This window comes from Acanthochromis polyacanthus, chromosome 19 (genome assembly GCF_021347895.1).
Source record: "Acanthochromis polyacanthus isolate Apoly-LR-REF ecotype Palm Island chromosome 19, KAUST_Apoly_ChrSc, whole genome shotgun sequence".
Taxonomy (NCBI): domain Eukaryota; kingdom Metazoa; phylum Chordata; class Actinopteri; family Pomacentridae; genus Acanthochromis; species Acanthochromis polyacanthus.
Window position 1 is genome coordinate 28,059,257 of NC_067131.1, and position 71,359 is coordinate 28,130,615.

The 71,359-nt window shown below is 38.9% G+C and overlaps 2 protein-coding genes across 2 annotated transcripts; both read left to right on the plus strand.

Annotated features, from left to right (window-relative positions):
* Positions 1–1,513: 1,513 nt before the first annotated feature.
* On the plus strand, positions 1,514–4,883 carry LOC110961219 (muscarinic acetylcholine receptor M3-like). The gene is made up of 5 exons (XM_022208751.2): positions 1,514–2,128; positions 2,589–2,755; positions 3,215–3,510; positions 3,796–4,532; positions 4,652–4,883. Exons 1-5 carry the CDS (start codon positions 1,909–1,911, stop codon positions 4,774–4,776), a joined length of 1,545 nt encoding a protein of 514 aa, XP_022064443.2. The 5' UTR covers positions 1,514–1,908; the 3' UTR covers positions 4,777–4,883.
* A 4,456-nt stretch (positions 4,884–9,339) lies between these two features.
* fmn2b (formin 2b) lies at positions 9,340–33,863 on the plus strand. Its single transcript, XM_051939804.1, has 19 exons — positions 9,340–11,281; positions 14,061–14,311; positions 16,796–16,974; positions 18,307–18,457; positions 20,842–20,903; positions 22,391–23,388; positions 23,902–24,046; positions 24,510–24,597; positions 25,110–25,171; positions 26,656–26,747; positions 27,107–27,236; positions 27,837–27,983; positions 28,891–28,950; positions 29,039–29,159; positions 30,148–30,240; positions 30,785–30,836; positions 31,498–31,647; positions 32,862–32,943; positions 33,411–33,863. Exons 1-19 carry the CDS (start codon positions 9,642–9,644, stop codon positions 33,435–33,437), a joined length of 4,530 nt encoding a protein of 1,509 aa, XP_051795764.1. The 5' UTR covers positions 9,340–9,641; the 3' UTR covers positions 33,438–33,863.
* The last annotated feature ends 37,496 nt before the right edge of the window (positions 33,864–71,359 follow it).

Below are 71,359 nucleotides of genomic sequence, written 5' to 3' on the forward strand. Positions count from 1 at the left end.
AGCTTCAGCTTCCAGCTGTACGCTGCCGGAGTGGAGGGCATCCCAGCAGGATAATACACTGGATACTGGAACCAGAGAGGACTGGTAAGTACAGCTTCAGTTACAGTAACTTATCATCAGACTTTTGTTTAAATACTTAAATATAAAAAGAACTCATGACGGATAATACAATATTCTTCATTTGTTTTTATCAACCTATTTATGGATTTTATTTATTTTTATTTCTTTAATTCCTTTAGGTTTCTCTAAATTACAAGGAAATATGTCATATAAATGTATAGAAAATATAAATTGTCTACGTGTACTTGCAGTTGTAAATTAGAGGTCTCTGTTTTTGTTATTTTTTATGAAAGATGCTGATTTTCTTTACCATATATTTTTTTTAAAAAGACTTTATTATTAGACACTGATTTGTCAGTTTAGCTGCTTGGTCACAAAAATCACATGGTCTCTGATATCATATGAACATTATAGGAAAATAATTTTGTGATTTGGGAGTGTTGTTGATTTTGATTTGAACTGATGCATGTGTATTTTTTCTGGATTGATCGGTTTATTCTTTAATGTGTGCTTTATTGATTTTATTGAGATGTAACCCTTCCAGTTAAAGCGTCACACCTATCAAACTTTTCTTCAACATTATAAATCAGTACTAAAGGCACCGACTGAAGACACGTTCTGACCAGATATGATGGTTCTGGCTTTAATTAGTACAGCCTGTATTAGTAATGTCATCTATTCTTTACAGGCTATGCTAATCTATGCCAGAATCAGCAATGCAATGGAGGAGGAAGATTTAAGTCGACTCTGAAAGCAATGCGGTCTCAGTTATGAAATCATGCATGTACTTGATAGCCTGCAGTCACAGCTCAGTTCTGGTTTCAAAATGTTTGACATTTTTGGTCACAAGATGCTGCACTGACCGTCACTGTAAAGTATTAAACGAGATCACATATACTTTGATTAAGTAAAGTATATTATTGGCATAATTAATTGGTATATTTGAAATTGTTTTAAAAATTGTTAAATAAAAGAATAGACAGATTGTCATCAGCCTGGCTTATACCGAGAACATAAGACAATAATATAAATGAAGATCCTTTTACCACTGGGTGCTAATAAAACTGTGGGAACAATAAACAGCAAGAAATTAGAGGAGAAACAGCAGAGACCCATTGGAAGACTTCAGATATAAAATGATACCGGATACAATACTTTTTAAGTGATTTCTTTTTATTACTTAGAACGGAATTACTATTTTTACATGAAATGGATGGATGGATCTCAAAAATAAATCAGTGTGCCATTTTTTTTATTAAACTTTTTTATTTTAATACAAAGCACATACATGTACCAATTACTTTTGTGTACATACTTTATATACATATTGCTGTCTTATCATCAAAACAAACAAATAATAATAATAATAAATACATAAATAAGTAATAATAATAATAAAAAACTTAAGTAGATAATATAATAATAATAATAATAAAAATAGTAGTAATAATAATCGTAATAATAGTAATAACAAAAATAAATTAAAAAATAAAAAGATGAATAATTTAAAAAAAATAGGTACATAATTAGAAATCAAATATTTTTTAAAAACTAAGAAATTATAATGACTAGAAAATAGCAGTAATTGCAGTAATGATACAAAAGCTTTCTGTCTCATATGCACTTTCCTTTATCTATAATTTCTCTTACAAACAATATCTTATTGTAAGGTGGTAACACAGTGTGTCATTTTTGTAAATAATTTCCTACACAGACGAACAGTGATGAATGTCGATGGTTATAGTCACAGAATCTAAACCACAGTCTGTATTTAACATACAACATATGATAAATATGTGAACGTGGCTGCAGTACCCTTGGCTCTAATTTAGTGCAACCTGCATCGCAATGTCTTCAAAACTGCTTTATTGGCTGATTGAAATATATAAAAAATACATAACCGTTTATTTTTGGATGAAATCTAATGTCAAATTGTCAAACAATCAAGTTAAATACTTCAATACTTCAATTTTGCATTTGAAAATAGCTTTTTGTTTCCTTCCAGGTGTCATCATGAACCTGACCTCCATCTCGGATCCTGTCCACTTACTCACCAACAGCTTTACCGGTACGAGAGACCAGACTGAAAGCACCATCATAGCAGAGCTGGCCTTTTTAGGGACCGTCTGCTGGAATAATGGATGCTGTAGCTGTCTCCACAGTTTTAATGATCTTTGGAAAAGTATGCAAAAAAAAAAAAATAGGAGAAATAGATTAAAAAAAATAAAACACATGTAGCAAAAACAAAATTAATAAAATAAAGCTAACTGGCTAAAGCTGAAGAGTTATGATATAATGATGTAAAATTACTAATGAAGGAACTGTGACATCTCTGATTTTGAACTCCAGAATTTCATGTATCTTTTCACAAAGGGCCAATTAAACACAATTGGAGGATTTGTTCATTATTTCAGTTGATAATTATTGAGAAAACACATAAAATACATATTAACAAACATTTACATGCAGGGCTTTGAATTGTTCATCTTGTTTTAGTTTTTTTAAATTGACCTTCTCCACATCTGCAGGTGCTTCTTTCCAGGATTTGGCCCTGTTACCTGAGAATGGGTGGAAGCAGCATAATGTCAGTAATTTCTTCACACGAGGAGGAAACGTGTCTGATTCGGCAGTTAACAGGACAGCAATGCCTCCTGAAGAGGAGTTTGACCCGTTAGGAGGACACACTATCTGGCAGGTGAGCTGTGACAATAGTTCCTTTAACTTTGTTCTAATTGCATTAGATTGGGGGACTTGTTATGTGAATTTTATGGCATCAGGAATGAGGAATTCTGACTGTCAGACAACCAATCAGCTCCACTCCTTACATGGTTGATCTAAAACTCCGGGGAATTTATGGCTCCTTTGAAATGTTTGCTTATACTTGGTGCTCCAAACTTGCCCGAACTAATTCATAACTTGTTTTCTCTGAGTGATTTAAGTAGTAGGAGTAGTAATAGTAGTAGTACATTTTATGCACTGATGCTGCTGATAGTGTCACACTACCACGACATTTTCTTCTAAATAGCTCTTTCATTACAAAAAAAGAAAAAAACAGCTCTGTTTTTCAGAACTATACCTTCAGATCATGAGTGGCAGCAACAACGTTATGTTCTGCCCTCTCAGATTCTTTCTCTTCTTGCCTCTCCATCCTCAGGTCATCATAATTGTCTTCCTCACCGGATCGCTCTCTCTTGTCACCGTCGTTGGCAACATCCTCGTGTTGGTGTCGTTCAGGATAAACAAGGCGCTGAAGACGGTGAACAACTACTACCTGCTCAGCCTGGCGTTTGCTGACCTGACCATCGGCACGCTGTCGATGAACCTGTACACCACGTACATCATCATGGACCAGTGGGCCCTGGGGCCAGTGGTTTGTGACCTGTGGCTTGCGATCGACTATGTGGCCAGTAATGCCTCAGTCATGAACTTACTTGTCATCAGCTTTGACAGGTAACAGTGGCATGATCTCTAGAATGTTTTTGTTAATTACCTCATTTCCTAGCCACAGCCATGCATTATTAGTTTTAGTCAGTTACAATAAAGTTTTATGCTGACTGAAAATAATCCCTCTTTTACTAGACCTGAAGGAATGTTGCTCATTGAGCTTTAGACATGTTGGTTCTGTTGACTCTGAGCAGACTTTCAGAAATGGCAACGTGTTTGACAGAAATGGAAAGCACAGTTGCAGTTTCTCTCTGTGCGTACAGCTGCCTACTTTTTTCTGTGATCTTCTAGGTATTTCTCTGTGACCAGACCTTTGACCTACCGGGCCAAGCGTACCACCAAGCGGGCCATGACCATGATTGGATTAGCCTGGTCCATCTCTTTTATTCTGTGGGCCCCAGCCATTCTGTTCTGGCAGTATATCGTAGGTGAGCGGACAGTCCAGCCAAACGAGTGCTACATTCAGTTCTTGTCGGAGCCCATCATTACGTTTTGTACTGCTATTGCTGCATTCTACTTGCCAGTGACAATTATGGCAATCCTGTTTTGGAAGATCTATCAGGAGACAGAGAAGAGAGCTAAAGAAGTGCAAGGTCTGAAAGGATCTGGGGCAGGAAACAGCTCCAATCAGGCTCAGAATCAAGGGAATGGCAGTGGGAGAGCTGGTGGAGAAAGTTCAGCCAACAGCCAGAAGAATTTGTCAACTGTGCTGCGGCAGATGAGCTCTCAAAGCTGCAGCAGCTACGAACTGAATCAGTCATCTGCAGAGAAGAACAACAAGGACAACGGCAGCTTACCAGAGGGAATGGGAAACAGAGGAAAGTGTGGCACATTTTGTTTCCAGTTTTCCTCTCTTCTGCAAGGTCAGCGTGCATCCAGGAGGTCCTTCAACAACACGATGTTAACGGAGGGCGATGCAGAGCAGAGCAGCTGTGACAGCTTCAACAATAATGAAGTTGGGGCTTCAGGGGATCAGTCGGGTTCTGAGGCAGAAGCTGATGGTGCAGACCCGTCAAGGACTCCAACAGGTTGGACATAACAGCATCATGTGGTCTTTGTTTGTATAACTAAATAAGAGTGACGCACATCATGTTTTATTGCATATGCTTACATTTTCTTTTAATGTGTAATATTTCTATCTATATAGCTAGTAAGAAGTCCAGAAAGATGAAGAAAAACAAGGATAAGCAGCCATCATCAACCTACAAAAGTCAAAGAGGTTCAAACCCCCCACCTCCTCTGCTGACCAGTCGCCTGCAGCTATCACCATGAAGGATGCAGCGATGGCCAAACGCTTTGCCTCGAAGGCCAAGACCGAGATCAACAAGCGCAAGAATGAGAAGAAGGCGAACGATAAGAAAGCAGCGCGGACACTCAGCGCCATCCTGTTCGCCTTCATCACAACGTGGCTGCCGTACAACATCATGGTGCTGGTCAACACCTTCTGTCAGGACTGCATCCCTGGAACTCTCTGGGCTCTGGGCTACTGGTTGTGCTACGTCAACAGCACAGTCAACCCCATGTGCTACGCCCTTTGCAACAAGACCTTCAGGACGACTTTCAGGGATATTCTGATGTGCCAGTGGAAGCAGAAAAAGAACAAACCTCATTTCAATCAGAGGCAGTCTGTGGCGTTCAAGAAGAAAGATCCTGTGTAGAGTGCAGTGGTCAGTTAGATGGATCTGTGTTACGGACCACATTTCCTGCTCCATGTTCAGAGCTGGAATGAATAATGCACAGCTTGTCATGGAAAAATTGTAAGATGAATTTTTCCCACTCAGCTTGCCTTAAAGGTTTTGCCACAGAAAGACTAGTTCGTTGTTCTTCCCCAGATTCTGTATTTTGACTGCTGGTGAGCCAAATTTAGAATGGATATTTCTGGTCTGTGGAGAATGACTTCTAATGATTTTCAGCCTCTGTTTAGCATGGCTTCAGTTCACACACTGACCCCCAAATATTTCACATCTGAAAAGATAAATGCTGGATTTCCATGTGGTGGATTTTACTGGTCCACAGAACTGTAGCAGTTTAAGCAGCATCAGCTTTTCTTTAGCACAACCACAGTTTCAAATCTGATAATATCTATATTTGGATAAATATTCATGATTTTTACTTGGTACATTCATACTTCTTGGTTCTTATTTTGAACTTTCAGCACCACCCTCTGACTGAGGGTTCCAAAGAGGATTAATATAGTATCTTCATTGGGAATAAAGGGTCCCAAATTACAATTTGCTGTTTGTTCTAATAGAGCTCAAGACTTAGATGAGAAAAATTCTGTTGCTTTCCTGCTCTGGTTCAATTTGAATGACTCTTTGTTGTGGTTTGTGAAGTGAAATCGTTGAAGGTTTTCAGAGCATGGACTGTATATATAGTGGACGTAGCATCTGGCTCCAGAATTGAAGCCCACCCAGAAGTGTCAAAAACTTGCAATATCACGCCGTCCGCTCGGGTTGGCTCCAAGAAGCTTTTGCTCCATAGACCCCAATTCATTTTTGGAGAAAATAAAATTTGATAGACTGATTTTCTACAGCTCAGGATTTTTTTCCTGTTAGTTTTCATGGTCAAAATGAGAGATCAGGTGGCCGATCTTAAAATAAATCAGTAATGAATTTTAAATAAATCGTTAAAGTTGGCGGAGCCAGGGGGCGTGGCTATACTTGATGGACAGCAACAGAAGCCTCTGCGGTAAAACGTGGGCGGGATAAGAGAATTCTCAGCCAATCCTGCCCTTAGTTGCTCTCCGGTCCAGTCTGTTTGATGACGCTTTTTATGTCACTGGCTCCAAAAAATCCAAAACGGCGACCAGGAAGTAGCAAAATCCAGGCTTCATTTTCTTGGCGTTGAAACCAACGGGTGACGTCACGGTTAGTTTACGCCTGGTTCAGAGTCTTCTGAAAATAAAAGCACCCCTTTAATAAACTACAAACTAAATCTGATACTACAGTGTGAGTGTGACAGATTAGTGCTTGCATTTGTCAGTGTCGATTACGTTGATACTAACAGAAATGGTACTTAAAACTTTAAATTAATGAAACTAATTATCTCTGAAAAAGCTCTGTGAGTTTGAAGGGATGAGGAAGAAAGTCACTGTAACAAATACCTTCATATGGTGGCAGCATTGTGCTTGAACTAGTAGCTGAACTAGTTGCCACTACACACAGGATGAATAATGTTAGTAGTGTTTTATATGTAGCTAGTATTAGTACAATCTACTCTATGAGTCCTGGGATAAATCCTTTATGAGGCTTCTGGTGAGCAGTTTTTCTTTAAACTGTGTCAAAGAAGCGTTGGTTTGGCATGCTTTTATTGAAATTTGAATTGTCTTATGAGGTGTGTCTAAAATTTCCCTGATAAATGAATGGGGTGTATTAGTGTGTGTGACATAAACATTCTCACCTAATCAATACACCCATAGTGATTTAGTTCTGCATGTTGTCACTTGATTCACATCGTATTCAGTGGCTGTGGGTTTTGGAAATATAAACATCAGAAGTAGTTTAGTATAGAAAAACAAACAGACAGTAGATCCTTGATGATACTTTGGTTGATACTACTGACTGACAGTTATCAGCTGTGTGAGTCTTACTGTAATTACATCTGTATAAATACTAGAGAGCAGCATAACAATGTGGAGATGAATACAAAGCACACATATGGAAAATAATGTGACAACTTCCATATGTGGGCCTGGTAATTAGACTGCATATCGGATGTACACATTACAGGTTGCCAGTGGAAGGAGAGGAACAGATTAGTACTGATGATGACCTTAACCTTTGTTGCATGTTTGATGGAGAGTGTTGTTTTGTCAGGAAATAAAGAAAGCATTTATGAATCCAGTCCTTTGGATCCACCTCTGCCACTGACAGTTATATGAGACAATTTCTGATGATCGTAAATTGCTGTGAGATAATACCCATGCTGTTTTAATTTATTACTTTGCACTTGAGTGTTTTGTAATATGTGCAGATCAGTGTTTTTACAAATCTGGCATTTGCACTTCTGTTAAAAAGCAAAACAGCAATAAAATTGAATGCGTGACGTTTATTATATAATCCATGGTTTATGTCAAAGAAGCAAAGGTTTTGGCATGATTTGTTTTGTGTCGCTGTAAAAATGGGGCAACAGTACCAACAAGTGGCTTCACAGTCAAACTGCAGGGATGTTAGTCACTGAGTGATAACTACACTTTGCTTTTCAAAGTGGATCCTGTTGTGCACATGGAGATCATGAAAGATATTACACCTTAGCTCCAGGAGAGGTCCGATGTCAACTGTCCTTTTGTGCATATATTTTGCATATTAAATGTTTGTTTATCAACAGTGACTAAATTAAATTTACATTTTTCACTCAGTAGCTCAAAATATGAAATGTAGGAAAATAATTTCCCCACACTGTTGATTTTTAATGTTTAGAGGCAAAGAGCAGCAGAGTCAATACATAATTGCAGGACTTTTTGTATCATAGTTGACATTTTTGCTGTTTTCAGGCCTAAAACCAACATGGCCGCCTATAACCAAACACCACATGACATTTTTACAGAAAGATTCTTCTAAATATTATTTATACAGTTGAGTAAAATTGAAATTGGAAGTTATTTATAAAGATATTGTAGTAAACCTGTTGACATGCCATAAATCCACACTGGACTCACACACTATTTTATATTAAATAACTCAGAAAGCCTTGGAGTCTTCCAGTCTTTTCTTCAGGAGGAAATGACATCATGTGGAGCAGGTCATGTGATCTGGAATTAACACACTTCCTTGAGAGGTGTTTTTGTAACGGGTGACTTAGCTGAAAATAATTTCTCAGACACAGATACAACTTGTTATTTTCCATAAAAAAATTGATATATTGCCAAAAAAATCTCTGTCATGATTATCTGAGCTTAAAAAGAACACAATCAAAACTATTTTTCAATAATCTCATTTTATTATTGAATTATTGAATTAAATCTTAATTATACTTTTGTAAATCTTATAAGATGAACAATCAGACTGTGAGGGTTTAATGTTTTAATGTAGAAGTTGTGTCAGATGGCAGGCAGTGATTAGGCTCATAGGAAGTTAGCAGATATAGGCAGGAGTCTGACCATTCAAGGCTTCAAAAACAAGTAGTAAAATAAGAAAAACTATTTTAAAGCTGGCACATAACCACTAGAGGGCAGCAGGGTTTGGTGGGTGAGGTACTAATCAAGTGAATTAAGACAAACAACTGTCAGTTCTGTTCACTCACTAAAATGGCTAAAGGAGAAATTGGTAGAAAACACTAGGAAGTGAGAATGGACTGCACCCTGTCATGTGATGGGAAACTGGAATATAATGCCTTTCTTTAAATAGGAGGACAAAAATTTTAATGCTCAGGAAAAAAAAGTCAATTATCGTCATTCATATGTGTTATTGTTAAACAGAAAATAAGGATTGTTTTGGATTCAAGAGCAAATTTCCAGCAACACAGAGCTACATGAGAGGTCCCTTTATTGGGGTCTCACTCACACTTTGCACTATGGGTACTGTAGGCAGGCAGGGATCTGATAATCATGGGAAATGTAGTGAGGAACTCTGTAATTAGCTGCAGTGACAAGCCAAATGACAGAAGCCAAGAGGAGGGTGAGCACCTTCATGTCCACCCCACCCCCCCAGCAGCTCCACAGGGTCGGCTGCCAGCAGCATCTTCATTCCTCTCAGGTCCTGCAGGCTTTGTGTCCTCATCCCAGTTGCTCTCCATCTCTCCCAGTCTGCCTCCCAGTCAGAGCTCCACTGAGCTACAGAGCCTGCGTCACTCCTTTCAGCAGATGGAGAGGAGGAGGAGGAGGGGGAGGGTAAAACAGAGAGAGAAAGGGGAGGAGGAAGAGGGAGCTGTGTGTCTCTCCTGCATCAGCGTCAACATCACTGCCACGCCAGCCTTAGTCACCGGAATATGAGGAAGATCATCATACAACAGAGCTAAAAACACCATCAGTAGCAGCAACAGCTACTCCTCCTGCTACACCGGATTTGTATTCAGAGATTAGTCCACGACGGCTCTACTCTCACGACGCACAGGCATCTAAAAACTCCTCCAGACAAGAGGAGCCTTTCCCAGGCATGACCTGAGAGGAGAGGCAGGCAGCCATCACTGTCTCCATTAACATGGGCAACCAGGAGGCAAAGCAAAAGAGAGCTGCAGCAGCATCGGGTAATGGAAGCTACCCTTCGCTGGACGAAGGATGGAGAGAGGGAGGAGGGGACGTGACAAAAAAAGGAGGAAAGAAACTCCACGGTAAGCATGGAGGTAAAGGAGCAGGCAGCGGTGGAGGAGGAGGAGGAGGTGGGATGCATGGCACAGGACCAGGCAAGAAGAAAAACAAATCCGATTCCAAGTCTTCTGTTTTCTCTATCCGTAAGAGAAAGAGCAACCTTAAAGGGAAAGGATGTTCATCAGTGACTGGCTCCAAAGAGGATGTTTTAGCATCTCAACATGACGAACTGGACAGCACAAAAACACCTGATCTGTCTGCGGATGAGCTGGGACAGTCGGACAATGAGGCTGCTTTCCCCGAGAAAAGAAAGAAAGTGGAGCAAGAGAAAAATATCAGAAATGAAGGAGGAGGAGGGCAGAAGCAGGAGATGCAGAGGAAAACCTCAACAGCACCAATATCTCCCACAGAGGATGGAGGACAGAAGGCAGGGAGCTCAGGCTCAGACACAGACATCTACAGCTTCCACTCAGCAGCTGAGCACGAGGATTTACTCGCAGACATCCAGCTGGCTATCAGGCTCCAGCACCAGCAGCAACATGACGGGCTTCACTCAATGACAGAAGGGTTTGGAGGAAAGGATCTGAGCCTGGGAGCAGCAGAGGGGAGGAGCAAACAGAGCAATGGTGTCATTAAATTAACTCCTCCTGAGGTGCTTGACCTGACCCCAGAACTAGAGCTGGGCTCTGATGCTCTGTCATATCTGGAGACGGGAATTCTGTCTGGATCTGTCAAGCACACAGCCCCACCTCCAACGCTGCACCTCCCCTTTCAAACAGAGGTACAACAGCGGACGGAGGAGAAGGAGGAGGTGGAGCATCTGGAGGCAAATGGGAAGGGGCAGAGGGGGAGAGAAGTCCCTCTTTGTGTTGCCACAGGCACAAAAGACCAGCATTCCTTGCTGCAGCAGCCCCCTCTCACAGACATCTCCATGGCTACCGCAGGGGGGACAGTCACCATGGCAACCAGTAGCAACAGCTTCCCAGAGTTCACATTTGACAGCACTGGGAAAACCCCAGGGGAGGAGGAGGAGGAAGCAGGAGGTGAAACCCAGCAGGAGGAGAGGAAGTCTGAGGTGGAAGCTGATCTCAGTCCTCCACTGGCAGACATCGCTGACAAAAGTCCTGAACCCACAGAGGGGCTGAGCTCAGGGACTGTGTTTGAAGAAGGTGAGGGTCCCTTAGGCTCAGGGTCCAGTGCCGAGTCCCTAGAGGACTGTCTGAGCGCTGGTTCTGAACCCAACCAGTCCACCGCTGCAGGCACCAGTTCCTCCCCTGTCGATGAGCAGTGCAGGAGGAGCAGCGTCTGCTCTACCTCGCTGCCTCCCCAGGAGAGCCCCACATTAGCCAAGCGACTCCTCAGGTCCACCCACTCTTCCACCTCGTCTAGCCCTGTGGTGAAACCCTACCCTCGCATCTTCCCATCCTACATCAAGACCACCACCAGACAGCTCAGTTCCCCAGGACACTCCCCAGCCCTGTCACCCTCCCACAGCCCCCTGTCCCCCCGCAGAGTCCACCATCACTTCCACAGGTACCTGTGGTGCTGCTGCATGCCAAATATCATTATCACTGTTTATTCTTTTCTATTATTTTGCCTTTGGCATGACTAAAGATAGATAAACTGCCAGTACTTAGTTTAAATTCCAAAGTATAGCCTTCGATTTTTACAACTTATTTCCATAGTTTAGTGCATAATTTCTATTGATAATAATCTGTCATATAATGTATTTCCCAAGTTGATTGCTGAGATCTTGTTACACAGCACTGTTGCTGTAATCTGATAGAAGAAAACAATGTAGACAATCTCACAGATTGATCACACTCAATTGGCAGAGAAAATGAAGGTCATCACTAAATTTATTATTAACCAAACTGTTTCTTCTAAACACACGTCTCAACTACAGATCCATTTTCTTGAACTTTGCTTTAATATTGACAGACTGTACCTACTTGACTTGTATGTACACAATTATAATGTGCAGTAAGGGAACATATGCAGCATTTTTAGGTGTATTCACTTTCAGATTTACCCTCAACTAAATGAAGGGAAAATCATAAAGTCCAGCTGTCATTGTGCTTACTGTTGTTGGTAGAAACACACATTCAGTGTGTTCTAAAATGAGAATTGACTCAACTACAGATACACTCACTGAGCATTTTATTAGGAACACCTACACAGCTGCAACTTGTGCAATCAGGCAATTATGTGGCAGCAGTGCACCATTTAAACCCCTGCAGAGATACTTCAGGATCTTCAGGTAATGTTGACATCAAACATCAGAATGACTTTGAGCATGGCATGATTGTTTGGTATCTAAAACTGCTGATCACCTGGATTTGTTTCACTGTTGTGCCGAAAACAAAATCCAGAGTAACAGGCAATTCTGCTAATGGAAGCACTCTGGTGTTGGAAGAATTTAGAGGGAAATGGGCCGTCTAAGGCACACCTGTGCACTAATCATGGTGTCTAATCAGCATCTTGATATGGCACACCTGTGAGGTGGGATGGATTATCTCAGCAAAGGAGAAGTGCTCACTGTCACAGATTTAGACAGATTTGTGAACAATATTTGAGAGAAATGGTGATATTGTGTATGTGGAAAATTTTTAGGTCTTTCAGTTCATCTCATAAAAAATGAGAGCAAAAACAAAAGTGTTGCTTTTATATTTTTGGGCTCTGTGCAATGTCTGCAGCCTTCTGATGTCCTTTAACATTAACTCACTTTTTATTTACTCCATTATTTTCTGTGTCATGAAGTCAGGACTCATATGAACCAAAATAAAAACCAGAGATGCCTTTCTCAGATGTAAAACATGTCATCTTTGACAGAGTTCCATTTTAAATATATATTGGTCACAAATAGACAATAATGTTCCTCTTAACAACACTCAGTGAGTTGCTGTTCCAGCCTGGGTCACATTATAGTATTTTCTGACAAAGTAAAACTAAGACAGTTGCTGAAGACAGACAGTAATGTTAGTAATTTGAACCGAATAAACCTCCTCCCCTCTTCATTCACATCGCTCCTCCTTAAATGAGCCTCAAAACGCAGCTAACGGAGTGATGAACGGTCATTCTGTACCAACCGTACTCTCAAATATTTTGTACACTTGCGTTGTTTCTGCAGTTACTTATTGACTTTTAAGCTGTTAGCTAATGCTATGCTCGGTTAGCATAACTACAGTGATGTTGTTGCTAACATAAACAGACAGAGAGAAACTTAAGTTGAAGTTCTATCATTAATTTAGGGTGTTTTTAATCTCTCTTTAAACACGTGTGTAATTTTTATATATGTACTTGTTTATTTGTTATCTTTCTTCCTGCTGGGGCCTCTTGCCAGGTCAGCATTGTAAATGAGAAATTGTTCTCAACTGATCTTACGTGGTAAAATAAAGAATAATAAGAATAATAAGAATAATAAAAAAAAGTTAGGTTAGCACAATTTTAGCAATGTAAATGAAAAGCATGACCGATGCAACGAAGACAACGAAGCTCGCCTCACTCCTCATTACGTGGTTAAGAGAGTTAAGTTAAAATGAGACATGTTGAGTCATTGTTAACGTCGTTATAAACGTACCTGTTGCCTCAGCCCACTCCTGTAATGTTGCCTGACTGTAACTTACTCCTGTACGTTACTAAGAAGACAGCGGTGACGATTGATGATTGAATAGAGTCAGAGCTCCATGTGTTGGACAAACAGCACAAGGACATCATTCTGCGCGATTCTGACACTTAACAGCATTTACTGTTTTATGCCAAATTAAGAATATATCAGCATTTCATCCACAAATCTGTGGCTGATGATGATTATTTTGAAAAGGGCTGTAATCGGCTGATTTAATCGGCTGGCTGATAAGTCAGTCAGGCCCTACTCATCACCCAAACACAAAAAAATAATGCTACATCATTAGCTGATAGACTTTTGAGATGTCTTCCAGACAGAAATTTGTTTACAGTACTCTTCATTTAGCATAAAAGTCAGGGACAAAACTTACCTCAGATAGTTCCTCCTCACCATGATGACCAAAATGCCTGACTTTGTTGTTGGTGAAATTCCTTTAGTGCTGAAGCAGTTACCACACAATAATGTCCCCTTTTAGTTGTACTGATAAGCAATAGCATCAACTGCAGTAAACGCATATGAATTGTTCGAATGGTATATCTAGCTGGAAAGTTTTAGGCATTTTAAAGTTCATCTTCATACCATATATTATGGCTATGCAGAAATAATTGGCTGCAGCATCCTTTGAAAACTGTGTGAGAGATCCACTTTCAAAGTAAAGCTAACCAGGAATACAAATGTTGGCAGGATGATGGCTGAAGGTCACCGGGTCCACAGAAAGCGCTCTCACAGCCTCGCTGGAAGTCTGAGCCGCTCAGCTGATTGGACTGAGGAGCTTGAGAGGAGGCTAAGGAGCAGAGAGGAGGATGGAGGGAGCACTGGAGGTTCAGGAGAATATCTGGTGGGCTACAGAGGAGGAGGCAGCCAGCCCATCTGTGCTACCAGAAGATCCTCCTGTGGACAGGTCTCTACCTGTGGCTTTCAGGATGTCTTCACAGGTGAGTAGAGAGCAGCTGTCAGTGAAGAAATCTTTGAATATCATTTCCATTTTAACAAACACGACTGTGCAAAAGTTTAGAAATGTCCTTATTTTTGCACAGTAGAAGCAGCTTTTTTCAATGAAGATAACATTAAATGAATCACAAATACAGCCTAGACACTGTTAATGTGATAAATGACTATTCTAGCTGGAAATGGCTGATTTTTAATGGAATATCTCCATAGGAGTACAGAGGAACATTTCCTGTGTTCTAATGCTACATTGTGTTAGCTAATGGTGTTGAAAGGCTCATTGATGATTAGAAAACCCTTGTGCAGTTATGTTAGCACATGGATAAAAGTGTGAGTTTACATGGAAAACATGAAGTTGTCTGGATGTCCCCAAACTTTTGAACAATAGTGTATTTTTTTTCCCTCAGGGGAAGCAAGCAAGCAAAAAATTCAAATTATTCTGTGTTCTTCTATTTTTGACTCGGGAACATTTAGGTTAAATGAAAAGCAATTCATTGTAAAGCATATTTGTTTCTTTTTCACTGATCTTTGCTCATGTGCCACATTATGGTCCTTGAAATTCACCGTAGTGTCTTTTCTTTATTTGGACATTTGTCTCTAAAATTACAGATGGGTCAATCTTCAGTTCAATAAGCAAAACTTCACCAGCAAATGCATTTGGAAGAGAACATAACTGGGGCAAGATTATGTTTTCTATTAAAGTGTCAGTTTTGCAAGTGGCAGATAGACTAATACTGAATGTAGATTGTTTTGGTCTGTCCCTTTGTAGTGGCACAACAAGCTGTACAACTTTTTAAGGCGTTCACTTAATTTGGGGAAATTTAGAAGACGTTGATCAACTGCTAAATTCCCCATCACATCCACCCCACCTACCTCCTGCTGGCTTCAATGTAGTTCGTAAATGTGGAGCTTCATTTATTCGATAATTTATAAGACAGTTTAGTACAGTATACCTTAAATGTGATGTCAGACAGTTTTACACATCAAAATGTCAGAAGTTGTTGGAAGACACAAGCTAAGACACAGCAAACCAGACACTCATCTCCTTTTTCCTCTCCGCTTTCTGGTTCTAAATATTTCCTCTGAGCAGCAGCAGCTTCTCCTCCAGCTCTTTATTTTTCCCTACAGCTGTGCTCTCCTCTCACAAATGCCGTTCACTTCTAAGACCTGCTTCCTGGCTGTTTTCATTCTGGCTGAGTTTAATCTGAACCCTCTTCTCTTTCACTGAGCTCCTTCTGAAGTCTCTTCATCTGTTCTGATTGCTACTCTCTGATGCTCTTTCCTTTCTCTTGGAGCTCTTTCCTTTCCTGCCCTTTAGTCAGCAACTTCTAATCTTCACATGCCAGTTTGTTCTGGCTTTGGTGGACATGTTCTTGGTTCTAGCTGTTTCTGTTGTAGTTGTAATATCTAGTCAGGGTCTCAGTGTGTGTTGTGTAGTAAAACTGGTAAAACTGGTATGGATGGCTCTTCAAGTAAACCATGAGCTCTCCAACATCTGATCCTAATATATCTGAAATGAAAGCTTCATTCCAACAGGAAAAAACATTTACTTCACATTAAAGCTATGAATATACATCCATTGTATCTAGGATTTCAGCAAATTGTTTTATGATATGGGTCAATATATAATTGCAGGACTTTTTGTATCATAGTTGACATTTTTGCTGTTTTCAGGCCTAAAACCAACATGGCCGCCTATAACCAAACACCACATGGCATTTTCACAGAAATATCCTTCTAAATATTGTTTATACAGTTGAGTAAAATTGAAATAGAAAGTTATTTCTAAAGATATTGTAGTAAACCTGTTGACATGCCATAAATCCACACTTGACTCACACACTATTTTATATTAAATAACTCAGAAAGCCTTGGAGTCTTCCAGTCTTTTCTTCAGGAGGAAATTACATCATGTCGAGCAGGTCATGTGATCTGGAATTAACACACTTCCTGCAGAGGTGTTTTTGTAACGGGTGACTTACTTTAAAGTGATTTCTTGCACACAGACACAATTTGTTATTTTCCTTATAAAATTTGACATATTACCAAAAAAGAAATATCTGTCATGATTATCTCAACCTAATAAAAAGAGCACAATCAAAACAATTTTTGAATAAGCTCATTTTATTATCGTTTAGCTAATTAGAAGGTGGTTGATATGAAATTTGGATTGTTGTTTAGTTGATATTTTAGTGATATCCAGTCATTTTTTACTAAAAAAAAAAAGATTGCTTCCATAATAAATAGTGATGGAATTTGTAAAGACATGATCATAATGAACATAAAAATCATTATTTTTTTTTTACTTTTAATAAAAATATATGCAAGATATATATCAAATAGACTTCAAAAGTCCCTGAGATATACTGATGCCTATACAGTAGACTTAACTATTCATGAAACACTTCACAAATCCTTACATGTAGAAGTCACTCAGATTCTGTCTCTCTCGTTGGTTTCTGGATGTACAGGCCGCACTCTTCTGGAGAAGCTTTTCCTGCAGCAGCAGCAGGAGGAGCCGGAGGAAGCTGAGAGGCTCTGCTCCAGGATCTTGGCCATGGGTTTGTTGCTGCCGTTCACAGACTGCTTCAGAGAGCAGCTGGGAGGCAGCACTGCCCACATCACCTCCACCGCATCAGCCAAGTTTGATGTATGTAGCTGCACTTCACAGGCCAGCATTTACTATCATGTTTGTTGTGATCTATACTGACTTGCATCAATCAGCCACGGCATTATGACCACTGACAGGTGAATGAACAACATCGATTATCTTGTTATATGTAACGTTCTGCTGGGAAACCGTGAATTGTGACATTCATGTGGGTGTTTGACATGTACCAGACACCTAAACATTGCAAGTCAAGCAACCCCCGACCACCCACAGTAACCTTGATGCCAGCTTCCACCCTCAGCAGGACAATACACCCCAACACACCACAACAACTGCTCAGGAGTGGCCCAGGGAACATGACAAAGCTGAAGTGTTCTCCTGGGTTCTACAGTCCCCAGATCCAGATCTTTTTGAGAATGTGTGGGATGGTCCAGGATAAGCCTGATCTAGGTAGATCCCACCCTGAAACCCACAGGACCCACAGATTTCACTGGTGCCACAGGATATCTCCAGAGGTCCTGAGTCCATGCCCCACTGGGTCAGAGGAGTTTTAGCAGCATTAAGGGGACCAACACAGTGTTAGACAGGTGGTCATAATGTTGTGACTGATCGGTGTTTGTTCTGCAATGACTTTACGGATATGTAGTCTTTTTCCGTCCAGTTTCACAGTGTCACCTTTAATGCTCAAATCAACCCTCAGTTATTTGTAGATAGATCTGCATCTGTGTCTGTTCACCACAGGGACACCCAGCAGTTCTGTCCTTTGTTTGGTCAGCATTAAGACTTCATACCTCTCCAGACGTTAGCAAAGAGGCCCAGATTAACTTGGTGCAGGAGCTTATGAGAATATCAGAAAGGGTGAAGTGCGATCTTTCTCGAGCACTTTATGTTTTAAAGTTGGTGTGTGAGTTGGAGAGCAGTGATTGGTCAGCAGATGTGAGCGGTGTGGAGGTGAAATACGGGGTGAAATGTGAGATGTGGCCGCTGTGCTCGATGCCAGTGAAGAGTCCATAGACTGTGGAAGCTTCTCTGTGCTGCACTTTGAGCCAGATGCAGGTGAGATAGAAGTGAATGTCTGAGCGCATTTATAAAATCTTCAACCATAATAAAAGACGACACTGAGAGTTCTTGTATGGAGTTTTAACAAAAGCAGGCTGACGGTTGTCAAGCAGGACAAACTTGCTTCTTGACTTGGAAGTTGCACCTCAGAGACTTGAAGTAGGATTTAGATTTAGCTTAAAAGACCTAAATCACACAGCTCTGAAAAATGTACAATTTCTGCAAATGGGAACGTATTTACAGTAACTGGAATGAAAGTCAGTGCTTCTGTGATGACAAGGAAACCGTTCTAATAGGGTGTTGCTTCTCCAGCATGACCAGCTGTACACATGGGCAGCTGTCAACCAGCCACCACACTCCCTGGAACCACTTGAAGGGAAACTTCCCGGTCAGATGAAGGGCCCGTGGCCTCCAGCAAGGCCAGGCAGCGACACCAGGACTGTGCCCAAACCCACAGAGACAGGTAACATTTAGACATGTTAGATATCTATGAATACTGGTATAATATTTGGTTAATACCAGCTATGCCATGCTGTCCAGGTTTCAGTTGTTGTTTTTTAAAACAGCAAACAATGTGATGGATTTGGAGTTTGGCTTTGGTGTTACTGCCTCTACATATCTGGAAACAAGCAGAATATGCTGCTCTTTTCAGACATGTTGGTTCTGTAAAGCGTCTTGAGCCAATTTGAACTGTAACTGGTGCTATATACACCCCCTGTCAAAAGTTTTAGGACAGGTTCTCATTTATTTGAATGAGAAAATGTCCTAAAACTTTTGACAGGGGGTGTAAATAAAATTGAACTGAATTGCTCTCCTCCTGATTTGTACTGATTTGCAGTTTCAGTGTAATAAATTAAACTATGAGGTACAAATTCAATTTCTTATAATTATTCAAACTGATTTCAAATTCAGTTGAAATACAAATGATTCAAATTCAGTTTCCAGTGATGCATATTTCTGCTCATAACTTAAACTCACAGTAGGAAAAAAACGCTGTTTGTTAATCATCCCCTAAAATTAATGGTGCTGATGTTGCTGTATGTCTGTATATTTGTTCTAGTTTTTTGCTGTATGTTTGATCAGCTTTTGCATTTTTTAATTCATGCTTTTACAGGTTCAGAATCACCTGTTGGTCATTACATTTCAAACCAACAGATTTTTTTAAACTATTGCTTGATCATTAAATTTGACAGCAAAAAAAATTATATCTGTGAAATTTTAGATATCATACTTTCTCAGATTTTTTAAATGTGTCTTGACCCACTTTCAGCACACTCTTTCACACATTAAAATTTTAAGCTAGCTGGAACAGCAATATCTCAAGAACTATTAAAGATAAAAGCCTGAAACTTTTCACTGTTATTTCTCATCCATCTGTTGCGCACATTAACAAATAATGAAAAGTCAGCTAGAGATATTTACCTGAACAATACGTGGTTGCATGTCGAAATATTACAAAACAAATAGTATACAATATTTTTAATATGAAATATTTGGTCACAAGAATAAAAAGAATGCATTGTTTGTTAAACTTTAATGATGATCAGGCAGGTATGACAAGCTGCAGCACAAAACAAACACAATGCTGGACGGTCTATTGGTCTATGGTCTATCTATGGCCCATTAGAACAGAGTTGGGAAGTTTTAAAAATGGTTTTCCACATATAACTAAGGATTTTTTGGGGGTTGAGGGTGTATTTTCACATTTTGAGCACACTTTGTAGGTTGTTTGTAGGAGACATGTCACATCGTTTTGTGTAATTATCACCACATTAGGTCATTAGGATGATATCATGACCAAATACATAGATCTGGTGGGATAGCGGGACCGTTTGATGAGATCAAAATAGATTATCTTGCTTTATGTTCAGTCAGGAATAAATCTGTCCTGGAAGATCAATGTCACAAGCTGGACTAGTGTATGTGTGTATGTGTGTATGTGTATATTTATAGAAACTGCCTACGAGTTTACCTTCAAGCATTCTTCCAGTAAGTAGCGGAACAATGCACTGAGCTGAATGTGTGATATCCAAAGTGACTGAAAGCAATGCTATATGTTAAATGCATCCAAAAATAGTGTTTTCTTAGTTCTATTGAAGAACCATTTTGAAACTGGAACTCTATTCTACTTGGAAGTTTCTATTTGTGCACTTTTGCAGTTCATGAATCAATGACAGGATGAGAAAATACTGTAAACATTTCCAGCTTTTATCTTTAATGGTTCCTGAGATATTATTATGTTTTGTTTTATTTACTTTTAAAATGGGACAGTTCTTATTAATGAACATTTACATGTAAATACAAGAGATTATAGCCACACGGCTCATTAGCAGGTTAAAAATAAAACAACTACAAATAACATAATACCACAAAGACATACAAAAAAGAAAGACAAACAGCAAGCAATAACACATAGTGCACACAAACCAACAAAGGAGGAGGAGCAAAGTAGGTGTTATTGTTCAAAACAAAAACATGCTGAAAGTGGATCAGTGGGCAGAAAGTATTGGTATGTCAATCTAAGATGTCACAGATAACATTTTAAACATCCAGAGGTTATGATAAAGTTTCAGAGACATCAGAGATGCAGAATGCCCCTGATGGTTTCAGACGGTGCAGCCTCTGTAGGAATTACATGAGTTTTCTAATTCACTTACTTAACTTACTGTGAATATTATTATGCTTATAATTATATCATTGTTTATTGTTGTTTATTGTGCTGCTGTAACATGGGAAATTTCCCCGGACACAGGGAGTAATAAAGGATTATCTTATCTCATCTCATCTCATCTCATCTCATCTCATCTTATCTTAACAAATGTTTCTTTGTTGTGGTGTTCCTCTTAGTTTGTCCAGAGCATCATGTCGGCATCACGGGTTTGAGGCAACAACAGAAGGAGAACCAAGAGGTCAGTTCTCTTCATTTTCTCTACATTAGTTAGAAGCAGAGGCGGGAATTATTTCTGAGCCAAATATCGGTTTGGAAACAAATTATGACACAAAAGACATCATGTTTGATTCACAGTGTTGTAAAAATAGTTGTCCAGCCCTGCGATATATACAGATAAAACTATTTAGTTTTAGTAAAGTGTGAAAAATCCTAACGAATGTAAAGCTTGATAGTACCAGTCCAGCAGTCTCATTCCTGCTCAGTGCACTCCAAAAATACATGACAGCTCTTCCTGTGGAGTCTGACCTGTGTAGTGTCTGAGAGGATTCATCTGCTGATCGAAGGACACATTATGAACTTCTGCTAAGTGGTTTTGTTTAAAAATAGCTACATGGTTTGAGCTGTGTAACAACAACCTGAGCATACTTTATTGGACAGCGTCTCCTAAAGATGTGAACCTTCTTTATTCACTCTGTCCTCGTTATGTAGAATGTAAACTAATGAACACAGAGCAACACAGGTATTTATGTAAAACAGCAGTGATTCATTGCTGAGGAAACTTTTGCAGCAAAATTTGATCACCCATTTATAATTTTGTAAAAAAAAAAACGTATGCAGTGCCTCCTGTGAAACTGAAGTCAGGGCAAAATGTGTAACATATTTTGTCTAAGCCAAATCAAAAGACTAGAAGACCAGAAGACAAGAGGTTTTTTTTCCAACTTTTGTCAAGTTTTACATAAAATTCTAACCTTTATAATGCCAAGATGAGTAATTCTCATCACATTGGGGCTTTTGAAAATCTAAATTACTACTTTATTCTTTGTTTATTCTTTATTCTTCTTATTTTTCCCCTCAAGACATTATACACAGAGTGTCCCAAAGAAATTGACATATTTAAGTTGTCCATATCAAAGTGACTGGTCTGGAGAAATGATACTTAATAGGATTTATTCTGGACATAAAATATTTTATTCTTCAAATTTCAAATGAAAAATTCTGAGTGATGGTAATTTGTCCATGTAATTGGTAATTTCCATGTCCAGATCTGTTTACCTGTTGGCGCTTGTTTATGAAATTTTCTAACAAATTCACGTCTCGCATTCAGATTTGACTGAGTTTGGGCGTGCTTCAAAACACAGAACGCCTTTTCTGTTGCAGTAAACGACATGTCTACTCCTGAAAGCAGAAAAATGAAAATGATTGCACAAACAAATTTTAAACAAACTATTAGGTGATGAAATGATGTCAGTGATGTGTTTTTGACACCCTGTACATTGTATTCTCAGAGTCTTTCTATTTCCACCGGAGCAAGCTGCAGTAGATTTGTGTTTTCTAAATATTAATCCAATATGTTTCTATAACTTAAGTATGCATCCTCGGAGACTTTGTCAGGTACCACAGTACCATCATTTATTTCTTAGAAAACATGCAGAATGTAGTCGGTAAAAAACAACAGATTGAAGAGATTTAAGTGTTTTTCCTCATTCTTGTCATGTTTTTCTGCAGGAGGAATATGTCCTTCCTGCAACAAAACTGAAGGAAAAACACGTCAATGTTATCCAGCAGCTGGAACAAACCATAGAGGACCTCAGGACGAAGATCGCTGAGCTGGAGCGACAGCCTCCTCTGCTGGACAAGGACAGCATGACGACCGCCACCGTCACCACGGACCGGGAGTGTGGAGGAGAGGAGGGCCTGCTGAAGGTGGTGTGTGATGCTCACCTGCAAACGGAGGCAGCTTCTGGTCTGGGCTGCCTGGAGGCCAAGTCGGTGCAGACCTCACCCATGGATGAAAGCTTTAAGTTCAAAGTGCCTTGTAGTGAGCCGGGTGGAGTTAACGTCCTCCTGCAGCCCTCAGCCAGGCAGGAAGGCGTCCTGTGTTCATGTCGGCTGCAGCCTCCTCCTCCTCCTCCACCCGGCCTTCCAGGAGGAGCTGTACCTCCTCATTCAAGACAAGCGGCGGCACCTCCTCCTCCTCCACCTTTACCTGGAGGCTCAGTGCCAGCTCCTCCACCACCACCACCTCCTCCTCCACCACCACCTGGTTCAGCACTTCCTCCTCCTCCACCTCCACTTCCGGGCGGTCTAGCTCCGCCCCCACCACCACCTCCTCCTCCTCCTCCCCTTCCTGGAGGTCTAGCTCCACCTCCACCACCTCCTCCTCCCCTTCCTGGAGGTCTAGCTCCACCTCCACCTCCTCCTCCTCCTCTTCCTGGAGGCCTTGCCCCACCACCACCCCCTCCATTACCAGGACTTGGAGGTCCACCTCCTCCACCACCACCTCCAGGCTGTGGGCCTCCTCCTCCTCCTCCCCCTCCTCCATCAGGAGCCATCTGTGTTCCTCCGGCTCTTCCAGGGACTCTGGGCTCCCTGCCTCCTCCACTTCCTCTGGGGCTGTTTGCTCTCGGTCTCACTCAGGAGAAACCCCCCAGGAAGGCCGTGGTGGAGCCGCCCAGACCCATGAAGCCTCTCTACTGGACCAGGATCCAGCTCCACACTAAAAAGTAAAAATGAAGCCATGATTGCACAATCATGTTGCATTATTTTTCTTTTTGAATTAATTGGAGGGGAAAATGTATAAAGCAGTGATCGGGGATCTGATGTAGATCTGAGCTGGTGTTAAAGTGCAGACCTTAAATATATGGTTGATGCTATTCCAAACAATGAAATCACCAAAAAGAGGAATGCAATAGCTCATCTCTCAAAAAAGCTCAAATATTTCCTAAAACAGCTCATCAATGTTTATCAAATGTTACTGAAATAGGAGGAAATAATTCATGTTTTTGGGCCACATTTGGTGCTCTAGTAGCTATTTCTGCTAGAAGGACTTTGTATGTACAGGACTGGGCTAAAATAAACTAACTTGTTCTTCATAGTGACAGAATAACACATCACCAGAGTATGTATGACTGATTTGTTTTTGACAGTTTTCATGCAACAACAGTAAACGTTGTATGGCCCAAAATCACTTAATTTATGAAATAGCACTAACTGCAGTGCTGTTTTGTGCTTTTTAGGGAGGCGTCTTCTTCGCTGGTGTGGGAGACAATTGAAGAACCGGATGTGGACTTTGAGGAGTTTGTGGAGTTGTTCTCCAAAACAGCTGTGAAGGAAAAGAAACAGCCCCTGTCTGACACCATAACCAAGTCCAAGGCCAAACAGGTTTGCATGTTAAAGTGTCTATTACAGTCCTGGAGGCTGCATATTTAAAGGGTAAGAAATCATTCACATCCATAACTGGCATCAGTAAGTTCTTTCAGAAAGGAAAAGTCAGTCATGATATCATCAAAATCCAGAGATTTTTACTGCTACTACTACCCGTCCCTCACAGTTACCTCAGCATTAGTTCCATCCCATCTTAGAAGTCCTGCTTGGTCTTGTATCACTCATAAGAATTACAGAACTTTCCACAGCAAACATTTTGATTTGATTTGGCTAGCAAAGTAAATATCTTCTATGTAACAATGGTTTACCTAAACACAATGTTGTTCTAATATTTAATCTAAAAGAAGTGTCCAAAAAGGCAAGCAGACAAGGATGTGTAACTGTATGGATAATTTAAACCGTTGCACACTATAAAGTACATGCTCACCTCATATCAGATGTTTTATTTTGTTGCCTTTAGGTTGTGAAGCTGCTGAACAATAAGCGCTCTCAGGCGGTAGGAATCCTCATGTCCTCTCTGCACCTGGACATGAAAGATATCCAGAATGGTGAGTTCTTCGGTTTGTTTGTTGTTGTTACTTAAAATCACGAGATAATTGTACAGATAGATTTGACAAACCCAGAAATTTTGCTAATCATCTGGATTAAAAAATGTTGAGTTGTAAATTCTGAATTAGGAACTTTGGTTCTTTTTCTTCCAAAACTGCATGCTACACAGGATACGCTTCATCCTTGTAAAGCTTTTCCAAAACAAACATCTGGTAAACATCTTCAACTGTATAGATGTATGGTCATTTGATTGTGGTGGAAAGTAATTATTCCTATGTAACGCCTATTGAAATTTAACCATGTTTCAGAATGAGGAAACCTAAGAAACCTTCACACCCCTGTTCCCTGTTTTTCTTCGGGTTTCTTCTGTTTATCCTTTAATTCATGTGTTCTGGTCTCCCCCTAAGTCTTTTTTCCTGGACCCAGCACTACAGTGCAAAGACCCTCTGTGAATATGTGAATGGAGAGATTGTTAATTGTGACCCATGACCTCTTTTTCTCTGTCTTTCAGCCGTCCTTAACTTGGACAACACCATAGTCGACTTGGAGACCCTGCAGGCGCTGTATGAAAATGTAAGCAGCACACACTGTCAACAGTCAGTTCATCTTGTTCTGCAAGTAGGGTTCCCAGGTCATTACAGCCTCAGCGGAGAAATTTCTATTTTACCTAGTTGGTGGTAATCCACCTTTTGCATCATGTCTATGTTTTTGTAAACTATCAGTAAAATAATTGGGTACTTGGATCTTTGTTTTACAGTGTTTAGGGGGAGCTTGTTCCACCATATTCCAGATCTAGCTCGGTGGCAGCTTTTCTTGTATTTACTGTTTTTGCATGACTTCTTGTAATAGTTTCAACAGGAAGTCTGTTGAGCTCAGATTACTTCCTTTTAGAGATTACAATCATTAAGAAAACAACATCTTATTACAGGTTATTACAACACATAGCTATATTTTATTGTGACATCGACTTCTAGTGTTTGTAGCCATTATGATAGGAAAAAACGTGGAAGTGAGGTTGTGTAGTTGTAGCGTCACAGATTCTATATTGGGCAGAGTTTAGAGGGGATGGATGGATTGGCAGGACAGTTGACTTTTTACGGAAGAAGGCTTTTTGCGTCCTGCTTGAAATTGTTCAAACTGTTTCAATATTCTGTTACCATAACTGCACATTACATAGATGTCCTCTATTCTAACATATACTCCAAACTTCCCTCCAAACCTAATCAAGATGTTTATATGCGTGAAGCTAACCAAACAGAGGTAGAACACTGTACATAAGTGCTCTATTTCCTGTCTACAGTAGGGCGGTAATTCAGGAAGTGAGGATTCAGAGGGTCACTATGTGGAACTGCACCAATCAGCCATAACATTATGACCGCTGACAGGTGAAGTGAATGACATCGAGTCCTGACATTCATATACCACCCACCCAGACATTGTAGGTCAACCAACCCCCCACCCCCCATAGCAACAACAGTCCTTGATACCACTCGCCACCGTCAGCAGGACAATGCACCCCAACACACCGCAAAAACTGCTCAGGAGTTTCTCAGGGAACACGACAGAGCTCAGGTGCTCACCCAGGTTCCACACTCCCCAGATCCAGATCTCATTGAGCGTCTGTGGGACGGTCCAGGATAAGCCTGATCTAGGTAGGTCCCACCCTGCATCCCACAGGACCCACAGATTTCAGTGGTGCCACAAGACATCCCCAGAGGTCCTGAGTCCATGCCCCATTGGGTTAGAGGAGTTTTAGCAACATAAAGAGAGCCAACACAATATTACGTAGGTGGTCATAATGTTGTGCCTGTTTGGTGTTTACAGCCATTCAGGTTGGAGAACTTGTTGTTTTACCACAATAGTCTCACTTAATGTGAATCCTGCTTTCAAGAGAGTATCAGGTATACATCTACTACTTCTATATCAGTTTATTGCTCTGTAACCACTGAAATTGTGTTCTGCCAGTAACTGTATGTTGTGTATATTTTCTGCTGCTGCATTGGTTTGTATGAATGATAAAGCGAGTGTAAGTCAGTGTTTTTGTGTATTTCCCACAGAGGGTCCAACAGGAGGAGCTGGACAAGATTGAAAAGCACATAAAATCTTCTAAAGACAAGGAGAACGCCAAGCCTCTAGATAAACCTGAACAGTGAGTGTTTCCTCCACCACTTCACAACTAGTAAACACCAGAACCACATGAACTCACAAGACACCAGATCAGTACAAGAATACAGTGATGCCATCTAGTAGATGAAGTACTGGGTAGAGTCTCATAAATATAAACCAACCAGAGATCTCCTGTAGGGAGCCACTGGTAAGGTCTTGAACTGGTTGTAAGTTTGGGGAATAGTCTGTTAGGATAGCAGAGATGAATCCAGTAAGGTGGTTTAGATATTTTTAGTCACAACCCAGTAAAACAACAATGCCCTCCTTAAAGGTGAGATGCTCATCTAAAAAAGCCTACATTTTAATTCTGATATCTTTTTCCTTGTGTCTTCTGTGTTGCAGATTTCTCTACCAACTCTCGCTGATCCCAAACTTCTCTGGCCGAGTCTTCTGCATCCTCTTCCAGTCTAGCTTCTCTGAGTGCATGTCATCCATCATGAAGAAACTAGACACACTGCAGAGGGTATGCAAGGTGAGCCAAACAAAAAGCATGACAAAATCTGGATCTTTTAAAGCAAAACAAATGAGCCAACACAAAGATCCCCCCAAAAGGAGAAATTAGACTAATTTGAAAGCATTGTTGGGCCTCATGCAAGAACATTGTTGTATTCATGTTCCAAATTTCAGGCTTGTTTCAGGTTGATAAATACCACCTGAAGGTGAGATTTGGTTATTGCCTTAATCAGTGAACAATCACAGAGATATTAGAACAGAGAAAATCCCAGCCTATTTCATTTTATCCAGTGGTTAACATGTTTTATTGTAAAAGTTATGGTCATTTTTACACATTCTTGTTATGAAAATGACACGTGTGGCTATTCGGTGGAGGAATAATATTGTCAGTGTGAAGTTCAGTCTGAACTCCTCTATTCTATCCACAGAATAGAGTAATATAATAAATTTGTAGTACAGACAATCAGGATGAAAGAAAATTTTTATGGTATTTTGGAGGAAGTTGTGCAAGCACCAGCTGCCATTTCCCATTTGTGTCTTTTCTCTCTCATTCTGTGATGGGATTTTCTCATCCTCTGTCTTGGATTTGTTTAAAGAACAGCTCTGATCTCTTCTGCAGGCGTTGCAGGACAGTGAGAAGGTGAAGACAGTCCTAGGTCTGGTTCTGGCCTTTGGTAACTTCATGAATGGTGGAAATCGAACCAGAGGCCAAGCTGATGGCTTCACCCTCGACATCCTACCCAAACTCAAAGATGTCAAGAGCAGTGTGAGTAAACAGGAAGATGCAGAAACAAACTAATTTGCTGAACGACAGGGTCTTAGCCCTGCTGCTGATATTTTAGTATTTTTAAATCAACATATTTATGTGCCAGCGTACAGTTTCATAGCTTAGTGGCAGTTCATCAGAATGCTGCACTCCCACATACAAACTGAACATATCCAGGTTAGAGTGATTTCTATACCAAGACATGGAGTTTAACTCATCTTACTGAGCAAAACAACGGTTCCATCCACAATATGTGCTGTTGCTTGAAAAATTTAACTTTTTTATCCCAAGAACAAAAAGAAAACTCGAAAAAAAATCACAATTTTACCGTCTTCAGTTTAGTTGTAAAATGCATCCTTTTTTATGATTGTGAATTATGCTCAAAAATGTTTCATCCAGTTGACATCCAACCCCCATTTTACTAAAATAGACTAAAAGATTCTAAGCATTTTGTTAATTAAAGGGAAACAGTGGTCATAACATAATGATTCAACATGTACTCCCACAGATGACAGCAGAGCTACTGTTTGCTTTGTACGCTCTGTTCTAACAAATAGACATGCTGTTGTATTGCATTAATGTCTTAAGCTGGTTTACACAGTTTGAAGATACTATGGAAGATTATGTTTGGATTTTAAAACACACAGACAGTGTATAAACTTTTGTTCAGGCCACAATTTTTATTATTGTTATTTTCAAACTTGATGACATAAAAAGTAACAGTAGATTAACATAGAAAGACTTATTTTAGTGTGTGTTTGCTGCTGGGTTTTTATTTACCCCTTTTTCAGCACAGAAATCTTCAAAGTGGAATTAACTCACTGTGACCCAAACCTTTCCTCTCAGTTCTAGGTGACACTTTAACACTGTATGGCTGTAAACGTACTTTTTCTCTCGCCACATGCAGGACTCTCTGAAAAGTCTCCTGTCTTACATCGTTGCATACTACCTCAGGCACTTTGAAGAAGTAAGCCTCCTCCCAAACTGTAAATGAATAGTTAATTTACTTTCTGCTTTATACTAATTCATGAATGTGTGTGTTTCTCATTCACCAGGATGCTGGAAAGGAGACGTGTGTGTTTCCTCTCCCTGAGCCTCACGATCTGTTTCAGGCCTCACAGATGAAGTTCGAAGATTTTCAAAAAGACCTGCTTCGACTCAGGAAGGACCTCAGAGGTAACACACACTTAACCTAACCTAAACCTAAACCTAAACCTTAACTTAAGCCTTGCCTTGTATCTGCCTCAACTGAAGTCTTCATATTAAACCCTGACCTAAATCTAAATGTAAACTTTTGACCGGTAGTGTGTCTAAACAAACACACACTCACACACAGTTTACATCGTAAATAGTTTCAATCTTTGCACCTCCTGTGGTCGTTTCACAAAATCACTGCTGATATAAATGCCACATTTTGAAGTTTCATATGATTGTCCACAAAGTGTTTTATTCTATCAAGCTTTCAATTCTTTCATTCACAACACTTGTTGGAAAAACAACACTTTTAGGATTACTTACGCTGCTTAATCGCCACTTATCTCGCTTAGCATGTCAATGCTAACAAGTCATTGTCAAATACATCAAATCAAATCAACTTTATTTATATGGCACTTTTCATACAGTATAGCAACACAAAGTGCCTCACCGAGGATAAAAACAAAAATAACACAATAAAAAACACTATAAAAAACCCGAAACCTCCCACCCCCCACAAATATACACACAGATACACAATCACATATACATTCACACACATACGTAGACATACGAACAGACATACAGACCCACACACACAAACATACCAACATACACACACCCACATACACCATCTGTCGATAAGGAGATATAGAGGAGACATGTTAAATATAGTTTATGAAAATTCCAACAAGCCGTCTCTCCAGGAGAACTCTGCACAAAAGATGAGACTAACATTAATGTCTGATAGAGGAGAGTACAAAGTGTGTTTGGAGAACAGTAGTGTCAATATGTATAACATTTTTTTCAGATATGGCATGTTTTATAAATGTAACAATTCTTATATTTTCTTTTTCTTTGTTCACACCAAACTTACACAGCACTACAGCATCCTTTCCTACTTGTATTCTGCTTTCATGCAACTTTGAATCTGAACCTGACTTTGTTGTTTTCTTCATTATTTGATCAGCGTGTACATCAGAAGTAGAAAAGGTGTGCAAGATGTCAGATGAGGGTAACTTGCAGCCTTTCAAAGACAAGATGGAGGACTTCCTTGCACAAGGTAACCGATAAAACCACAAATCTCTTTAGAGGGCTGGATAAGTCTACCTTTGTGCTCATGGATCAATAGAATTTACAATACTGCAGTTAAAAATACGCTACCTTCTGGCAAAAGCATGCTTCTCACTGATCGCCATTTTAAAAATCTGTATGGAGTTTGTCTAGATTCAGGAAATTGTTTAACCTCTGTGTGACATCTCCTCACTGTCTACAGCAGAGATGTTGAACTTGCTTACTTTTGGGGAATGGAAAGAGGGCAGGCTGCAGTTAAAAACAAAAAGAGGACATTATTTAGTATTTGATAAACTAAATTTAAAAGCATCCCCAGTCTGAATCAGTTGTCGGTGAGTTGAGTGTCAACAGACAGTGGTGAGTGGAGTAACGCTGGTCTACGACAGCGATTAGCCCGTACAATGTGACCTACACAGCATCGACAGACACCACTTCTTATCATCATTAACTTTCCAGAATGAACGATTGCCAAGTCCTGACAGCAAACTTGAATACTCTCTCTTGTTTGATGCCTTGTTCTCCTTCTTTCTTAGCTAAAAGTGAACTGGAGACTCTGGATACTCAACTCAGCAGCACTCACAAACTGTAAGAACTACTTCCTTTATCGGTTTCATTTCTGCATCCAAACAACAGCCACTGAGGAGAGGGCAGTACTTTACATTTATACATGAACAGGCTCATGGTCCTTGTGCTTAGGAGGTATGATATGACTAAACCATATGGTAACCAAAACAACAGGACTGGAACCACAGAGTTTCTGATTGTTCATCTCATGTAGCCTGCAGCTTTGTTCATGTGTTCCATTTCCTGCTTGTCTTTTAACCTCCAGTCACAGCTGTGATTAATGTTAAAAACTGGGGTCATGATTGGTTCTCACAGTCTGTTAATAATCTAAAGCCTAACCACAGATAGATATATGTGGCAAAAGGTGACAAAATAAATGAGAAGCAAGAGAGTCAGAATATAAAACTAAGTCATACAAGGCTTTAAAACACTGTTAAAAATAGATATGCAGTTTAGAGAGGAAATGTTTATTTGACAGTTTTTTGACACTGTTTTATTGTGAAGGGTTAACAGCTTTAAACACTGAACCTTGTATTAAACTATCCATCCTACTTTAAAACCTTGTGTGTTTTCATGTAAAATCTTAGTCGGATTTCCAGCCTCAGTCTGGCTCATTCTGTGTCACATGTTTCCTCTGCTCACAGCTAAAAATTAACATCATTCTGACATTTTGTTCCGTCAGGTTCCTGGAGCTCACAGTGTTCTTCTCAGTGAAGGCCAAGGGAGGTGAGAAGGAGGTTTCACTCAACACATTGTTCTCCATCTGGCATGAGTTCTCCTCTGACTTCAAGGACCAGTGGAAGAAAGAGAACAAGGCCATTCTCAAGGAGAGGTATAGTGACACGCCACGCTCTACAGCTTTAGTTTTTCTTTTATCCCAATTTGTTTCTTAGTCTCTCTTGCTTTGATAGCAGCCTTCAGCCTGTCTGTATTTTCTTATCTTTCTCTTGACAAAACCCCATATGAGTTCTATGGAGTTCAGGTAAGGTGATTGTTGGATAATCAAGCCCAGTAATACTATAGTCAGAAAACCATTTGGTCATAGTTTTGTCTGTGTGGGTAGGTGTTCAGTCCTGCTGGAAAAGGAAATCAGCATCTCCATAAAGCTTATCGGCAGATGGAAGCATGAAGTTCTCTAAAATCTCCTGTAGATGATTGAGTTTATAAAATACAGCAGACGAACACCAAAGGATGATATGACACCCCAAACCATCACAGACTGAGAAAACTTCACACTAGACTTCAAACATCTTAGATTCTGAGCCTCTCTACTCCTCCAGACTCTAGCACCTTGATTTCCAAATAAAATGCAAAATTCATCTCACAAAGAACTTTGAGTTCTTTTTCTCCTTACCTTGGGTAAGAATCCTCTGGTTTTGTCTCAGGTTCAGGAGTGGCGTAATATTAATAGAAATATTACAAAGTTTTGAATACATCTGTGCTTCCCCAAGTTCTTGAATCAGCTTTTTTGACAATCTTCTTAAGGCTGCAGTCATTCCTGTTGCTTTTGAACCTTTTCCTCCTTGTACAGTTTTTCATTCTAGTCAACTTTCTATTGTTATTATTGTTATGCTTTGACACAGCCTTTTAGCACTGACACAATACGATACGAAATGATGTGCCTTTATTAGTCCCACAGTTGGGAAATTTACATTGTTCCAGCAGCAAAGTAAATAGTGAAAGCAGTTTAAGAATATTGGGGAAAAAAATAAAAGTATTATTTCTTCTATTTATTGATATTCATGTTGTCCAAATTCTTCTGGATGTGCACGTAACAATATTGCACATATAAATGGTATTGCAGAAATTCTTTCATGACTAGAAATACTAAGATATTATTACAAAGTGCTGTCAGAGGGTAGAAGGAGCAACAATCGTTGTTCAGAATCACACTTAAAGCATTCTGCTTTAAATAAGCTCAACTTGAAATTCCTTCAACAGAAAGAGCTGCCAGATGGATTACCCTATGACATCACCCTTGACTGTTACATTTGCTGTGTGGTTGCAGTGTTCACATTAACTGCACTGGTACTGTGTGTTCTACAGGTTAAAAGCAGCAGAGGAGTGTTTCCGGCAGGCCAAGGAGAAGGCTTCCTACAGTGTTAAACCCAAACATGCCTCTGGCATCGTAAGTCCACTCTGAGCTCTCATTTCTGTTTGTTCAACCCTCATTTTATCAACATATTGTAGGAAAAGATTAAAATGTTATTTCAGGGCTTTATTTAGCCGTAGAAGCGGTGGTCTTCGTGTACATGGCTCTGTAGGGCACTTTATATCCATTTTTAGCTGATGAGTCCCAACGTCCCTCTGATTTTGTAATGTAACCCTGCTGCATACTAGTAACTGTTTCTTTAGTAGCTGTTTCTCAAATCCAGTGTTATAAATCACAGCTAATTTCTGCCCTGTCTCTAACACAGGGCTGGCATTTTATCCAACTTTTTCATTAAATATAAGCACTAAATAAACAGGGAAAATGTATGCTCAAATGAACTGATAAATGTTCCCTACTCTCATTCACCCAGCGTGGTTGTGCTTTTAGTAAGATGATGGATGGTATAATACACTAAACACCTATGCTGTCTCTCTCTCTTACAGAAAGCCAAGCTTGGCATGAAGATTTAAGTCAGTGGACTCGGTATGCTTTTTTTCCTGACTTTGGACACCAGCAATGAGTCATATTCAGTAGAGCAGAGGATCAAACTGAGGGACAGGTCATGATTGGCATGTGTGTGCAGCTGAACCTACACTAGACATCTTGCTTCGCTTGTTTATTTTCTGTTTGATGACTTTTGTCTGTCAGCTATCAGCCTGTTGCCTTATATGACTCATGAAATCCACTCAGTTGCGAAAGGACGCTGCAGCAGGGCCACCAGTGGCACGCAGCATATTGAATACATCAGCTGGAATATCAACATCCTGTCTGTGCAGCTCATAGCTCCGCATTTATCAGATGATTTAATGCCTTCTTTTTAATGAATATACAGCTGAATGGTAAAGTCGAACAGTAAACTTGTTGCATTTGAGGGAGAATAAAAGGTTGAGCACTTATTTTTTTACTTTGTCTGTGTCAGCCTCCCACTAGCTCAGTAAGATGTGACGCTGATGGAGAATCAGACTGAAGCAACGATGACATGACTCAGTATTAGAATCGTTTCAAAAAGGATTCAGACTTTGTGCTACATTGGAAAAAAATTGGCTTTCAAGACCAATGTCACAAACTGGAGTGAGTACATGTGTATTTATAGTTAAGAGTTCACCTTCAAGTATCTCTTCTGAGGTGTACGAATTCACTGAGTAGAATGGCCAACAGTTCACTCTATTTCTCTGACCTACAGAGTGGGGTCAGAAAAGGGAACAGATCTGAATATTGTCTGAAGCACCACTGCTAAAACTGACTGCAACTGTCTTTCTGGTCACATGTTGGCATTTAGATAGATGGAAAACAGCTGTTTGAATCACTGACTAGAGACCGTTGTTGTCTGATATCAGTTGTGGTTGGTTTGTTGTGATCTGTGGGTACAGTTTGTAATGACACATCTTTTATTGGTCCACATCTGCCCCCGATGGCTGCTCTGTCAGAAATACAACAGAAGAACGAGAGCAGCTCAAACAATCACAGAACTGAGTGATGACTTTAATGATGCAGTTTTTAATCTGTCTTATATGAAAAGACAACATATTGTCTGTATGTGAGTCTGAATTTATGGATTTTGCTATTAACAGTGGTAATGAAACTGTACTATCAACAATATAGAACATCAAGTCTTAAGGACTTTAAACAACTCAGCATTCAGATCAGCTACATCTGGATGCTGGTTTGCAATATGCAGGTGTCCCAAAAAAAAATGACATCATTTGAGATGTCCATATTGGAGTGACGACTTGGTCAGAAAAATTAGGACTTAAGAGGATTTATTTTGGACATGAAATGTTTTATTCCACAAATTTAAAATAAAAAATTCTGGGGGATGGTAATTTTATAATGTTCCAAAGTTATTACAAATGTTCTGCTTGTGAAGCAGCACACATTAAGTCAGTAGTGGAGTTCCTGCCACACTCAATACAGCATGTCCTGTGTAACATTCTCCAGAGCCTCAATCATTCTGTTTTGAGTTCCTCTACACATGTGGGAAGTGGTGGGATATAGACCATTCCTTTCACGTAACCCTATAGAAAGAAATCGCATGGTGCTGGGTCAGAGGCCATTTCATTAGCACGTTGTCTCCGTCATTAGCACGTCCAGTCCATCTTCCTTTCAGATTCTCGTTAAAATAAGCTCGCACACTGATTTTCGAGTGTTTAAACTAATTATCATGTGATGAAATGATGTCAGATTTTGTGGGACACCCTGTATTTCTGTGAATATATTGTAGGTTAGGAACATCGGAGACAATACTTCACAACACGCACTGTAAGGCTTTTCTATTTGGTCCACAACACAACGTTCAGGACGCTATAAGTCTGCAAGGCTGAACTGACATATCTTCACTACATTAACACATTTCACTTTTTCATTTAATCATTTATGTATTTAGCTGGAACATAACTGGTCTCGTTTAGCCAGCACATTCTGTAGAATTTAACAGTTTAGGGGCACCACATTTTAGGTGCTTTTCAGTTAGCACCTACTCAACTCGACTCGGTTTAGGTAGTTTTCCATTACAACTGAGTATCAACTCATCGTGGGTGGAGTCATCATAGCACGGCGGCCGGTCACGGAGTTAGCGCTGATATGCTAATTAGCTAGCTTATTGTCTGCATACAGGAGACAAGGATGTTACTTTCAAAATATACAACACGGTCTCACGGGGATTCGTGAAACTGTTACGTAAATTTTTTGTTTCTTTTTCGTGCGCACCAACACGATTTCATCATGTTTTTCGTGCCGCTCACCACGAAATGTTTTTCGTGTTGCTCACAACGAAACCCGCTGTGGTAATCACAGCTGAAAGTGGTTTATACCAGCGGATTCATGACGATCTAAGCTGTCCATCGGCGTATACTGCTTGTGTGATCGCGTTTGCGGCCGCCGGCCGCCGGACATTCTTGAAATTCCTATGCTAATTGGTAAGTGTACCACCGGGTTATGGTTAGGTTATGGTTAGGTTATGGTTAGGGTTATGGTTAGGGTTATGGTTAGGGACGATGTCATGCAAAATATAGCGTTGGATTCGCCATGGTTTTACATTAAAAATATAATACACACATTCGTTTGAAATACGTTCTGAGTGGCACGAAAAGTCCGCCGTTTAAAATACATTGGTGCGCATTTCGTGGTGAGCGGCACGAAAAACATGACGAAATCGTGTTGGTGCGCACGAAACCGAAACAAAAATTTACGTAACAGTTTCACGAATCCTCGTGAGATCGGGCTGAAATATACTTGTTTGTCTCAAGTGAGCTTGCCACCAATGGGATAAGGAATGTGAAAGCTTCTTGAAGTCACAAAACACTCACCAGTTTTGTGAAGGAGTCGCTCTCATGTGTCCAATTAGTGATCTGCACTCTGTAGACGTCACATTATCGGCTCAACTCAGCTCGCTTGGAACCCCGGCGGAGTAGGTACAAAAATTGTACCTAGTACCAGGGACTACGTCCAAATGGAAAACCTCACTAACCGAGTAGAGTGAAGTCGAGTAGGTGCTAGTGGAAAAGCGCCATTTCATTCTGCTATAGGACGAAAACACTCTAAGAGAAAGATGCAGCTTTCATGTTTCCTCAAAATAATGACAGGTAGAATTGCAATGGTGGAATATTTGCATGAAGGGAGGCAAGAACTATGAAATAATGAAATAAAAGGACTTCTTCCCTGAAAACAAAACTAGGAGGGCTGCTTTTTTTTTTACAAATCCAGACCCAAAACCTTAGAAAAAGTTGAAATTCTGAGTGTGGCAGGAGACAGGAGCAGCCAGCGGCAGGCTTCTATCTGTATCCTGTATTCAATGAGTCAGAACAGGGCGTAACTACATACAGAACATTCACTCTCGTTACAATCCATTAATGATTACGGATGTTTTGTTGTAAAAGGATGCAATAGCAGTTAGTGGCAGCTTAGGAAAATCCAACATCTTCTGCAAATGTCTGCAATCTCTCATTTTGGTTGCCTTGTCCTAGGAAAATATGTTGGGCCAAAAAAAAAAGTGATTTGAACTTTTGGTGTGAGCTGCACCACTATGTGGCCGTATACTGCACACAATGAAGCAGACGTATTTGGACTTATGCTGTATAACTCCTGTCAAACTAAAAAGTCTAGTGGTAATGACATTCAGTACCAGCTCAAATCTGTCATCAATTTCAAACACAGTTAAGCTTTTCTCAGTTATTGTGTAATATTATTTTATGCCTGGGTGTTTTGGAGGTTTAAGGTCTGAACATAAAACAGTTGGATTGGGCCCACATATGAATGGATGTGAAGGTGTTAATTCAGCTTTGCCTTAATGTTTTGATATATTCCAAAAATTAATCGGATGTCGCCCAAATTGTCCATTCTGATATGTTTTTGAGTGAACGTGAAAAACTGGATTGAATTTTGAAATGAATTAAATTCAGTTTTATTCAGTTTAACCCTCCTGTTGTCCTCATTTACGGGCGCCAAAACATATTATTTCCTTGTCTGAAAAAATCCCAAAATTCTGCAAAAAGATTCCCCAAATTTTTGAAATTTTTGGATTTTTTTTGTGAATGTTCTTGAGGAACATTTTTAACATTTTCTTCCACCAAAAAAGGTTCAAAGACTTCCCGAGAATGTTGAAAATGTGGACATCAGAAGGTTCACTGTGAAAATGTGTTTTTTTTCTCCACATTTTCAAACTTTAAACAGGTCAATCTTGACCGACAGGACGACACGAGGGTTAATGCAGTTTTATTTACATAGTTCCAATTTACTACACAAGTCAACTCAAAACACTTCACATAGAAAAGTCAAGACTTTACCATGTGAAGGTTCTATCTGTATGATATTACAGATAGAAAGCCAACAAATTTCAAGATTTCCTTTTATTTATTTATTTTTATAACCTGAATCTGGGGGTGTGAAGCATTTCCAGCCATACACAGAGCCGGGTCAGCTTGCTTTTGCCACTGAGGTAACAGAGGAGTGGAGTTACCAGCATTGATTTTGCAGCACTTGTGTCACTGGTGTCGAAATGTAAGGGAACTGTGAGTTAACCTAAACTACAGCCATGAACACATCCTCTTCAATATGACAGTAAATCGCCTCATCATGACATCATAACTCTCTTCCTGGACCTTTAGACGCCTCCACGATGCTTTTTGTGATACTGCACAACCACTGTCCAATCAAACGTTGTCTCTACGTTAAAAAAAAAAACTAACTCAATAAGCAATTGTACAGCAGCAGTGGTGATTGGCAGAACAATAATGTCACTGTAAATTTATATGTGCAATTTTTAATTTATGTTGAATGCGATGCCATACCATACCTGATGCACTGTGCGGGTCTGAATTTGTGTGTTTTCTCATCATCTCTCTGATTTAAAGCTGGGATGAAGGATGTGTACAGTGTACTGAAAGACAGGTATTGACTTTTGTTGCAAAATTAATGTAATAAATTGTACAAAAATATATATATTGTGAGGCACGTTTTCTATTTCTTTCACTCATGTCCTCTTCATTTTGCATGATACAACAGGAATTTGATTAAATTTAAACAGTTTGTGCATAAAATATTTCTGTAGACATGCATATGAACAAGATGCACTGGGTCTTGGAACAATGTAATTTATGTAAAATAAAGAGAATTAATTGAGCACTGTTTTGGTTTTATGCCATATTTTATTGTGGTAACATTGTTTTCCAGGCTGGTAAATGAATATGAAACATTCTGGCTGTAGATGCAGCACAACAGAAGTAAGTAAGAAGTAAATAGAAGGAGAAAAGTAGAAGACTAGAACGGTCTGTGAGAGTTCTTAGACATTCATGCATCCATCCTGACAAACTGGTTTATACAGGCTGCTATGAATTACCCATTGTAACTAACCATATGTTAGCTAAAGTGTGTCTTTTAAACGGAAAACCTGAAGTATAGAGCAGTATTTGGTGCTGTTGAACCGGTTGTGAAGAGAGAATACATGGACAACATGTATGGTTCTGAAACTGGCATGATGCTGACATCAGAAAAGTACTTTTGAGTTCCTCTGAAAGGACAAACCAGTTTTGGAGCTATTTGTGTATTGTTTTTTATTAGTAATCAGAGGTCCCATTTCTAGTTGGATTATGTTCATTTTGTCCTTTTTTATTATAAAATAATGTTTTTTTTTAAACCCACAACCCAAAAAGGAAAGTATGGTTTTATCTTGCTGACATGCGTCGACCGCATCTGCAGTCTTCTTCAGAGCATCCTCCAACGTGTTGTGTTGATAACGTGTCCTTCTTTGATATAAAGGACACACACAGATATTTACATACAGAGGCAGATCCAGATTCACCTTGTAGGTGGAATACTTCCTGAAACCAACCTTTTAGGTCAACATTCAAAGATATAAGGTGGAATATTCCTTTAAACCAACCTAAATTTCATGATCATTATCAAGTGAGAAACCTCAATCCAGACTCCTCATAAAGTGAGATTCATGCTGCTGTTATTTGTTTAGTCCAGACTAAGGCTACGTTTATACGAGGACCATCTTAACAGAAAACGCAAAAGTGGCGTCTTGTCATTTCACGTTTAGACGAGCGGTTTTGAAGGAAATCTGCGTATATACGGTGACTCTCTAGTGTGTGGAATTCGATTGGATATGCATGCCAGGCAGCTGGGTGGCGCTGTGATAAAACTCCGCCATCTCCCTTTTCAGATCTCCGCCATGGTAAATGTTCATGAATGGAATCTGTACAGATTCTGTGCATTTGTTGGTACGACTCCTGTAGTGTACATAGAGCTGCCAGAGTTGCTTGAAGGTACGAAGGATGGAAATAATCACACATCTTTGTTTACGTCCTTGTACCGGCCGGCAAACCAAAGCACCGGCGCACGTATGTCACGTAATCGTGTACCCGACGTGGTCAGATCTCGGCAAAGTTTTGCTGTTTAGAGGGAAACGTAACGGCGTAGAGTTTTCAACTTTTCCACTCTGGAGGCCGGTTTCAAATTTTTGCGTTTTTAAGCCCCCAAAACGCTGTCCTCGTATAAATGATAGGGTGTTTTGTTGAAATATTTTGACGTTTTTACCTGCAAGCGTCCTCGTGTAAACGGCCCCTAAATGACAGAAATCCACACCTGCAATTTTATTTCAGGACTCGGTTATTATGTCAGGGCCTCCCTCTCCCCCCATCCCACCTGACATCCCAAAACCCTCTCCCCTTTTCCTCACCCTCTCACCCCTTCACTGAACTGAGTTTGGCTCTGTTGCTTTAGTTTGTTCTTTAGGCGTTGGCTTGCAGCATCCAGCTAGTGATGGTGAGATGAAGCCTCATGAGGTATTGAACCACTTGGGCCAATTGGTTCGAGAAAGGGTTAATTTCTTGAAGCTTCAGGAGCACACGAAACCACCTACTGGTCAAGTGTATAATCACAGGCAGCTGTATCTGAACCACATGCCTGATGCACTGAATCATTGTTCATTATGGCTGTTGGGAATGAGTATGAAAAACAAAAAATGTGTGATCAAATACTTTCTATAGATAAATGATCACAGGTGTATATTAAAATATATTTTTGTGTATTCTGTGTGTGTAAATTTCCTCAAAATGGTAGTATCATCAGTGGCGGCTGGTGGTGAAATTTGTTGGGTGGGCTAACAAATGCATAATACCGATTAAATGGTTAACACAGCTGCAAAAGCAACATCACCTATAATACACACAGTTACATCAATTACAGGTACACTATACTTTTTTAGTGCTCTACATCAACACTCTCTCTCACTCACTCACTCTCTCTCTCTCACACACACACACACACTGTGTATTCCTATCATTGTGGGGACTTACCATTGACTCCCATTCATATCTAACCCCTAACCCTAACCCTAACCGTCACCTTAACTCAGACTAAAACAATGCCTAACCCTAAAGAAACGTTTTTGCACTTTTACTTTTTTGCGAAACACTGTTTCCCCTCATGGGGACCCAAATGAGGTCCCCACAAGTGACGTTTCTTGGGGTTTTCCTATAGTTGTGGGGACATTAGGTCCCCACAACCCCAATAATTACCAGTGAGCCAGTGACGTAAAAAGCGTCATCAAACAGGCTGGACCGGAGAGCAACTCGGGGCGGGACCAGTCAGTGGAACTGTCTATCAAGTATAGCCACGCCCCCTGGCTCCGACAACTTTAACGATTTATTTAAAGTTCAGTATTGATTTATTTTAAGATCGGCCACCTGATCTCTCATTTTGACCATGAAAACTAACGGGAAAAAAATCCTGAGCTGTAGAAAATCAGTCTATCAAATTTTATTTTTTCCAAAAATGAATTGGGGTCTATGGAGAAAAAGCTTTTTGGAGCCAACCCTAGCGGACGGCGTGATATTGCAAGTTTTTTACACTTCCGGATGGGCTTCAATTTTGGAGCCAGATGCTACGTCCATCTTTATATACAGTCTATGGTCAGACCTCGCAGCAAAATCTGAACCACTTTTCGAAGCAGTCAAGTGGTTCAGCCAGGCAGCGAGGCTTCAGACGTCATCATTTTTGGCTCCTCCCCTAAATGAAGCAAGCCTCGATATGCGCTTCGTGGAAACGCCCCCTCCATTATTTGACACACACTTTGAAATAAGTGTTAATGTCCTTCATTGCAAACCTTTCTTAAATCAGACTGATCAACTAAAAAGTTCATGTAAATAGCAAAGTGTTGACAAAAAAAAATCCCCAATTTTGCAAAAAACCTCAACCAGTTTCTATTCAGCAAAAAAATGTTGCTATGCTTACTTGGAGTGGTTTTTAAGCTTTTTGAAAAATAATTTATGATCTTTATTGCAAACCTTCTTGAACAATTAGAAAGATCAGCCAAAAAGTTCATGGAAACAGCAAAAGTGTTAAAAAGTGTTAAAAAGTCCCCAATTTTGCAAAAAAAAAAAAAAAAGGTTTCTATGCTCACTTGATTTAGTTTTTGACTCTGCTAAGAAAGAGTGGATGGTCTTCATGAAAAATCTTTCTTGAATAGTGTAGCAGATCAACTAAAATTGATAAAAAATATATTGGATTTTATTGACCATTAGCACAATGTAGACTATTACCAGACTCATCTGTTAATGATAAATTGAGACTTTTTTGTTCATTTTAATGTTTTTTTCTATGTCTAAAGGCATCTAGTCGCTGTCCTCTTCCATTCCCGCCTTCGTAACCCCTTTCCCAGAGCCGTGCACCCCCTCCAAGTCTCCAGTGCTCATTAGCTCGCTGCCGCCACAGTCGACCGACAAACATGTAAGTCGTGTTAGCGAGCTGCTGCTTTACGACTCCGTTTTATCTGGAAATGTTTACGCTGGCTGCCCTTTGGACGGACACAAACTCTCAAGTGTCTAGTTACTGTGTTCCTCAGAGCAAATGCTGTTGTTTGTTTCTGTTTGTGTCAAATGTGAAGTCGGCTCCTTTCATTCACTGCCTTTTTGTCTGACTTTTGTTGTTTTGATCATAAAGTACAATACTATCATTTGGTTCCAAATACCTGAGACTGAATGTTTTTTGTCTTTATAGACACTCTGTGATCTGAAAGTTGTAATGTGTAAATGATAAACTGAGGCATAATATCATTGAAATGTAATTCATTTTTCTAATATTCCCGGCTGTCCAGGATGTTTTGTAAAAAGACAATTCTTTAAATATGGACATTTTTTACTCTAAAACAAAGTTATTTATAGATTGTTATGCTCTGATTTTATTGGTCACCTGAGATCAGATTGGCCAGAATGTGGCCCTGAACTGAGATGAGGTTGACACCCCTGCTCCAATGAAACAGAGGCAAATTAATTGCATTTTACATAAAGAAATAACGGAATTAGAGGTGTGTTTATGTTATTTCCTTGATTTTCCAACCAGATTCAATGTGAAAGATTAAATTATTGTGGATGGGGAGTGATTTTAAACACTGCTCATTCAATTTAGCACAGCAATGAGTGAAGGTGACTCTTATCTCACCAGGAAAATATTCAGTAAAGTGGGAACAACAGAAATCACAGGCACACATTCCCTCTGATTCCCACCAGCTGTCACCAGATTCATTTTCACTTCAAAAGCAACGAGAAAAGCTCAGATAGAAATAAACAAAGTGGAAATCTCAGGTGGAATTGGATCTCAGCGCTCACAGTAAGCTGCTAATAAAGAAGTTTTTCGCTCCATATTCTGATTTGTTCGGACAGGTCGGCAACAGTGAACAAAATCCTGCAGCAGGTTGCACATCTTGTGGAACAGTGTCTGGATGGTGTGGATTGATCACACCTGGTGGAAGACTGAGCTCCAGATTCCTACCTGGCACTCATGAGGAGTGATTAGCTTGGAGCTCCACACCTCCACCAAGAGAAGAAGCTCCTGCTGAGTCTGGGTCAGAAGAAAAAGAAGCTCCTCCTTTCCCTCTTTCTTCTCCTGCTTCTTTTCCTTCTTTCCCTTCTTTGTCTCCTGCTTTTTTCCTCCTTTCCTTGCTTCCTCTCCTCCTTCTTTACCTGCTTCTCTTTCTTCTTTCCCTCTTTCTACTCCTGATTTTCTCCTCCTTTCCCTTTCTTCTCCTCTTTCTTCTCCTCTTCTCCTTCTCTTCTTTCTTTTCCCCCTCTTCCTTTCCCCTCTCTTTCCCTCTTTCTTCATATTTTCTTCTTTTCCCCTTTCTTCTTCCTTCTTTTCCTCTTTTTTCTGCCCTTCTTTTCTCTTCCCCTTTCTTCTAGCCTTATTCCCATTGTCATCTTCTTTCACTCTCCTTTCCCTCATCTTCTTCTTTTTCTTTCCCTTCTTCTCGTTCACCTCCTTTTTCTTTTTTCCTCCTACTCCTTATACTTCCTCTTTTCCTTCTACTCCTCCTTTTTTCTCTTCTTCCCCTCCTCCTTTTTCTTCTTTTTTCCTTCTTCTCCTCTTTCTTTTTACTCTCTTCCTTCTCCTCCCTCTTCTCATTCTCCTCCTTTTTCTTCTTTTTCCTCCTACTCCTTCTACTTCCTCTTTTCCTTCTCCTCCTTTTTTCTCTTCTTTCTCCTCCTCCTCCCTGTTCTTCCTTTTTTCCCTTCTTCTCCTCTTTACTCTCTTCCTTCTCCTCCCTCTTCTCATCCTCCTCCTCCTCCTTCTTTTCCTTCTCCTCTTCTTCTTCTTCCCTTTTTCATTTGTGGCTAACATGTTAGCAAACAGACATTTTACAGTGTCATTATTTGTGTCCACCTCCTTCTTCTTCTTCTTCTTCTTGGATAAACTAAGTCCAGTATCTGTGCTAGTTTTTTTTTTAGTTTTTTTTACCTCAGTTTTATTCTTATAATCTCGTCTGATATAATTATTTAGTTCCGTAACGAGCTGTAGTAACTTTACTTGGTATTTTGTGTTTGTGTGTTCGTGCAGCCTTCCAGAAATCCGATCCGTGTCCAGGACCTGAAGATTATTTGCGCTGAGACGCGAACATGTTGGACCTCTGCTTTCAGATTGTTCAAGGTGTTTAATTATCTCATTCTGTTTGTCATTTTATCTGACTGTGAAATGAGTGAACAGTGTGTGCGTTTGCTTAGAACGGGAAGCTGCTCCAGTGTAACTACCGCTTGTCCAAGTCGGCGCCTCGAAGCCTGGAGGGATCGAACCTCGCAGATGGCAAAGTGAGCTCATCAGATGTGACGCATGACGCAACATGGTGGATTTATTTTATATGGAATCGGCTCACATGTTTGTTCATTTAACTGCAGTCTGTGTTGGAGGCCAGCCTGGTGGACGTGGACTTCTCGGGGAAAGCTGGAGGTCAGGTCCTCCAGGACCCAACGGAGGCCTGAAAAGCAGGGAGGGAGGATGGTCAAGCCTGGAGGATGAGGATGTAGGGGAATAAGAGTGTTGTGGAAGTTCAGCGATGTCGAGAGAGCACGAGGAGGCAGATCCATAGAGGTTGAGAATATTGTTTTCTGGTATCAGGACAAGTGACACTGACAGAGCAGCAGTTCATGCCAGCATCAGTTCTGAGGATTCTCTCTGATCTTTGGGTTTATATGGAGTTGGGAGAAGGTCAGATTAAGATTACAGACCAATGTGGAGACAACTAGTCTGCTTAGTCACGTCAGAATGAACAATATCAGATCTCCTGCAGTGTCTGCCTGGCGAAAGAGTAATTTTTCCTTCACAGAGAGAATGATGCAGAAGAAAGAGCCTTGTGGACGTTCGTTTGCAGCCACGTCATGCACTGGGTTATAATTTCTCTTGATGTTGCATTTAGAGCTTTGCTCCATTTCAAATTCAGTCCATTATTAGAAGTGAATACAAATGGTTCTTCTATAAAGTCAAACCATGTCTGTGGTAAGAGAACAACATTTCAGTGGACGGAAGGAATCCCTACAAGTCTGTGGGGTTTTGAGCAGCGTTGTAATGTAGTTAGAACAACCCAAAATGTGACTGATAAATTTTCCAGGCTGACAACTGATTTTGGATTATATGTGATATTTTAAGGTGATAAGCAGCAAATACGAGGTGCAATCAAAAAGTCTTTACCTATAATGAGCAAAAAACTTTACCAGATTCAAATTTAGAAATGCTTCCATAGCACTTTTTTGCACTTCAGAAGAACTTAAAGTGCTTTATAATGTCATCAGGAGCAACTTGAGTTCGGTATCTTGCTCAAAGACACTTCAATGTTTTGGCAATCGAACCACCAACCCTACAATCAGTAGACAACCCACTGTACCACCTCACCCAGATGACAGTAGATGCTTTATTCCTCCCTGTGGGGAAATTCACAAATTCCAGCAGTATCCACACGCAATGGACAAAAGGCATGCAAAAATACAATAAAGAGAAAAAAGTTAAAATATTAAGATTAAATTAAGCTTTGTTCATCTTGAGTCAATTAAAGTGTCATTTCATAGCTCTTTATAATCATCTTGTGCAGTGACACTCTGCTCCCAGTGCTCCTGCAACATTTGTAAAAAAAAAAAAAGTTATTTATTCCCTTTATTATTATTATTTCCCATTATCTTTCCACAAGAATTGAAACAAATTTTGAATCAACATGTACAACACATTTCCAAGTGTCCACAGATGTTACAATACTGAAAAAGAAGGTGTCTTTACAAGCTGTAGATATCTTATCAATAATTGTTTCCATACTTGTCTATTCTCTGTGTAAATACAGCCTGCATTTCACCTGAAAACTTGCTGAATTTTTGTAATGTGACTGTTGGTCAAAGCTGAGTCATTCATGGCTTCCTGGTAGCATCCAATACTGCAGAATTTTTAGTTTTTTACAGAATCTGGACAGAACAAATTATTCATTATTGGCAATTTTTTTTAAACAAAAGATGTAGAATAAAGTGATTTTGCTGGAATATCCCAATTTAAGATTAGATTTTGTTGCTTTTCTGACGATACAGCGTATCACAGACTAAATCAGACACTTTTTTAGAGTATATATAGTTTCAGGCTTGGTGAATAATTACTATTTTTTAATTGTAATATTCTTTTCAAGCTTGCCTGTGACTTTTAGGGGATCAGACGGTTAATGGACTGTCTGCAGAAAATGTTTTTAAAATGAAATAAGACTCAGGATGTCAGAAACTGGATTTATTCTTTAAGAGGAGCAGACAGATGCACTGATTTCTATCATGTCTGTTTGTCTTTTTTTAAGTTTGGTTTTCTTGAAACAGAGGAGAGAAGCTCTGAGGTGCAGTTTTTACCAACCTGAACTCTGCAGCCAGACTTTCCTGTGATCTAAAATATGAAGAGACGGAGTCCTAATCTGAGGTTTATTTTTTAGAAAAGTCCTGCTCTTCAAGTCTTTTTCATTTGTTTTCAGCCATCCACAAGACGCTGCTGTTTTTTCATGGCGGCGTGTCGAGAAAAGAAGCTCAGAGGCTGATAGAGAAGCAGGGTCTGGTGGGCGGGTGAGTGGAAGAACTCAATAAAGATCCACGAAGCTTCATGCTTTGTGCCGTGACCAGCCTCTATCGGTTTGTATGTTTGTGATCTGTGAGTCTGTAGAAGAAGAAAACAGGATCAGTGGAGCGTGACGGCTCAAAGATAAAAACTTCTACAGGCTGTTTGTTGTTTTCTAGCTGCTTCATGCTCTTCTGGCTTTTAGAAACATGTAGAAACACTGACTGGGGTTCAGCATGAAGCGACCAGTGAGCAAAACATCAGTTTAGGATGCTGTTAGTTTAAGAGACACACAAACAGATCAGATTTAATCAGAACTGTCATTTTACATTGTATTAACATCATTTAAACCTTCCTCTATCCAAATACACTACTACTGGATACGATGCTGTCTGTGTTCTCACCCAATTTCATGACTGTTGGAGTTCTATTTCTGAAGATATTTAACCTTAACATGGCTTCCCAAAGTACATTCTACAAATATCCACATATCTACAATTACAGGAACTTTCCTTTGAAAACGGTGGACTTTTTTCACATTTTTGATTCCAATTAAAATGTTGTCCATGGCTGCAGCCAGGAAATCATTTAGAGCTGCTGCAAACTATTCTGTCTGTGTACTTACCAAATTTAATGACTTTAGGAGTTTTATTTCTGGAGATATTGAACCCTTTTAAGAGAGAAAATACAAGAATTCCAAGGTAAAACATCACATTTTCAAAATTCGGCCACAATCCTTAGTTTGGTGACCCAAATAACAACAATAAACTTGGAACAAAATCTAAAATATTGGATCAACATCATTTTTTCATGTCAAATTATCAAAAAAACTGGAACCTTGTCTTGTTAAACTTTCCATACATTGAATTCTGCTGATGTTAGAGCATAAAAAGTTGGTGATATGTCAACTAAAGATTGAATTTGTAGTAGGAAACACAGATCCATCGATATATGAACACTTGCAGGACCTTTCAGTGGACGCCAAACCACCCTTGTTTGAAAACTTTGCACTTTTCCACCATTTTTAAGGGCCAGTAATGAAAAATGTATCCTCTGGTGGAACCATTTAGTTGCTTGAATCTACTGAAAATTATTCTGTCTGTGTTCTCACCAAATTTCATGACTGTGGGAGTTTTGTTTCTGGAGATATTGAACAAGATGTGTAACATCAAAAGTTGGCGAAATGTCGAACAAAGACTGTATTTTTAGTAGAAATATCTGCCAAAAATATTTTAGCTTTCATGACCTCAGATGACAAATAACTAAACCTTGAACAAAATCAGAGATGGTGCATCAACATATTTCCTAAATTCTGTCTAGTCGACCTCATTGAACGTTAAAACAGCTTGTCATGTGTATCCTGTCACACGTTAACCATGTTTCTGTCCGTCTGTGCAGTTTGAGGAAGGAGGCAGGAAGTATTTGACATGGATGATGGAGTCACTCTGTTCATCGGCCTGCTACAGCTGGTTGAGTTTCACCAGATCAACAAGGGAATCCTGCCGGTCTGCGTGGCTCCTTAGACCGCCGATCCTTCAGACTTCACTCCGTCTGATGAAGCCGTCAGGGTGGACTCGAGGGAAACACTGATCCAGACATGGAGCGTATTGGCTGCCCCTCCTCCCTTTAGTATTTTTAATTATTTCCCACAACAGCTCCAGACAGTGGCTGGGTTTTGTTTTTAAATTAATGAGTTCCCTCGGAGACGCCTTAATTAACGCGTTGGACTGTAGGATGTTTGGAGAACCGTTAATAACTTTGATCCATGAAGAGTCCAGGAGCTTCACAGTAAGGATCTTCGGCCACCAGATGGCGCTCCGACTCAGGAAGTCACCGGATATCTCAGCCGCAGCATTAAACTCATGCATTTATCCATTAAAACTGCAGAGGATTGAGATATTCTGATCATGGAAACGCCCCAGGTTGCATCACGAATTCTCCTTTTGTTCTTAATTGTGCCTCTTTTTTTTTTTTTAGCATTAATTAGTTAACAATGTCACATTAATGACTATTTCGCTGTTGGGTTTTTTTGCATAATATTGGTGAAAGGGAGCCATGTCGTGTCGTATCAGGAACATTTTTTTGATATTTAAACAACTAAATATGCAACATAACCAGGTTTTATGTGCAAGGAATGTGTGAAAATTCCAAAAATAATTAATCTAAATGCTGAAGAAGAATATACAATGTGGTTATAGCTCATAAATAAATTATAACAAAAATAGCTCATAAGAAAGCTCATAAAATAATGAAAATTTATGTAGTTCCTCCAACATGTTTTGGAAAAATCATATTTTTACGCAACAGGAACATTATTAATTTAACCTTTATATGCTTAAAACGAATCATAAATTAATATTTCCATCTAACTGGATCGACTTCTTCAATCAAATTCAGCCAAATTACTCAAATTAATTAGAAAATCTGCACATAAAGCAAAGCATTTTGACCTTTTTGGTTGTTTAAACACGGTTTCTTTTACTTTGCACTCACTGTTTGCATTTTATCATGAAAATTTGTTCTTAAAATCTCTGAATATCTACACATCTAGGCATTATTCATTCAGTCCAGCTCATAAATCTACAGTTTTCCTTCATTTTATTTTATCAAACAGGGTTTCTTAGTTTTATTTTTCAGTGTCTTGTGTTTTCGTGCCTGTTTTATATGTTGAATGAAAAAAATCATGTTAAACAGAGATTTGTAAGATAAAATAGTTGTTATTTCTACAGTAAGTTGGAAGTGTTGGGATCTTTTAATGCAGTAAAATAAGCAAAACCACGATTTAAAGCATTTATCAGGGTTTTTAAAGACATCTAAAGAGTTTCATCCCTGTTCTTGAGTTTATGTGGTGTTTTTAGTAATTCGCCACCTTTTGTGTTTCTTTGTTGTGAATTTGCCTCATGTAGTGTTTATTTTTTCTTATTCTGTCAGAATTAATCTGCAGGAGGACAGGTTTGCAGAGAGTCTCTCAGAAACAAAATGTAAAAACACAAAAAAAGTCGGACCTTATTTGAACGTTTTCTGGTAAAAACAAGCTCCTCTGGCAAACCTTTATTATGACATGAAGCTGCAGCGACATTAAAGGCAGATTACTGACCCGCCGCCTCCATCACTAAAATACCAGTGTGCTCAGGTAACCCGGGGTTGCCATGGTAACAAATTTCTCTCTATACAAGGCCTGGATGTGCAGGTAAATTAAAGGGTGGAATAAAGACGGAGGAGGGTCGGGAGGCTTCAGAGAGAGAACACTGATTTCATGTCTTCAGAGAGCAGAGGCAAGAAAAAAAAAAAAAAAGAGCTGAAATGTGACCGAGAGCCGCTGCAGCTTCAACAATCCTTCAAAAAAGAGCCGCAGGAAATATTTCTATAATCTCTGAGCACCTTTTCCAGGAGCAGAGACCCAGTTTTTAGCTCCCAGTGCAGGAGTCGGTTAAGGATCAGTTTAATTCTTAATAAGTTCTCAAGCAAACGTTAAAGTTCTGGATTGAAAATGACACTTTTACCATCAAATATGTGTGAATAAACTGATTTATCTGCACAAATGTATCAAACATCGATTCAAATTCAGTCATTTTATCAGCGTATATTCAGGATAAAGCTGTTTTTCTTGTTGCTATGGCAGTAATTTGTATTTGTGGAGGTGAAAATATTGCATTTAATTAATTTCTTGTTTCCATCAGTTGGTTTACCAATGAAAAACAGCTACACAACTATAATTATAAACTTTTAATTTCATATATTTCTGGCTTCATTGCTTATAATTTCGCATCATAAGTCTCAGATTAAATGAAGATCCTTGCTCATGTACAATACTTAGCTTTCATCTGCTGTATTTTTTCTGTTTTAGCTGAATTTACTGTTTATTTTTTAACATATAATATTCAACACGACTGTTTACATCCCTGTGCAGTCTCATTTTATGGTCATTTTCACTAAATTTATGATAAATTTGCTTCTTTTTGTGCCTTTTTGTTATCATTTTACCTCGTTATGTGTCTGTTTATAATCATTATGCTTCTTTTTGTTGTTGTTTTACATTATTTGTGGTGCATTTTCTCACTTTTTGTGTCTTATTGATATCCTTTTAGCTGTTTTGTGTCTATTTTTACTACTTTTGTGTTTTTTTGTGTCTCTTTGTGCCCATTTTGTTTAATTTTGTCTTTCTTCGTATTCAATTTGTCTCTTTTTTGGTCTTTTTATAGTAAGTTTGCATCTTTTTGTGTCTCTTTGTCTTAAATTTGCCTGTTTTTGTGTTTCTTTGTAGTTATTTTGCCTCTTTTTGTGTGTTCTTGTTGCAAACATGCCTCTCATTGTGTCTCTTTGTACTGCTGTCCTCTCTTTATGTGCCTTTTGTACACGTTTTATGTTTCTTTGTATGCAGAACTGATCTATTTCAGGTGAAACCGAGGGACTCGTGCCTGCAGGATATATAAAATAATATCCCAGTTTCTATGTTTTTAATTTGTTCTTTGCTAACTGCTTTAGTTATTCCAGGGATGTTGGTATTATCATTGTGTTCCAGGAAACCCAAGTAGAATACTTCATTCATGTTAAATGGACAAAACAGCCACAGGGCGTAAACAACACAGAATGACTTTAATCTCACTAATAATGAAACAACTTTAGTCTGAAGTTAATTTAGAAAAAGATGATATTTATTTTCTACACCTTAGACTCTAAAACTAGAAAAACTTAATATTTTTTTTGTCAATCTCAATTTATTTTTTGAAGATTTTAATTTCTGCTTCTTCACAATACAAGCAGACCGGATCATATCTGCACGTTTACACATTTTTAACCGGTGTGTTCTTTCGCTTCACGTTAACTCCGCCCGGCGGGGCCCACACCGGGACACAAATCAAACGCTCCCTCAATTAACTGCAGGTGTGCTCACTAGCGTTCCGGCTAAGGTGGAGCGGGTTCGTCGAAAACTACACAGTTTTTAAGGTGAAAATCGAGTTAGAAAGAGGAAAAAATATCGAGAATCACAAGAGAGAAGTCCATCAAGTGAAGATGTCAAGTTTGTTGATGTTTTTGTGTCGTTTTTGCCAGAAAATAAGAAGCTGGAAGATGCTAGCAAAGAGGAGTTCGCAGCTGATGGTAAGCTGGCTTGTTAAGGTAATGTTGTTAGCTTAGAGTGAAAATTTCCCAACTTAGTCCGTTAGTTGTTAACTACCAACTTAATTTATTACTTATTTGGATGCCAAATTAATCAGCGTGAGTGATGCATAAGGAAAAAAAAAACTTCATCATTTGTTTGTATCTTTTAAGGGTTATTCCAATTCTAAAATCATCATGGGCCTTCTGCTCATCATCTCTGATTTATTTAAAACTTTATATCATAAATTATGGATATTAAAAATACTGTGTGTGAAATATTTGCTTGACAGCTCAAATACATACCAGGATAAAATAAATAAAATTGCCCACTGACCCACTTTCAGCAATTATTTTTTTCTGGATTGAAATTTTGAGGCTGTTTGAACAACTCAGAAGCTATGAAAGATAAGAGTAAAACCTGTAATTTTTTACTCTTATTTCTCATTTTGTCATTGATTCAGAATCTGCAGTATTGGACAAGTAGGTCAAATATTCTGGGTGAGCTGAAAAATGGAAGCTGTCATGAAAAGTCCCATCTTAAAGCTCAAATTAATAAAAATATTGATAAAGGAGAAGCCAATTAGTGATATTTTCAGAGCAATGTTTAGCTGCTTGTCTCAATGATACAAAACACATAAAATACTTCTAAAATGAAAAATTTGGTCACAAAAATGAAAAAAAAGGAAATTGTTGAACTTTCACAATTGATTGAGCAGGTTTGACAAGTTAGGAAAAATTATTACGCCACCCTTGTTTTCTTCAGTTTCAATGCCTGGTACCGCTAAAGGTAAATTACCTGGAGAATCCAATGAACACGACAAAAAATGCAGCTGATTTTTAATATTTTATGTCCAATTTGACATGCTTAAGCTTCATTGTGTTCCAGGGTATATAACAGGTCATTTCATGTCATCAGCAGCACTGCACATGCAAAGGTCTAGAGTGGCTTCCTGCTGACATTCAAGCCGTAGCACGAGTCAGAAGTTGTCAGCTCTTATCTAATGCCTCAAACAAAAGAATTATGTGAAGCCACAAAGGTCCAGGTTTTAAGGGCTAAGGTTCTCTTCAGGGATGAATCCAGTTTTCAGTTGATGTCCACTCCAGCCAACTTACTGTTTAGGAGGAGGCCTGGTGAAGCTACAAACCAGACTGTGTGCCTCTACTGTAAAACATGGGGGTGGATCAGTGACCATCTGGGGTTGTTTCAGTCTGGGTGGAACAGGGCAAATGAACCAGGTCATGTAGAGAGCTACTCTTGAAAACAGTCTTTTTTTCATCAGCTGGAAAACTCTTTCCTGCCTCCAATGACTGGATTTTCCAACGGCGAGGTGAGTTAAAGCCTGGATGGAGAACCAGAACATTAGAACCACGCTTTGGTCTGCTCAATCACCAGATCTAAATCCAACTAAAAACCTGTGGAAAATCATCAAACGCTAAATGGAGAACCACAAGCCCCAAAGCAAAGCAAATTTTACGCAACAGGAATGGGCTGCTGTGATCAGAAGCTGGTTCAGAGCATGCCAAGACGCATGGCTGCAGTCATCAGAAACAATGGTTATGATCAGTACTAACTCCTGTGTGGATCATGAGACTAAAACAGACAGAAAAGAAAACATGGAACCCTAAAAGCTGTTTTAGCAGAACAATGCCATAGCTACTGATGTAAGAAGTGAAGTGATTTCAGTTATAATCAAGAAAAGCATGGAAAATGTCTAAATATCAGCTCTTAAATTAAACTCTTATGAGCTATTTTTGTTATCATTATATTTGTCCAAACAAATGTACCTTTAGTTGTACCAGGCATTAAAATGAACAAGAAATTGAAGAAAACAATATATTTTTTTAATATGGCCATATTACTCTTATAAATTGTCTGGTTCCGTCTTCTGCAGTGGTTGAACTTGGCATTCTACAATTTTAATATATTGTATTGAGTTTTGGTTGACAAACTCATGGAAATATTTTCACTGATCTTAGATAAATTATGCACAAACGAATTGATTTAAAATGAAAAAAGCCGATTTTTAAATTGCTGGCTGATAATTTTAGTGCAAAACAAGTAAGCAAATGCTTGTTTTGCTGCCATTTTAGTTTAAATTTGAGTAGAAAGTTTGTTTTTTCTTCAGCCTGTGCAGCGATTTCCTTCGTCCACAGCTGCTCTCAGAAAGGGGACGGAGTTTAATCCTACTTAAACTCTCAGACCAGGCTTTTATTTGACGAACACAGTTTTCCTGCTGGACGGATCGTGACCTTTCTCTTTGTGGCTGGTATGTTTTCCTCACCTTGTTGCTGAGGTTTCGTTTGACGGCGAAAAAGACAAAGCTGCTCAGGCGAAGTGGAGATTCAGAAACGTCTGTTGGCTCAGACCAGCCGAGTGTGGAGGCTTTTCTTACCTTTCTCTCAGTGCATGCTGGGAAAACATGGTGTCCCAGTGACCCTGAACAAGCAGGTATAGACTGGATCAATGGGCTGCACATTTCTTCTCAAGTTTTACCTTCACACTAAGGATATTTTCAGGGCTTTTTTTTATCACTTTATTTGCTTTATTTTTCCAGCATTTCTGAGCCTCATAACTTCATCACTACAGCAGACAGACTCATTCATTTTTCAGGGCTGTAAACCACATTTGAGATGTGTTAAAGACTGCAACCAGATGGATTTTACATCCACTCCAGGTGTCAAAATCTGAAGACTAAATCTATCTTTCTAAACCAACTTTGAGCATCAACATTTTGGAATATGTTGTATTTTAACGAGCAAAACTGCAGCAGTTTAGTGATTGGATAGAATCAAGCGTCGGTACTCTGGACATGTTTTCTGATCATTCACAAGACGAATCTTCTTAAGTGCATTTTGGGTAAACTTTCAAGGCTTATCTCAGCATGTAAGATAAAATAAAACTATTAATCCAGACGGAATTTCTTGTGCCAGGTATACACAGTCTGGTATAACATAAGAAATGCAGTGATAAAACAATAAAATATAAGTATGATATGTTACTGAAATGAAAATAAGTAGCTAAAAGAAGACTAGATTAGAACTGTAAAAGTAATGCTGACAATTATACTGAGGCAATGAATAATGTGGCGCATGAAAATGAGATGTTGCACCTGAAAAATGGAATAGATGAAAAATAAAATATTGCAATAGAAACATGAATTCCTACACCTGAAAAATGAAATGATGCACCTGAAGAATAAAATGGTGCACCTGAAAAATGAAGTACTGCATCTGAAGAGGGAAATACTGCAAATTAGAAGTGAAATGTTGCACATGAAAAGTAAAATACTGCATCTGAAAAATGTAATTTTGCACCTGAAGAATGAAATTATGCATCTGAAAAATTAGATATAGCACCTGAAAATGAAGTACTGCAGTTGGAAAAAAAAAAAGAAGTGATGCAGCTGAAAAAAATTGCATCTGAAAAATGAAATGCTACAGAAGAATAATGAAGTACTGCACTTGAAACATGAAATATTGCAACTGGAATTCTGCACTACTGGTCAAAAGTTTTGAGACAGATTCTCATTTTTTTGAATAAGAAAGTGTCTCAAAACTTTTGACCAGTAGTGTAAGTGAAAATGAAATATTTGATGTTAAATTGACAAAGTTGTATGTAAACGTGAAATAGTGCACATGTATCTAAGATTTTTTCAGTTGGAAATTATTGTGATTTTGAACTCCTATTGTATTTACTACCAACAAATGTGCAGATGATATTAATATTATTGTCCAGATCTAATGCAGGGAAGGTGGTTGGTCAAAATAAGCTACAGCAAATACAGCTTTGTCTACATTTGATACCAGGCTCATTATCTAGTCAAGTAATTTACTATTATAGTTCAACCTGCTTCGTCTTATGCATGACTTTAACAGCAGATCTGCCTGTATCTGAGCACTTTTTTTTGCTTTATTTCACAGTTACACCGGAGACAGAAAAGTAAGAAGTGGCCGAGTGAAAGCTGGGATGATGTGCAGCGAAGGATTCTGTTCTGCTGCAGGAAGAAGTCAGCGATAATAAGTGGTACCTGCTCCACCAGGTGAGTTACTGAGGCTTCCTGACATCACATGTTTCGGTAGCAGAGGCAGAAGTTATAACTACTTTCACAATCCTCCCTAAACCTTCTCAAAATACACTCTGAATCTATGTCCCAAATTGAGTGTGAATGGATTTAAAGTGTTTCTTCACAATCATTAGCTAAAAGAATATAATTTATTTGGCTTTAGAACGATTGGAGTTACTTAAAATCAATCCCTGTGCAAAGGAAACTTATTGATCAGTGTTTGATTCCACAGACTTTGCATTAAAGCGGTGACTTTAAAGGTCTTTAATATTATTTTATTTTTATTGGTTAGTGAAACTCGAAGTCATCCTGTTGTGCGTCTCGTCTTGAAATGCTGCTTTTTATTTTGTCTTGGTTTCATTTTTGCATGAAAAACGTGAGCATTAATTTCATTTAATGCCATTAATGAGGGAGAAAACGCATTTAAAGACCTGAGTTTGGCTTTGAGAATACACACTGTAGCACAAAATGTGAGCATGTCTTATGAGAAAACTCCACAAAGCACTTTTTAAATTAGAATTTCAAGTGATATTTACAGTTTAGGATGGAATTCTAAATATATCAGATCAAGTTTAGTCACAGGTCTAACTGTCATGTGTGTTTAAACTGGTAATCAGGACTCCAAAAATCAATGCAAAATGACATTCAACAGTTTTGTTTTTGTGTCTGAGCAATGATAATAATATTTAACCTTATATGCTCATAATACAGCCAAAGAGACGCTGCCATTTATGAATTTTAGGGTCATCCTTATGAAAAAGTTACGATTAAATGCGTAAAATGTGTATCTGCACCTTTATTCCTGTTTACAGTCATTTTTGTAATATGGTGAGAAATTATCAGATTCTATCTGTCAAGTTTTACCTTCACACTAAGGATGTTTTCAGGACTTTTTTTATTGCTTTATTTGCTTCATATTTTCCAGCATTTCTGAGCCTCGTAACTTCATCACTACAGCAGACAGGCTCATTAATTTTTCAGGCCTGTAAACCACATTTGAATTCTGTTAAAGACTGGAACCAGATCGATTTTACATCCACTCCTGGTGTCAAAATCTAAAGACTGAATCTAGCTTTCTGTAACCAATTTTGTGCATCATTATTATGGGATGTTATAGTTTAAAGAGCAAAACTGCAGCAGTTTAATGATTGAAAAGATTCGTAGAAACAAGCATTAGTACGTGTTTTCTGATCATTCACAAGAGAAATCTTCTAATAGTGCGTTTTGGGTAAACTTTCAAGGCTTTTCTCAGCATATATAAGATGAAACTTTATTAATCCAGAAAGAAATTCTTGTGCCAGGTACTACAGACAATACACAAAGTGGTATACCATAAGAAATGCAGTGCCTAAACAATAGAAAAACAATAAAATATAAGTGTGATATGTTACTGAAATAAAATACATAGCTAAAATAAGGATAGATTAGAACTATAAAAAGTAATGCTGACAATGATATTGAGGTAATGAATAATATGACGCATGGAAATGAGATGTTGCCCCTGAAAAATGAGATGTTACACCTGAAAAATTGAAATATTACACCTGAAAAATTGAAATGTTACACCTGAAAAATTGAAATGTTGCACCTGAAAAATTGAAATATTACACCTGAAAAATTGAAATGTTGCACCTGAAAAATGAAATGTTGCACCTGAAAAATGAAATGTTACACCTGAAAAATTGAAATATTACACCTGAAAAATTGAAATGTTGCACCTGAAAAATGAAATGTTACACCTGAAAAATTGAAATATTACACCTGAAAAATTGAAATATTACACCTGAAAAATTGAAATGTTGCACCTGAAAAATGAAATGTTGCACCTGAAAAATGAAATGTTGCACCTGAAAAATGAAATGTTGCACCTGAAAAATGAAATGTTGCCCCTGAAAAATTGAAATATTACACCTGAAAAATTGAAATGTTACACCTGAAAAATTGAAATGTTACACCTGAAAAAATGAAATATTACACCTGAAAAAATGAAATACTACCGAAGAAAAATTAAATATTGTACCTGAAAAATGAAATACGACACCTTGAAAAATGAAGTAGCTACAGAAGAGAAATGAAATACTGCAGAAGAAAAGTGAAATACTGCAGAAGACAAATGAAATATTACACATGAAAACAGAAATGAGAAAAAAGAAATATTGCACCTGAAAAATAAAATACTCTGAATTAAATACTGGAATTAAAAAAAATTTGAATACTGTAGCTGAAAAATGAAACATCGCACCTCAAAAATTTGGACAAAAAAGTTGGTACCTTATAAAAAATGTATGGAAAAGTTAGTTCCCCCAGTGTAACTAGTTAAAGTTAGTTGACTTGATTCTTTCTAGAACCAGTGTTTTATTAATATTTTTGCATTAAAAAAGCCAAACATGCTTCTTTTAAACAAACATCACACAGATCACCGCATTTTAGCTCTCTTATTGGCAACAGAACTTACCTTTATGTGTAAAATAACACCAAAAAAATATGGAAATGCTGATAAAAATGTGACAGTCTACAGGTTAAAAAAATCAATTTATCTGATCCTTGTTTTGTTGTTCCTGTTGGTAATGGCTGTAAAGTTTCGCAGCAACTTTGTCTCCGGTTTAAACTCACATTTACCACTAGAGGCTTGTTAGCAGGCTTGGCTGATAATGCTAATTCTAGCAGCTTGGGACTTCTTGGCAATTACTGCTTTGTTTGGTTACTGGAACAGGCTCTAATGGTATTCTGAAATGTGCTACTTAGCAGCTATGTTTCTTGGTCCTGTGTTTGCCAGGGACTGCAGGTCTTAGTTTGCCCATTAAGCTTTTTATTACTGGGCTCACGGTGCGGCTCTGCCATTTGTCAGGTTGTTTCTGGTTTGTGGCCACATGTATCTGACCACACTGGAACAAAACGTGACTGTATTTTCATCTGATGGCAGAATCGGGCAGCTCGTGGAGTTTTCTTTGGAGCAAAAAAATTCCAACGCTGACGGTGGCAGGTGGCTGTTGTTGGTTTGCTGTTGCCAAACAGGAGTGTTTCCATTAGCAGAGGAGCAACCAGACAGCCAGAGCAATCAGTTAGCAGTGAATTACTCTGCTAGCTCATGTGTACGGCCCGTATTGACAGTTTGGTTCTGTTTGTTTTTTTGCCCCTGGGAGCATTTCAGCAAAACAACACAGCAGAGCAAAGCCCAAGCCATGGATATCACCGTGTGTGAATTAAAGGGAATACATAAGCTTAAAAAATCCAATTAAGTATGATGGACACACTAAAAAGTCCCCTGTGAGCGCCGCTGACAGGCTCTATAGGTCCACGTAGGGATGTCAAGCTCCTCTTTCATCCTCCAGAGTGTACTTTAGGAGGAAAATGAAGGACAATGTTTCACTTTTTTCTAGCACCACACAAAAAAAAAACTACAGCTATTGAAAGTTGTGCTTTGAATCCTGGCAAAGTGTGAAAGTCAGAATATTACTATCAGAGTGTGACATTTGCTTTTGATGAATAACAGTGGAGTGAAATAGAGATTGATAATATAAAAATAAGAGGTCAAATGAGAAGTATGTGATACAGCAGCTCAGTAATAATCTGTTTTTTATTGCCGTGTCCTTGGCTGCCGGCTTTTAAATTGCTGGTAAGATCGCTTTGTAAGATGCTTTATAGACCCAAGAAAAGGTGAAAAGAGGTGATATAAGTGGTGGACCATTTACCAAGAGCTTTGTGGAGAACAAAACTGCAAAGAAGCAGTGAATAGTTCCTGTTGGCTCTTTTTCTCTTCAGCTTCTTTTGTAGCTTTATGGGTGATATTAGCAGCTCTAGTCCAACATTTTCACCGCTAGCCTTGCTTGCTGATGCATAGTTGTCTTCGCATAACCTACTTTTGCAAAGATCTACAGTTTGACTGACTTGCAAAATGTTAAAATCTGAAAATATATGATTTTATTTACTCGTCTTTTATTCTGGTGCTACATTCCTGCTAATCTTTGCATCAAAATAAGACTTGGAATAATTCTCTATAAATACATTTATACCAAAAACTAGCTATGACGCTGTGCACACAGAAGCCCCTAGTCTCCACTCAGTTAATACATTTATACCAAAAACTAGCTATGACGCTGTGCACACAGAAGCCCCTAGTCTCCACTCAGTTAATGCAGAGCCGCATTGGGACCAAAATTACTTTAAAAAAAAAAGTGTAATAAGATGTTCTACTCTCAGATATACCCAAAATGGAACTACTATATGAGCTGTTTTCTTTAAGTGGAGCATTTTATACATCTATCATGTTCAGTTAAATCATGGAAAGTCAAACTCATGGCTGTGATTCACACTTGATTGATGTTTCTGAAGTTATTAGGGTATAACATGGCTCAGCCTCCCAGGAAAGGTTGATTCCAGTGTGCTGGAAAAGACGCTGTGATTGGTTGTTGAACCTCCGATTTAGGAAAAGCAGTGCAGATTGTGTCCCAGATGTGAAACAGTGGACCAGATTTTCACCTGAGGAGGCTGCTACCCATGAACCAAGTCCAGATAAGCAGAGGAAAATGGATGGACAGATATTTGTGTAGCTCTAGTACCTCTATAGAAATTAGTTCAGGGTTAGTTTTGATAATTAAGTAATTTCTCAAGCAAAAATGCCCAAAAATTAAGAGACTAGAATTGAGAAATTACTACTCAAATGTCATTATTACTTACTTTTCTGTGATGCTAATATAAATATCTTAGGTTTTATACTGTTGGCGGAGAGTTAAGACATTTTAACATCAGTAATTGTTAGTTGCAGTGCCACAGTATGACTACACTGAACTACTGCGACATTTAAACCACAGATCAGTAAATATATTGATCATCTCGCTATGATGCCGTGTTCAGCAGGGAAACCTCTGGTCCTGGTGTGGTTGTCACTTTGCCTCCTATCACCCACCTAAATAATGTTGTAGATTTGAAGCCAAAATTAGGATTGTGATTACTAAGTGATTACTGGTGCATTACTATGACTTGATAATTTGATAAGTCCCTGTGAGCTGAACCCTGTTATGTGGATGACACAATAAACAGGCACCAGTTAGAATAGGGGAGAGTCGGGTAAGATGATGTTTATAGAAAACCATGGAGAATATGAATTAATATTTTTGGGAAGGTCTCCATTTTACTCTCCCAGTGAAGAGAAGAAAGGACATTTTAATGAACAGAAACAGTTTTCTGCTTTTCAAAGTAAGTTTTCCATGTTTATGGGTTTACATCTGAAACTTTTTCACACACGTGTCCATGCATTAGTAAACTAGCATATGAGGCTAAAGTGTTAGCATGAAGTTAGCTCTAAGCTACCTTTTGTTCAAATAGTGTCAGTTTTCCACGCCAGACTGTTTCCTGTAGAGCTTGAACGTGATTTTTGTCCCCCTCTGGGCTTCAGGGAATTAGAACTGCCCCAGTCATGATGATTCGATCATCAATCAAAAGCCTGTGTGGATCTCATTTTAAAAGTCAAATCAATGCTCTTTTTTCCTTTCTGTGCTGCTGTATGTTGAATAAAGCAGGACAGCAGCATGGCAGCTTGTGTTTAAACTCCTCATGTTTGTCCTCTAATGTGAACTGCAGTTTGTTTTAGGATTTTATTGCTGAACTACAACCACACTTTCTGTGACTGCGTGGAAATCTGATGTTCTCACAGCTCAGAAGATGATCAAAGATGAAACGTTGAGTCTGTTGTTGGAGTTCAGCGCTGAGCAGCTGCTCTGCAAGTACAATGTTCTACTCCAACCGGTCAGCAGCAATGAATAATATATTCCTCTAATCGCTGGCAGCCCACACGGGCAGAATGCCAGCAGTCAGCTCTGGGAAAATATTATCAGTTTATAACCCTTTAGAACTCCAGAACCAGCCGGCGGGTTTTAGTAAACATGTTTTATTCCAAAAAAAATCCTGAAAATGACACCATAGATCAGAGCCAGGAACTGTAAAAACAGAGAGAATCGTTGGATTTTTTACCTTTTTGACGGTTCTTGAACTAATCACGTGTGATGAGCAGTTCTGTTGAGAAAATTAAATTATGTTAAAAAGAATTGAAAATTTGGCAGCAAGGGTGCCAGAAAATATAATGGTGGAATATGTCAAAAACTATAAAACTCTGAATATAATAGCAAATATCTGTAAAAATAGTGATACTCTTTGCTGATTTAAAAACAGAAATACTGTGTAATTTAATGGTCACACTTAAAGCTTAACTAATAGAAGTAAAATAGCAAATAACTATTTGTTTTGTTGTAGTTTTTTTTTATGTATTCAGCATGTAAATCAATACTTTTACTGGATCTTATCTGTAATTTAACCAAACAGGGAAGATCTGTTAGTTAAAAAAACTGTATAGTTTTTCATGCTTTAATATCCACATTTTTTCTTATAAAACTAAAATATAATAGATTATGTGTAAAATAGACATTTTTGCTGATTTAATACAGAAAATGTAATTTTACAGTCAAATGTTGTAAATAAATGCGTTTTTATGTTGATTTACAGTTGTGACCTTTTTTCCCCAGAGTTAATGCGTAAATTTATATATATTTTTAAATGTACACTTTGTGATTTTGCTAAACTTTACCTGTAATTAAACAAGAGTTTTTTTTTTTAATTAAGTAAATTCTTCAAAAAATGACAATTGAAGCCATTTTTTTACTGTGCAGACTTGAAATCATGATATTTTATCAAAATCACTTTATTATACGCATCTTATTTAAAAATTTGCCAAAAAATAGAACGTTTTGGAATCCAGGAAGTCCTCATTGATTCTACTGCATCAATCAGATAACACATTTTGATTGAACTGCAGGCTGTGTTTACATTGAGCAAAGAAGAGAGAAGCATGGAAACACATTTTAAAAGTGAGATGTAAAATATATATTGTATGTAGAGCCAACATTTCTCCCAGTGAGACCTGTGGGCAATTGGAAAAGTGTTGTACATGATGATACAAGATTTTTTTTTTTCAGTTTTTGTAAAATAATCAATGAAATTCAACATTCTTTTTACAGTTTTTAAAATGATTTTTGGCATACTATACAAAAGACATTTCATGGTTGTTCTGTTTCCATATGTGTTTATATTGCAGTGAAAAATGAGCCCACAAGAGCAGAAAATGCTCAAACTTAAATTAAAGGTTTGGCCACTGATTTTGCATGAAGAGTCAGGTCGGATCCAGAATCGGTTCAGAGATACTTGTGAGGATACTGGTTTCTGGTTTGCAAACTAGAAAAACTACAGGATGCTCTGGAGACTTTAGATCTCTCAGGTAGTCGCGGGATTTTCTGATACCAGAGGAGTTTGTTTGATTAGACATCTGGATGAGCTGGATAGACCCGCTGACAGAGCAGCAGAACGCATCAAAGAAAATTAAAGCGCGTTTCACTGTAATTGAATTCACAGCTTGATAGGTTTAATTATTTTCACGATTCCGAATCAAAAGCCTTGATCTCCTGCTGAACAACAATATAAAGGCAGGCTGAATTAAAGGCACCCTGTCATTAGAGCATTTACACTCATATCCCATCAATCTGTTCACAGACTGCATTAAGAGTCTGTCATTAGACTTCTTTCATACAGAATTAAAGAGTTGAATGGGGCTCAAATTGCCTTTAAATTAGCTGCGATCCGTCTGCTAAGTGACTCGAAAACACCTTGTGTTCGTCATCGGTTCGGTTTTTAATTGAGCCGTTCTATTTTTAGTTTTCACAACAATCGGGCAGACAGACACTTTGATCTTTGCCTGAATTATTCTGGTAAAAGTGGGTCAGGTAAACACCCCGCCGTGGTAATTTATGTGAAGTTCTCAGACTGAGTGGACGGATTTGGAAAAGACTCAGCTGGACGTCATTTAAAGCAACGATTCAGACAGACGAGTAAAATGAAGCAGTTTGAAGCTGCTCTGAGGCTGGGAGATGATGCTGCAGAGCTCGTATTGGCTCTATAATTAATTAGGATGGAAAAACTTCAGCACAGAACTCAAAGTTGGTTGATAAATAACCATTAGCTAATGCGGCTGCAAAAATGATCACAATTTTGTCTTTAAATAAACATAATTTACTGTGATATTGACATTTAAACACATTCCCGTGTATATAAAATCACATTTTTGAGTAATTTTCAGTAAATTTAACATCAAAATATTTTTTCAAGGTCAGTTTTTAATTATAGCTGAATGGAGACTAGAGGCTTCTCTCTGCACCACCACCGAGCGAGCTGCTACTGTAACCTGCATGTGAGGCGTTTAGGGAACATCAGTTAATTGTACTGTCCATCATAAGCAGAAATTATGCAAGTGAGGCATTTTGGGAACAGTTTAATTTATATTTTGCCTCTAAAAGATGCTTAAATTCAGGTAATTTTTTAAATTTGATGCTGAGATTTGTTTATTAACAGGAATTCAGCACAAAATTCAGAGCGATAGCAGTGTACTGTTTTTTTTAAATGCAGATATGTAATAAAAATGTGTTGTCTCTGAGATCACTGAATAATTACAAAGTCAGTATTGATTAAAATAATTGGAGAGATTATTTTGGCCATAATCATGCAGCTCTACATGAAAATATATATCAGCCACACACAAGATTCCTTTCTTAATTTTCTTCTTTCTCAACAGATATTAAGTACATTTGACAAATTATCGCTCTTAAATCATTATATAAAAACCAAGTAGATATAAAATTACATAATAAATAATCTTTTCTCTACACAGAGACTCATAAATTCCTACTAGTGCAGTTACATGATTAAATGATTAAACATTGCTCCCCTCGTTAGTCGGCACCAGAAATACTGTTGATTAAATTAAAAAAATATAAAGTCCTGTCAGTATATTCTAAACCAGCAAGGTGAAAGTGGGGCAGATAATGTGGTTGAAACGGTCATTATTTTGATCTTAAACGTGAAAATAAAGCTGTATATAGGTTGTTTAAACATTTTTACGACAGACAAATGGACATTAACCTCCAAGGTATTTACAGGCATGGCTCGAAAAATTAGAATTTCAAAAAAAGCTTTTTTCTTGTAATTTTAAAAGGTACGCTTTCATTTATTCATTATCCACAAAATGAAATATTTCTTATTTTTGTAGCTGCACCTTTATTTTACATGTTCTTAATTTTAATTTAGTGGGTTAGTGTCTTATTTTGTTGGCTGAAGTGTTCAGCAGCATTTAAAATTAGCTACTGAGGAACATAGTTAATGGTTTTAAACTGTTCTTGAACAGACAGTGTTTTTTATCCGGACAGTTTAATCCTTTTTGATTAACTTGTGCTCAGTTTGAACAGTTTTCTGAGTGCTCTCCTGCTTTTGGACTCGTCTAAATTTAAATTTCCATTTAACGGACAGGGATATTATTCATTAGGAGCATTCCCGGTTACTGCAGCTCATAGTAATGGACTCTAATGTGACCGTGCACATGAACATATTTGAATTTTGTATTTAATTCGCTTCACATCAGGCTCCAACATCAACACTCTGTCTTTCTTTGTGCATCAGGAACAATTTGTGCTGAGCATCTGGAATCTATTTTGGAAAATATAAAAGGAGTCAGTGATAGAAAATAAGGATTCCAGCTCAGTCATCCAGGACTGTCTGTGCAGAATATCCCAATTAAAGAGCTTTCTGCTGAGCTGCTGTTCAGGCAAATTCACATCTCATATCCCCACTAATGACCAACACCGGTGCGAGTCTGTGAACTCCCGAAAACAATTTATTTGCTCTGTAATGTAGTGTTTTTCACCGGATTCTCAAAAGCCAGGCGCACAAACACAGTAGAAGAATCTTCTTCCAAAAATGACCACAAAGTCGAACCAACACCCCAGTAAAATGGATGCAACAAAAACTTTATAACCTTCAGTCAGGCAGGATTTATTGTAGGAACGGTATATGAGACGAGATTAGTTTTCAGCCAGTAACAGTTACAAGCAATTTTGGAGGGTTTATGCGGGTCAAATATGTCATAAACTCCTCTACTGTGTGATATTCAGGGGGCATCTTCATCTCCTCGTTCTCTGGTTTACTGTTGGAGCTCTGTTACTACAGGAAGACAACCTCCTCTGCACTTCTAGCTCTGAGTGCAGATGAGCTTTTTATTAAATTCCATGAACTCCAAGCAGTTTCTGAGCAGTTTTTACTCCGGTTACATTTTCAGTAACTGTCTGCTCTTTTTCGTAAACTGCAATATAAAGTATTAGTGTTAAACTCAGCCTCCCAGCATCTCTGAAGTTGTATTAAATCAATTAAAGTATAAACATACAACACCAGTCATGCATTAATTACAATTGCACATAAAAGGTGGTGAAAAGAATGTAATCAAACATGAGGAATCGTAAAAAAAACAAACAAAAAGGTCATGCAAATAAAGCTAAATGTAAAGTTTTATTTAACTAGCTGACCTCCAATCAGTTTCTGGGTGTTTTATTGGCCCCTGCCACATTTTTTATGTAGCAGTAGTTGCTCATTTTTCATTTCAATGTGAAGTCCTGCACCTTTATGGAAACAGAACCGCCACGAAGAAGGAGAGAACTCAGAAATATCTTCAAGGCAGCATGACACAGTTAAGCTACAATAAAAAAACAAAACAAAAGGTAAATGGTTGTATTTATATAGCGCTTTTATCCAAAGCGCTTTACATGATACGTCACATTCACCCATTCACACACTGATGGCGGAAGCTGCCATGTAAGGCGCTAACCACGACCCACCAGGAGCAATTAGGGGTTAGGTGTCTTGCTCAGGGACACCTAGACATGAGCACGACGGGCCGAGGATCGAACCGGCAACCTTCCAGTTACAAGGCGGCCACTCTACCCACTGATCCATGCCGCCCCAAAGGTGCAGTTCTTTGATTATTATTTTCCAAAAGAAATTAAAAAGGCTGGAATCAGCATGTACAACATTTATCTGTAGGTAGGGCTGGGCGATATGGCGAAAAAATAAAATCTCAATTTTTTTATTTCTTTTTTAGTCATTTTGGATGATTACGATTTTAATTGATTTTTGTTGTTTCTTTGCGGTCTGTTTGCTATGGCTAGTGCTAGCCATGCCGCACTCCCGTAGTAGGGTGACCACCTCCAAAAAGACAGAAAGTGGGACAGCTGGCATGTTTTGGAGGGACAAGGCGGGATGGATGCAACCATCTGTAAACCCTGACCTTACACTTCACAATTTAGACCACAAGACCAGTAAAACAAAATATTTAATATATAGCCTATATATTTTCAGGAAACATCACACAGAATTAAGTAACAAATGTGTTTTACTTAAGTAAAACATATATTGACACAATGACATTAATAATCCATCTTATAAAAGCACTCAAAAGGCCGAACATAAAGCCTTTCAAGTATACAGGCCAATAACCAACAGGCCTATATGCTCTTCCAACATACCCCATACTGACAGAATTCAACTAGGGCACTGTGTGAAAATCTTGGCTTAAATAAAATGCCAGTGCGAAAAAAAAAAAAAATATATATATATATATATATCAACATAAAATCTCATGCTTGGGCATAGCCATGTTTAACTATAATGTAAAAGGTAGAAGAAAAAGTCTCTTTTCTCTCAGTAGGTCAGCTTCTTGCAGCACTGTGGAGAAGCTCGAGGGCACATTTCTGAAACAGAAGGAACAACAGCCAACAAATATTAGCATTATTAGATACATACACAATAAAACATGCTTATTTGACCATTTAAATACATAAATATATGACTCACCTTAGTTCTTCTTGAATTTATACTTTTTGTTTGACCTTACAGCCTCCAGTAAGGTCTTCTCTTTCACTGCATAGCTGTAGAATCTATATATCTTACTGCCAGTGGGAAAACTTGGCACTGCCGTGATTTGAGGCATCTGAGGCCACCGAGAAAAACGGTGTGAGCTGGGGCTTGTCATGTATGTTAATGGGGGATGTCAATTCACTCAAACATTTTTCAACTGACAAAAGGGCGAGGGCATGTGTTACAATGCAAGCACTCTTCGTGCGGCCACATGAAATTTTTTTGGCTATGTCCGGGTAAATGACAGGGGCAAGCTTATTGCTGCAGTCTGTGGACCGGTATGAGTGTGCATGCTTCACTGAGTGATACACGCTGGTAACTTCAGCTGCTGTTACCTTATCAGATAAACTGTCGTGCTTTGGGCTCAATAAAAACGACTGCATTGATTTAGATGTCTCTTGCTGTCGGACCTTTTTTTGATGAGTCGCGCCCAGCATGTCGTTTGACATCATTTTCTCCACCGTGAGCAACGGAGAAACTGCTGTTGCATAGGGAACAGAAGGCTTTGTCAGGCTCATCAGTGGGTTTTACCCAGCTGTGTGAAGACGTCCATTCCTTTTTGAAAGAACACTTTCTTTTTTTTGACTGTGGTCCACTCATCATTTCATTTACATCTTCTTCCGTTCTACTTTCCTCACTCGGACTCTCTCGTGTGTTTGTTTGGAGCATATACATTTTGACGCAGGACGTACCCTAAAACGCAGCCTATTGGACGGACGTCATCGTTGTCTCCTGCAACCATTGGTCGAAATGAAATGCTCCCCGCCAGCGCAGATCTACAGAAGTTCTGCAGCTCTAGGCTGGTTAATTTTCATGTTTGTATTTTTTTTTTTTGCCAATGAATGGAAAAGCGGGACATTGTCCTGGTATGCGTGACGCGGGACAAACACTGAAACAGCGGTACAAAACAGCCTTAAACGGGACAGGTGGTCACCCTATCCCGGAGCTGCAGCACTCTTCCCATTCTTTAGGATGCCTCTGTCCGAGGTGCTGAAAGAGGTTAGTTGTGCTGCTACTCTTCGTTTTCACAGTCCTTTTGCAAACCTTGCACATGACTGTAGTTTGTTCTGTGTCAGTCTGGTCAAAGCCGAACCACTTCCATATAATCGATGTAACATGAGGCCCTTTTCTCGCGACCAACTCTTCATCTGCTGTTCTGTCCACCATGATGGCAGTGTGAGTGTTTTGGTGGAAGGAGATGAGAGGCGGAAGCAAACGCCAGTGCACAAGTCGTGAAAGGCAGAAGAAAAAGAATCTGTATTTTTATATATTTAAGTTCGCCTCGATTTTACGATTTGGCAAATTTTCAAATCGCCAGGTTTTAAAAAGGCGAATTAATCGAATTAATTCGATTTATCGCCCAGCCCTATCTGTAGGTGTTACCAATACTAGAAAAAAATGATGGATGGATGGATGTTAAATTCATTTCATTGCATGCGTTTGTTGTATTTTGCTCTCAGTCTATTATTTGCGTTCATAATTGTGTAAACATGGCCTGCAGTTCATCGTAATATTCTTGGATTTTTGCTCAAGTGACTTCTTGTTGCAGCTGAGTCGGTGCTGCCTTTATGGTTGTGTGGAGCAGCTCAGTGTTTTTGTTTTTTTACAGCCTTTGATGCAAGGGGTTCATTTCTGGCAAACATTTTAACGACTTTTTAGGTGAAATTTTACAGTTCTGAATCTATTTTTTTTGCTGTTTTTTCCTGACAATCATATTTCACACATAATGCATTCACAGACGTTGAATGTCTGATGAGAAATAATTAATAATAGATGATACATAATGTCATTTTTGTGATTTTTGGTGTTCACAGGTTTGACTATTATATACTTGTGGCTCCATTCTGAATAACCTTTGCCTTAAATCAAACAGGAACTCAATCTGTGCTGCTCTGTTATGCGGCTTTCTTTTTGCTAGACATTATCGGTGAACCGTGAGATGGCCTGAGCACATCTTGGCCATTACGCAACTTGAACTGTTGTCCCTTCTTCCTGACATATGGCAATTTGCAGGGACACCACATCGGTCCTTTTGAAGTCGTCTCCGCCTGGCTTTTCATCTGTCGCTGGGTAATTGCCGCTGCCCGTGTGATGCATGCGGTGTTACTGTATGTGTCGGCAGCATCCCGATTCATTATTCAGCTCCCTCCTGGCCAGACGTGGCAAAGAGCAGCTGTTCTTCCTGTCACCGGTCAGCCAGGAGTCCATGAATCTGTAATTATCCTGTCATCTCCGACTGTCGGCTTTCCTCTGCCGTCCCTGCTGTGTATTTACTCCTTCCATCTTCATCTGTCTTCCTTCTGTCTGTCTCCCAGCTCGGTCTGTCATTCACTCAGCCCGTCCACCTGTCACCTCTCAGTCACCTGTCGTCCTCCTCTTTCTTCCCTATCGTGTTTTATTCACCATTATCTTCCTCCCTGCGCTGCTCTTAGTGTTGCTGCTTGAAAAGGATGTTTTCTTTTACAACAATCACCAAAATTGCACCACTTACTGCAGCCAGAATCTGTCACATCAGAAAGAATCTTTGAATTTTCAACTTGCTGGTAAGTTCTTGAGACACTTGCGTGTGTGATGTAATGTTCTGTCTGGAAAAGAAACTAAATTAAAGAGTGAAATTGTGGAAATTGTCAAAATCACTTTATTCTACATGTCTCATTTAAGAATTGGTCACAATTTGCAGCAGATTGTGCAAAAACCGAAGTATTCTGCGAACACTTATTAAACTACGTGACAAAAATCCGGGGAATATTCGGCTGAACTGCAGACGGTCTGTGTTTACACAAAGCAGAGAGCAGACGAGTATGGAAGCAGATTAGAGCGATAAGAGGAAAACAAAACGCACTTGATCAATAAAACAAAAGCAGAATGACTGAAAAATGGTGTACAGAGTGATCAGCAAGGTGTTGGAAGATACGTTCAGCATGGTGAAGCATCTTTTTCGAGTTGATGTGCAGAGGAAAGTGAAAAATGTTGTTTTTAAGCTCATTTCTAGAATGTAAATGGTAAAATATCTCTATCAGTGTTGGTTGTACCTGGAAACTACTCAACATTACTGAAGCTAATGATTGTAAAAAGCGCTGTCGATTAATCGGTCTGTTTGCTCAACCCGGTCTCACGGGGATTCGTGAAACTGTCACGTAAGTTTTAGTTTCGGTTTCGTGCGCACCAACACGATTTCGTCATGTTTTTCGTGCCGCTCACCACGAAATGTTTTTCGCTGTGGTAATCACATCTGAAAGTGGTTTATACCGGCGGATTCATGACGATCTAAGCTGTCCATCGGCGTATACTGCTTGTGTGATCGCGTTTGCGACCGCTGGCCGCCGGACATTCTTGAAATTCCTATGCAAATTGGTAAGTGTACCACCGGCTTATGGTTAGGTTATGGTTAGGTTATGGTTAGGATTATGTTTAGGGACGATGTCATGCAAAATATAGCGTTGGGTTCGCCATGGTTTTACATTAAAAATATAATATACACATTCTTTTGAAATACGTTCTGAGTGGCACGAAAAGTCCGCCGTTTAAAATACATTGGTGCGCATTTCGTGGTGAGCGGCACGAAAAACATGACGAAATCGTGTTGGTGCGCACGAAACCGAAACTAAAAC

Coding starts and splice junctions, on each gene's coding strand:
- LOC110961219 (XM_022208751.2), top strand. CDS start 1,909: ATGTCTTCAAAACTGCTTTATTGGCTGATTGAAATATATAAAAAATAC. Junction 2,129..2,588: donor ACTCACCAACAGCTTTACCG/GTACGAGAGACC, acceptor CCACATCTGCAG/GTGCTTCTTTCCAGGATTTG. Junction 2,756..3,214: donor GAGGACACACTATCTGGCAG/GTGAGCTGTGAC, acceptor CTCCATCCTCAG/GTCATCATAATTGTCTTCCT.
- fmn2b (XM_051939804.1), top strand. CDS start 9,642: ATGGGCAACCAGGAGGCAAAGCAAAAGAGAGCTGCAGCAGCATCGGGT. Junction 24,047..24,509: donor CCAAGTCCAAGGCCAAACAG/GTTTGCATGTTA, acceptor TGTTGCCTTTAG/GTTGTGAAGCTGCTGAACAA. Junction 30,837..31,497: donor CTCAGCAGCACTCACAAACT/GTAAGAACTACT, acceptor TTGTTCCGTCAG/GTTCCTGGAGCTCACAGTGT.